General features: G+C 39.0%; 3 protein-coding genes across 5 annotated transcripts in view; all 3 read left to right on the top strand.

Moving 5' to 3' along the window:
• Window positions 1–6,493, top strand: part of LOC143733271 (NACHT, LRR and PYD domains-containing protein 3-like) — an 11,993-nt gene extending 5,500 nt beyond the window's left edge. The window contains exons 7-14 of the mRNA XM_077224899.1: window positions 1–423; window positions 529–702; window positions 791–958; window positions 1,332–1,505; window positions 3,562–3,720; window positions 3,982–4,155; window positions 5,187–5,357; window positions 5,572–6,493. The exon at window positions 1–423 is cut by the window's left edge and continues 1,378 nt beyond it. Of these exons, the coding sequence (XP_077081014.1) occupies window positions 1–423; window positions 529–702; window positions 791–958; window positions 1,332–1,505; window positions 3,562–3,720; window positions 3,982–4,155; window positions 5,187–5,357; window positions 5,572–5,731 (1,603 nt within the window). The 3' untranslated portion in view covers window positions 5,732–6,493. The remainder of the gene's footprint in view (window positions 424–528; window positions 703–790; window positions 959–1,331; window positions 1,506–3,561; window positions 3,721–3,981; window positions 4,156–5,186; window positions 5,358–5,571) is intronic.
• c1qtnf7 (C1q and TNF related 7) lies at window positions 6,064–16,216 on the top strand. Of its 2 annotated transcripts, XM_077224903.1 has the most exons (4): window positions 6,064–6,380; window positions 11,286–11,341; window positions 12,130–12,369; window positions 13,192–16,216. In XM_077224903.1, exons 2-4 carry the CDS (start codon window positions 11,293–11,295, stop codon window positions 13,818–13,820), a joined length of 918 nt encoding a protein of 305 aa, XP_077081018.1. In that variant the 5' UTR covers window positions 6,064–6,380; window positions 11,286–11,292; the 3' UTR covers window positions 13,821–16,216. The 2 variants fall into 2 exon arrangements, with proteins under 2 accessions (XP_077081018.1, XP_077081019.1); XM_077224904.1 differs by lacking the exon at window positions 11,286–11,341 and having other exon boundaries at window positions 6,092–6,380.
• A 3,043-nt stretch (window positions 16,217–19,259) lies between these two features.
• cc2d2a (coiled-coil and C2 domain containing 2A) lies at window positions 19,260–55,767 on the top strand. Of its 2 annotated transcripts, XM_077224938.1 has the most exons (38): window positions 19,260–19,650; window positions 19,739–19,814; window positions 21,580–21,636; window positions 22,427–22,507; window positions 23,183–23,297; window positions 24,163–24,254; window positions 24,333–24,434; window positions 27,214–27,306; window positions 27,547–27,765; window positions 29,045–29,204; window positions 29,281–29,417; window positions 30,009–30,140; window positions 33,377–33,586; window positions 33,669–33,775; window positions 34,382–34,522; window positions 34,595–34,751; window positions 34,978–35,222; window positions 37,112–37,289; window positions 37,373–37,526; window positions 38,266–38,413; window positions 38,492–38,630; window positions 38,846–39,049; window positions 40,024–40,116; window positions 40,825–40,916; window positions 43,520–43,687; window positions 43,771–43,876; window positions 44,512–44,621; window positions 45,776–45,872; window positions 45,952–46,050; window positions 47,271–47,447; window positions 49,156–49,359; window positions 49,443–49,532; window positions 50,204–50,317; window positions 50,715–50,849; window positions 52,395–52,517; window positions 52,605–52,663; window positions 53,109–53,286; window positions 54,573–55,767. In XM_077224938.1, the coding sequence occupies exons 1-38, from the start codon at window positions 19,637–19,639 to the stop codon at window positions 54,759–54,761; spliced, it is 4,995 nt and encodes a 1,664-aa protein (XP_077081053.1). In that variant the 5' UTR covers window positions 19,260–19,636; the 3' UTR covers window positions 54,762–55,767. The 2 variants fall into 2 exon arrangements, with proteins under 2 accessions (XP_077081053.1, XP_077081054.1); XM_077224939.1 differs by lacking the exon at window positions 21,580–21,636 and having other exon boundaries at window positions 19,520–19,650; window positions 43,505–43,687.
• The last annotated feature ends 16,322 nt before the right edge of the window (window positions 55,768–72,089 follow it).

Genomic DNA, 72,089 nt, shown 5'->3' with positions numbered 1-72,089 from the left:
AGAGTCGAGGAATGGGCACTTTGACCTTTTCCTCCGCTTCCTCCTTGGCCTTTCACAGGAGCGCAATGAGACCTTGTTTCGACACCTTTCAGTACAAATTGGACACATCGCACACAGCAGTGAGGACACAGTCAAGTACATAAAGGATAAGCTCGGGACAGGTCTTAGCTCAGAGAGGTCCATCAATCTATTCCACTGCCTTAATGAACTGAACGACCATTCTCTTGTCAAGGAAATCCAAACCTTCCTTCACTCTGGAAGACTTTCAATTGAGGTACTTTCAAATGCGCAGTGGTCGGCTCTGGTCTTTGTGCTGCTCACCAGTGACGAGGGACTGGATATTTTTGACTTGAGAAAATTCTTTAAATCAGATGATTGTCTTCGTAAGCTTCATCCCGTTGTCAAAGTCAGCCGGACTGCCATGTAAGTGTCGTCACCTTTCTCCTTGAAAAATCATCTAAATAAAAGTTGAACATGAAAAGTTGAACTGTTGAACACATTTTAAGAAATGTATTTCATAATTCTTAGATTGTCCTCGTGTAAACTGACAAAGAAAAGCTGTCCAGCTCTGGCTTCTGTTCTTGAGTCCAATCCCAATGTTCTGAGAGAACTGGACCTGAGTTTCAATGACCTTGAAGACAGTGGGGTGAAAAGTCTCTGCTCTGGGCTGAGGAGTTCACATTGCAAACTAGAGACACTAAAGTACTTGTATGCCTCTATTCTATTAACAGTATGAAAAATCAAAACAATTGGTATATGGCGGTCCCTCTAACCCGTATTTTCTTTCTAGATTGGAGTTTTGTGGACTCAGAAGAGACAGCTGTTCAGCCCTTGTTGCTGCTCTTAAGTCAAACCCATCACATCTTAAGGAGCTGGACCTGAGCTGCAATAACATTGGAAATGAGGCTGCAACCTGGCTTGTGGGTTTATTGCCTGACTGTGGGTTGGAGACTCTCAGGTCTTTTTTATTTATTTATTATTATTTTTTCAGTGACATTTTGATGAATATTTATATGGCAGTTAACAACTTAGTTCAGGGGTCGAAATCCTTTGGCCAAATTAACTCTTTCCGTAATTCTTTCGTGAAGTAAACTTGTCTTTGAATGGGTTGGAAAATGTAACAAATTTGCTCTTTCCAACCAAACCATGCAGTGCAGACCCATTGGTTGTAAATGATGCAGAATTACTACAATCCAGTGGTAACATGGCACAGAGTACCACATAACTATTTGGCTTCCCAAATTGCTAAAAACCACAAGAACTAATAGAAAGAGTTGATGACCCCTGACTAATGTTTGCATCTTTCAAGAGATATTCAATGTCACTTGCAGACTTTCAAGCTGTGGGATCACAAAGGAGGCCTGTGCTTTCCTCACATCTGCTCTGAGTTCAAAACCATGTCAACTTAAGAAACTGGATCTGAGTGATAACAAACTTTGGGACTTGGGAGTCGGGCAGTTTTCTGGTTTACTTGCAAACCCGAACTGTAACATCGAAGAGTTGAGGTAGGTGTGTTATAATCTTATCTCGGTAAAAATTTTCATTTATTTGTGTTTTTGTACTGTTTAGGGGCCAGGGACAGAAGGTATGTTGTCAACTGTTGTATTTGTTTATTTGTTTAAACAGCATTGTGGTAAAAATAGAACACTATGGAAACAGTTTTTATTCCTGTACGCAACAGCGATTTTCTGCAGGTGGAACTGACAGAACATCAGTTCTTTTTTTAATTTTTCCCCTCCGTTTTGGAAAAAAAACACTGCCTTCGTAGTCTTCCAATTCTAAATGAATACGTTTAGATACAATCTAATAATCCATTAGTAATCGGATTGACGGCTCAATCAGACTGAAAAGCCTTCATGTAAACACCTTAATTGATCCGATTGAAATTTCGATTGGAATGAAGGGGGTGGTTTATTCGTTTTCTAATACTATAAAGGACATGTAAACACTTGGACATGTAATTGGATTGAAAACCAAAAATGAAAGGACTGCGCATGTGCAATGACGTTGAAATAGCGTAATGAGGTATGTCGCTCGGAACGGGCTGTTCTTCCGCTGTTCCTGTGTCGTATAAATGAGTGAGTCTAAAATTCTCCTTTCCCTCAGCGTCTGTGAATTGGAACAGGACAACGTCCCACCAGTTCTTTTTTCGGATTCTCATTCACAGACGACTGGTTTTGGGCATTTTTACTGCGTGATAAATATAAGCAGTACGTATGGCACAACAGTTCATATGTTCATTGTCTCCAAATTATGACCAGGAATGGATATATATTAAGTCTGCTGTTTAAAACAAATAATGAACCAATGTAGGAGAATGGTTATTATGCGCAACCAGCGGGAAACTGTATATTTGTGCAGTGTTCGCATGTCGAAAAATCTATTCCCATTTGAAGCTTGTGACATATAAACACGCACATCAACCCGATCCCTTGTTTAGCGTTCATGTAAACACTACATTCAGATTCATCAATCGGAATGAATTCAGTCCGATTAAAACAAAAGTTGTGCATGTAAACAGCCAATGTTGACTACAAACACAGATATTCTGTCTTGCCGTTCTTTCAATATTTACGATTCTTTGGAGTCTTGAGCCGCTGCCTACATTGCACTGGATCTTTCGATATACAGCGAAAGTAACTCACTCCCGCTGAATGTTTACTCTTTGAATTCTTGCACCAGAGAACAAGACTAGTCGACACCATAATGACTAAGAAGTATTTCCTACTAAAGTAAGGTGGTATTTGACTCTTCAAGCATATCCATGACAGCATGGTGGGAGTGGCCTTGGAGGGCAACATGTCCAGTGCATTATGGGTGTTGCAGCCAGTTTTCTCTACTCAGGTGTTTTCTAGTCAAGTTTTATTGAAAGCCCCATTTTTCCAACGGTGACATAACCCTTTAATATTGGTACTCTCGTAAGGGAGAGTCAGTAACCCTATAATGCAAACAGCATCTCAAAATTGCACTTATGCTTCTTTTGAATATCTTTAGAACATATAATATTCAAAATATTTAACACAATATTAAAATATTCAAAGTATCAAATAGTAATTTGATACTTTGGGTCATGCTGGATTCAGTTGTTTCAAATCATAGAATGCTTATCATCCCCAAAAATCCTCAGTCACTGAGACAGTGGTCAAAAGTTTTTGATATGCCATATTGTTCATTTATGTCATACAACCAATTCGCAAGTGAGGATGCCAAACTGGCAGTGAGGCTGTATCTTTAGAATGCTTTGGGTTGGAACCTTGAAGTCATATGTTTTCACTTTTCACAATGTTTGCATTCATCAAATCCTCCCCAAATTTGACACAACTGGTCAAGAGCTACTGACATATTTTTAAAATATAGTTCATGTGTGACAAATTGATGGCAAGAACATAGGCACCATGCCCTGAGGTTACCAGTAAATTTTAAATTTGGATTCTAAATTATAGATCTAGTTTCAATTAGAACATATCTGCTACCATGCTTAGCTACAGAATTGCTGTATTTTTGGGCCATGTTTTCGTCAAGAGTAGAAAAAAACAACATATTTTTTTCTCTTATTTTCAGATTAGAGAGATGCAATTTTACATTTAGAAGTTGTGGACTCAGTATGGAGCACTCTCGTCTCACAGCTCTAGATCTTTCTGACAATGACGTGCAGGATTCAGGGATGAAGCAACTGGCAAACTCACTGAAGAATCCATCCTGTAAACTTCAGAAATTAAGGTTATGCTTCATTTTTCACAGCACTTGATCAACCCTGTTATCGCATGTGACAGAATTTTTTATAAATAATATTGTCTACAAGTTAATCACCTTGTTGAAAAAAATATATTAATGGCGTAAAAATATATAAATTATCTTGTCATAATGTACTTATAATAATTGACTAATCAACTGCTAGGCTTTACATGTGATATTCATTGACTATCATAGCATTATACTCTATAACTAGATGGCTTGAAAACGTTTTGTCTTATTCTCCAGGCTGTCGTGTTGCAGACTGACAGATAAGGGTTTCTCATCTCTGGCTTCAGCTCTGAAATCAAACCCCTTCAGCCTCAAAGAGCTGGATTTGAGCAAAAATTTTCCTGGATGCTCTGGAATAATGCAGCTTTTTACAGTCCTTGGAGAAAAGAGCTGCACTCTTGAAAAGATGTGGTCAGTATTTGCCAAAAGCACAGATTTAAAAACAAAACATGGACCTACCATCTTTATGCGGACGACACTCAACTTTACTTGTCTTTGAGTACGAATAGTAGGGACTTGAATGCAATACTTCTTAGGTGAACTAAAACTTGGATGGATGATAATCTTGTCCAGTTGAATAAATTGAAAAGAAATTATTGTTGGCCGTATAGTTTGTAATAAGACTGTAAATGATAATTTAGGCCCATGGGTTAGTCACCTTCAGTGTCAAGTAAAGAACTTGGAGTCAATTTTTATTCCTCTGAAGTTTGATAGACAGATTAAAACTGCAGTTTGGAACTGCTTTTTTGTTATCTAAGGGCAATAGTCAAATAAATTTGATTCTCTCAGCTAGTGATTTGGAGAGAGTCATTCATGGTTTTACCTTTTCTGGTTTAGATTACTGTAATTGTGACTTGTCATGGTAATTTCGCACGTCAGCCTAGTACAAATGTCACTGCAAGGATGCATATGAATGCTAAGAAGACTGGCCGTGTTACGCCATTGTTATCCTCACTGAGCTGGCTACCAGTTCAATATAGGATTCATTACAAGATTTTGATATATGTTTTTAATGCAATCAATGGAATGGCTCCAGAATATTTAGCTGAGCTTATTAAGCCTTATAATTCAAGTTTAATAAGATCCATAAAATAAGCTCTTTTTAACAATACCCAGAGTGCTTCTCGAAGGCTGATCTCACTTTTTTGTCGCTGGTCCAAGATTATGGAACAACCTACCCATTAAGATTAGATCTTCCTCAACTTTAAATATTTTTAAAGACCTTTTAACGTCATACCCGTGCTTGCTTGCATTTTGACACATTATTATATGAGACACATAAAAGAGGCTCTATATACCATAAAAAAGTATAATTGAGTAAATTATTTGGAGTAAGTGTTGGAGAGATGAGAATTGATGTTAGCATCAAGGATATCAAGTATTAAAAGAAAATACATTTTTGAAGATTATCTTTTGAAAAAAAAAATTATTGTTCCCTGCAGCCTGGACTCTTGTAAACTCACTCCAGATATGTGTGGGCTAGTGGCTAAAGATATAAGCCAAAACTTCAGCCTGAAAGAGTTGAACATAAGCAACAACAGTCTTAAAGATGAAGGTGTTCGGTTGCTCTGTCTTGGACTACAGGAAGGCAGTTGTGCATTGAAGACTTTAAAGTAAGATCAAATAACCATTTACAAAATACTAACCTACTAACCCTAATTTATTTTTTAATTTTATGTATCGGAACAAACAACAGTAATATAAAACAAAACAAGTACACCCCAAAACAACAACAAAAAACTATTTAAATAAATAAAATACTCATTTGAGAATGCAGGCTCAATGAACAATGTCATGACTTTGTTTCCATATGTTTTCGTCTTTTAGGTTATCCAACTGTGCTCTCGGTGACAGCTGCTGTAAATACCTGGCATCAGTTCTCAGTTGTCAGTCCGTATCTGTCGAACTGGACCTTAGCAGAAACAACATCAGCCAGGAGATGGAGCAATTTCTGAGTTCTATATCAAACATCAATCTGTTATTCTAATGTAGATGCAAGTGTAGTTTCACAGGTCAATTAGAAAGTTTAGGATTTTCAGTATCCTACTATTAATGTAACGGGTGGTGGTGGGGGGGAATAAATACATGAAAAACAGAAGACAAAAAGTGTCCATGAAATGGAATAGAATTTGAAAAGAATGCAATCAGAATTACATTGAAATAGAAGACATAAAAGTAAATATGCTGCTGTTTGTGCTTAAGTAATTGTCTCAGTAATTTCATTGTGTAAATTCTTCATAGTTCATTGTGTAGTGAGTGATTGCCGTGGCAAGCGTGACCTCACTAAGGAACTCAAGAGGTGTGTCTCATAGTCAGCACATTGGGAAAGCTGAACAATCTCTGCAAAGATCTTACAGAGATGCACTCGTTCAGAGAGATGATAAACAGAGAGGGACAGAGACAGACAGAAGCATGAGATTCGCTAAAGAGAAGCCCGAGAGAGTACAGACAGAGAGATGATTATGCCAGACAGTATGTGCTGCAGGCATTTGGCTTGTTCATGGATGTACAGAGAGGAAGAAAGAAAAACTTAAAAGAAGAAAATAGGACACAGCTCAAAGTTAGGAATTCAAAAAGGCAAAGGATATTACTGAAAGACTAAATCAAGATGACGAAAATGATCCTGCAACTTACCGGCAAGTTACTATTTTTGTTGTAGTGAAAAGACATTGTATTTTTGTTTTTTGTTATTTATTCTAAGATGTGCATTATAACTTTTCAATAAAAGCTGTGTTTTGATTTATTGCCATTTGCTGTGTTGTTAAGAGATGTCAGAAGATTTGTTTTGCTAAGATTAGGTCTCGTGTTTTTCATGTGTTGGAGTATGGAATAACGTAAGGAATAGTTCACACAAAAAAATAATTTATTGACCCTCATGTTGTTCAAAAACCCATCTGAGAGCTTTTTCTTCTGTGAAGCACTAAAGAAATTAATGAGTAACAACTTAGAATAGGGTATTTTTTCCCTCAAGAAAATATTTCATATGGATCACTGTTATTCTTTTAAGGTGCTTTCATGGAGTTTTCCTGCCTCAGTGCAATTTTAAAGGAGTGATGAACTGCATTGTTTTATCGTTTTATAATGTTTCCTGGGGTGCACTTATAATGTTCGAATGAATTTTCCATCAAAAATGGTCATACTTTATAATTTTTCATTTCATTTTTCCTACTCTGATTTTAGCCTCTGATTTGAACACTTTGAAGGGCCGTGGCTGTTGTGAGACTTTAGAGTAAACACCCATTGCTGTGATTAGCTAACATCTTTGCATATAATGCAAGTACTACATGTGAAACACTCTCGAAAACTTTTAGCATGTTTTTACTACTACAGCTCTCAAGGTAAGCTAATCGTGAAAAGTGTTGATTATAGCATTATATTTAGATCTATAGCATTATATTTAGATGAAGACATTAAAGGTTGCAGTGATCATGAGCATGTAGTCGATCACAGACATGTTGAGTGCATGAATGCAGTGGTCTCGTCATTGCAACTCGATTTCTGCACTCTCGCGAAGGCTTTCAATGTAAATAAGAGATTCATTTATTATAACAGGAGTTTTGGCAAGAGTCCGCGGTGTTCGGCAGCTCCAGCGATTGGGAAGGGATATATATATATATATATTTATATATATATATATATATATATATATACAAAACTCCTGTATTGTATATAAATACTCCAGTTTATATATATATATATATATATATATATACTATATACACAGTTTAAATAACAGATTATTTTCATCCTACTAACAGAATCAATGTGAAGATTTACTGATACATAGACAAAGAACATCTGACTGTACATGAATCATTACATATCAGAAATGACTGATTACAGATGGGATCAGTATTAACACAGTTACTTGCATGTTGTGACATTACTGTAGAGTCCATATCTGTTTGCAGAGTCTGCGCCGAAATTTCGACTTATTTACTAAAGAATCCTCAGTGAAACTTACCGAATACAAATAAATAATGCTCAAATAAGACATTCACATTGTTGAAAATATATAACCACAATTCTAGCATAGGATCCTTTGGAAGGTAATGTTATTTTTAATGGAATGATCCTGCATCTTTCTTCTCTCCTCTTCATCTCACTAACACGCCAGTGGGCGGAGCCAAATTTGCAATGATGAAGTAGGCGTTGATTTCCTTCTGCAGAATGTGCCTCTTAGATTAGATAAGGCACATTCCACAACGAGTCATTCGCTGGGCTTGGTAACAATACAATCTGATTTTGGACCAACAACATGAGAGCGAGTAAATGATGCCAGAGCTTTCATTTTTTGTGTGTGTGTGAACTGGTCCTTTAACAGACTAAAGTTTTGTGTTTAGACAGAGTTGAGTCTGTCTGTTGTCATAGTAGCAGTGTTTGTCTCTCAAGGGAGGATGTTTGTTGATAATTTCACACTTCTGCTGATCATTACAGATGTTTCATTGCATTCTCCATCACAAACTGGATTTAAGAGCATATAAATGTGTGTTACAGTCCAAACTGCTGTCACAGCTGTGCTCGACTCATCAGATACCAAATGTGGACAAAGTACACCCTATTAAAATATTTCTCCAGTAAAAGTATGAAGTTCTCCTTTTCAATTTTACTGATAATTTGATAATTCAAATGTGCAAACAAAGTAAAAATAAAATATACCATATAGTATATAAATCAGGAAAAACGAAGTATGTTTGCATTGACAAATATAAACAATATAAAAACAGATGTCACATAGGAAAATGTGTTAACATTTTAAAAGAACGCTATGCAAACATACTAGTTTTACATCATTTTAAACTACGACGGAGAAAATGCCTGGTCATGAATTTGCATATTTAAAAAAAAAAAAAGTCAGATTAAGGTTGGTTTAGTGCTGGAAATCAGGTAATCTCACTATTCAAGTGGCATAATCCAGATAGTCAAGGATAAACAAAGGAGCATGGATGTAGTCAAACTCTCTCTTGGCCAATTCTACAACATGTGCTTGTTTTCATTACCAGATGTCTTTTGCAAATCTGGCAAACCCGAAATACTGAAGCCACTAAAAATATTTAAAAAAAATCTTTCCTCTGACAATTAAGATTCAAAGATTTGAAACATCAAAAGTTTTTAAGTTTTTCTTGTGTTAAACATTTTAACTTTTTTGGAATACAAGCATAAACTCAATCTGCCAATGAAAACAAGTCTTATAGCTTTTTAATGCAATATATAAATACATTTTATTTTAATAAATAGGGTACAAGGGGGCTAAAAGGCTCACCTTTAAAAAAAAAAAATATTGCTTTTCACTCTTCTCAGTGCATGTCACGAGTTTCTGGATACAAGTAACTCACGAAGACTACAACACAATAGTCTTTAATTCAATAAATTCACAGGAGATGGGGTAGAAAACTTTGGAACATCGACTTTGCAGACGAGAACTGAACAAAATGGAGTATGAAACAGAACTACGACAGGAGTCTTGTCAGGCATATCGGAATGTAACTTTAGAAAAATGTGGATCACCGCTGACTCAAGACATGACCCGTTTTGAACGATTCAGTCCAATTTGGTGAATGGGTTTGACCGGTTCACTAAAAATAACGATTCGTTCACGAATCGGACATCACTACAAAGAACTGAACAAAACATAACTATGACAGATAACAGGCTGTGATGGAGTGTTGGGTTATGAGGCTGGAGGCGGAGCCAGGGGATCCTCTGGACTAGGCGAGGCTCGTGGCCTGAAGAACCGAAGCAGATCCACACAGTTCAGTGGAGTAAATGAGGGGCACCAGCGAAACTGGCTGTTAGACGAGGGGAGAGAGGGAGGCTGGGAGGATCACAGGAGATTTCAGGGATGGACAAAACCTGCAGTGAAACTGGAGTGTCAAGGCTAGGTGGAACCAGCAGGAAAACCAGAAGTTCAGGGATGGACTGCACCAGCGGGGAAACTGGAGAGTCAGGGCTGGGCAAAACCAGCAGGGCCTGGAGAAATAGATCTACAAACACCTCAAATACAAAAACTATTCCAAAGGCCACAGCAGTGGGTGTGTGGGCAGAGCTTTCCTCCCAGCCCTCATACTCCACTAACCCTCTCTCGTCAATACACATCTGGTCAGACACACCTTATGGTTCAAGCTCCGGGGCAACGACTTGTGTCCTTTCTTCAGGCTTATCAATCGCAGCAGGCTGAAGTCAACTGTCTGCAGTGGGCTCTCGTATCTCCATTGTGCCTGTCGTCGGTGGCGGATGGCTGGTCTCTGGATGTGGAGTGGGGATGGAATCGTCCTTAACAGAGACAATGGTGAATGGGGAGTTGTTAACCAGAACCCACTCCACAAATGCAGTGAAGTCTTGCCTTGGACCGTCCGCTGGAAGGCATGCTCACTCAGGTTGGTGTAATAAAATAAACAGAGCAAGCGGTCTGGGTAGAGTGTCTGGCACACAAGCTGGATAAAGTCCTGAGTCTGGTCTTCCAACAGACAGTCTCCCAGCTCCAGGGACAGCATGAATGTCAATGTCAAAAAAGGGAAAAAAAAGGAAAAACAAAAGAAAAGAAAAAAAGAGAGATCTCTGTTACAGTCTATCTTATCCCTGTCTTCTGTCATAAGTGGCTGGAGATAAAGCTCACGAAGACAAAGAAATGGTCCTTACCTCAATAATCCACAGGCAATAGGGTATATACACAGGGGACACATCCACTTTACAGGTAAGACAAGACAAAAAACTGAACAAATATACAGGAACTAAACGAGGGAACTAATGAGATAATTGCTGAACACCAGGTGAACTAAATGACTGATCAAACACACAGGAAAACTAGGTCACAGGGGAAACACAATAAAACATAACATAATAGTGTGAAAATGATTGCAGACATTTTGTTTTTGTATTAAACATTGATGGAGCAACAGATTTTATGTGAAAATAAACCATTTTTTATTTTGTTTAAAATTCTTGTGTATGAGGTATGTAATGTATGAGGTGGAAAGGTGGGCCTTTTAACCCACAGATACACGGGTAAAACCATGGGACACAAGACAAAGTAGTGATACAAATACTTTAGGTAAATAATATGTATTTAACAATGTCTAAGTTAATATTTGTTCAAACTGTTGATTCATTTACCTTGAACAAAACTGAAAATCATTAATAGACCTTTGTCTCAAAATATATGAAATAATTTTAGTGATTTTTATTTGCTACAACATTTGCTTGATTTGATTGCGACAAATCTACAGCATTTTAAAAAACATCAAATTAGTGCAGAATCAACTTTACACTGCTGTCTGGGATCGCGTCAGGGATCAGACAAATTTCCACCTCTTGTAAAGTTTTGAAAGTGCTGCGACGAGTTTTTGTGGTTTAGAAGAAAATAAAATGAAAGCTGCCTTTTACCATGCCCAACTTTAGCCCTGTTGTAGCCTATATCTCATTTTAAGGATTCTTGGATATCACTGGAAAACAAGACAAAATGAAATTTCTCAGCATTAATAGAGAATAATTTGGTAGTATTTTGCAGTGTTTTTCACTCATGTTTCTCTGTGATGTTGTAGCTCTGGAATGAGCTGGATCAGAGCCTCAGACTATTACCATATCATCATTCAGAGAGGTCTGTAAAATCACTCCTACAACATGCCATGCATCTGTCAAAACACACATAGTCCTGCAAGAGTTCAGAGTTTATTTGTGCATATTTGTGTACTGTATGAACACACTGTTTGGATAACTACATGCCCGTGCACATCTAAATTCGTTCGGACACATCGTGTGATCTTATACTTGGCAGGGATACAGTGAGATGTATAATCACAATCAATTGCTCTTGCAGTTGTTTCCCCATTGAAAACACGTGCTGAGAAGCTGTGCATTCTGTTTTTGTCTCTTTCAAGACTGGACTTGCAGTTTTTCCTTTTTAAGAGTCTCAGTATTATGTTTTCATTTCTATTATTTAGCATGTACACATGCCCTTGGTAAGCTTCCCCTTAGGATCTGACATCTCTTTTAGTAGATGTTCTTAATTTTATAACATTATATTTTTTCCTCATATAATGCAATAAAAAGCAAATAATAATGGTTGATATGCATGCATGTATGTATCTGCATTCTTCTAATTTTATACACTTTTTTTTAATTACAAATAATATCAGTGTGTGGGTGGTCAGCAGACAATCAAAACAATAAAGTGACCAGTTATAAAGTTCAAAAACAGCATTCATTAAAAGGTCATTAATCATCCTCTTCTACTAACATTTCTTCTACTAACATTTCTGATTCCTTATATATATATACCGGCTTAGGTACCAGCAGGCTAAAGGAAGCGTTCAGAAAATTCTTTCTTGAGGTGAACAATTTGATTAATTTTTTTTACTCCCTTGCTCTTCTATTTTTCTCACTTAGGCCTAAGGATGTGGACAATGGTGGGTGTGATCTGTGTCTCTCAGTGCATTATGGGACAGCTGCTGGAGGCCAGGTCCAAAGGAGCCCTGCCTCAATTCATTTGCAGCATTCCAGGGATGCCAGGGGCACTTGGAAAATCTGGCCCCCCTGGGCCTCCTGGGGAGGATGGCCATGTAGGAATCCCTGGAAGAGATGGGAGGGATGGACGGAAGGGAGAAAAGGGAGAAAAAGGAGATCCAGGTAGAGTTCTCATTGAATCCAGTTCTCATTCAATGGTGTCAATGCAGGTAGATCAATAGTATTGTTGAATATTAAGTGTCCCCAACTAAGCAAGCCAAAAGCCAAAGGCGACAGTGGCCAGGAACCAAATCAGATGTCAGAATGGAGAACAATCTTTGGGATAAACCAGGCTCAGTCGGGGGGGGGGGGGGGGGGGGGGGGGGCAGTTATGGCCAACGAACAAAGTGCATAATTATGATCATTCAAAATATTTATCCAGTTTCATCTGGTTGAAGATAATGTTCATTACGCCGGTATGGAGACGAGTTTGTGCCGATGGCTGGTGAGATGGTCTAGTTGACACAATCTCTGCTGACACTTCAGGGATGCGTTGTGGTGGTGTCTAGGGGCAGGTCCTCCATCTGATCTGGATACGGCTCGGATCCGGCTGACTACAGTAAACCTCGGGATAAACAGAGAGACTAATATTAGCATAGATGCCATTCTTCTTATGATGTAACAAGTACATTGGGTGTTATTGGAAGTGTTCCCGGGTCTGACTGACCTAATTTATGCAGCTTAATTGATGAGTAGTCATACAAATCTGCTCCTGGTGATCTACTGTCCTGCAGAGTTCAGCTCCAACCCCAATCAAACACACCTGAACCAGCTAATCAAGTTGTTCAGACTTACATGGAAATTGCAGACAGTTGTGTCGGAGCAGGGCTGGATCTGAAGCCTGCAGGAAGGTAGCCCTCCTAGAGGAGGGTTAGAGACCCCTTACCTGGGGCATGGTTTTACCCAAAAAATTCAGCATCTTTAAGAGGACTGTGTTTGTTTCAGGGCCAAGAGGTCGCTTTGGGCCAGTGGGAAAACTCGGAGATCGTGGGGAGAGAGGTTTCATTGGGAAACGTGGACCTGAGGGTGATCCTGGAGATTTAGGGCCTCCTGGTCCTGCAGGACGTCTAGGACATAAGGGTGACAAGGGCCAACGTGGCCCTCCGGGAGAACCAGGTATCTGCAGGTGTGGAAGTTTGGTTCCCAAATCCGCTTTCTCAGTAGGCATCACCAGCAGCCACCCCACCGAAAAAGCACCTATCAAGTTCAACAAAGTCCTGTTTAATGAAGGTGGCCACTACAACCCCGAGACGGGAAAATTCATCTGTGCATACCCAGGAATATACTACTTTTCTTATGACATAACTCTGGCCGACAAGCACCTGGCCATTGGGCTTGTCCAGAACGGAGAGTACCGGATAAAGACTTTTGATGCCAACACCGGAAACCATGACGTAGCGTCTGGCTCAACCGTGATGTTTCTCAACCCAGAGGATGAGGTATGGCTGGAGATCTTCTACAAGGACCAGAACGGCCTGTTTGCTGACCCCAGCTGGGCTGACAGTCTGTTTTCTGGGTTTTTACTTTATGCAGATACAAACTATATGGATACATTGGCGGAAGACTACAAATAGCAGCTACGGTAACATCAATAAATGGTGCAACCTATGGACAGTCCATTCCTGTCTGTGACCCTGTATTGGATATTGCTTTTTTTTCAGCACCTCACGCTATGAACATTGCATTTACAGACACTGTTTATATTTATAAAAAGCAGTTGTTAAAGTCCGTGTAAAGTCAAAATTAAGCATGTGTTCTGAGTAGTGCTGTCAAACGATTAAAATATTTAATCACGATTAATCGCATTAATGTCATAGTTAACTCGCAATTAATCGCACATTTTTATCTATTCTAAATGTCCCTTGATTTCTTTTTGTCCCATTATTTTTTTCTCATTTTAATGCTCTTATCTTATCAACATGGAAAAGTGAATCGGCAGTAAGTTTCTTGTGGTATCCATGTGCAGTGCTTCTGTCTGAAGTCTTTGACGAGGGGGGCATCAGCTGTGTGCTTGGCCATCAAGTGGTATTTCAGACTGGACGTGCTGCGATGCAGGGCTCTCAAGTGGCACGCATTGAGCGTGACAGTCCCTCATTTCGGTCTTTTATCACGCACTCCCGCCACACATTGTATTTCTCACGCAGAAAAACTATTTATATTATATTTAATATGCCGCCACGCCGCGCTCACTATGGAACCGGCAGGAATCATGCGCATCTCCTCTGGTGTTGTTAGTCGAGCTACACAATAGCCAATCAGAGAATATCACTATTGTATCTGGGTAAGATTTAACGCAACAACCAATGAAAAAGCTTTAAATTTTCATGAAACAACCCACTTAACCCAATGTAACGTTAGCCTACTACCCTTTTGCCGGCTCGCAAGCCCAAACAAGTGTGTGCGACGTGCCTGTTTTTTTTTTCCGGGTCTAGCTAGATCCGGTGTGGTGTTATAGTTTTTCTAACGTCACTAGTTGTATTTATTATGTCTATGGTTGCAGCAGCATGTGAAAAAAAAACGACAGAGTTTGCTAAGCCAAAAAGAGCGTTAATCACGCGATAAAAAAATTGACGCCGTTAAAATTGGTTTGCATTAACGCTGTTAATAACACGTTTAACTGACAGCACTAGTTCTGAGTTTGTCACACCACAGAAAAATGTGTTATTAGCCAACCGGCCAAATTTGAATGATAAATAAAGCCGGCAAGTACATAAAATAATCCATCAAAATCTTGCAAAAATGAGCAGTAGTCTCTGCTCTCAAACGCTGGGGGCGTGTCTGCTGGCTGCGCTGAAACCACGCCCACTCGCGGGACAGCTGCCGTCGCCACACTCAACTGTCACCATTAGGGGAGGGGCCAGCCTCAGTGGTTCCAGTGCATCATCAAGTAGGGGCGTGTCCAGGAGCTCAGGCACTCCAGTGCGTCACCAAGACCCCGTTTTAGCCCCGCCCAACAAAAACAGAACACAGCAATGATGAAAAACTGTTTAATGATCTAACTCCACAATTCAGTACTTCACAGTTCACAGTCTTTGTGATATGTTTTAGCAATACATTTCTAACATTTATAATGTTTTTAGATTTTTTTTTTAGAATTGCCTTTACAGGGACTTTAAGTAAAAAAAATATAGTACAAAACTTGTCTCAAGAACCCTGAATTCTGTTCAGCATGTTTTTGCACTGAAGAACATCTGACTTGCTGAAAGTCACCATGTATATTGTTGACACAAAATACTTTATGATGAAAATGATGATGTTACTGATTATACAAAGATGGATGAGATCTTTTTTTGACACTCTATACTTTTTATTGATCTGTGTGAAAAAGTCAATCATGCAATTTTAATCACTTAATGTTGCACTTTTTGAACCCATCCCTAAGACTGTAATGCTAATGGTTTCAACTGGTGATTTAACAATTTTTAGGATGAAAATGTTTTTCTTTTCCCGCATTTATTGGGACTCACATTTTCCCATATTTTGTACATACTGTATATGGCCGACACAACATATTCAAATTCATATAAATCTCACTTAAAATATTTGTATATATATTTTAAGTGTTGATTAAGTGTCCAAGATCTTTTTATTAATTCTCTTTATTTACTTACTAAATATACAAAAGAAAGTTGCAAGATCCAAACACTTGAACAGAAACTCCTTTGGTTTTATTGTGTCGATGAGTCACTTGTATCTTGAATTCAGTTAAATTTGTCATGGGAGAGTTAATCTGCTGTCAGAGAAAACAGCTCAACCATCTGGACTGTTCAGAAACCTTAACCTGAACAAAAGGATCTGATGGTGTAAGAGTTATATAGTACTTGTTTTGAATATGCTGGAGATAAAAAAAAAAATATATAATAAAAAAAGATTATTTAAATCCGTTTATAAAAAGAATAAATAATCAAACATTTGTTTCAAGGTTGATTTCAAAGATCAAATTTTAATAAATGGGATGATTGGACCAGTGTATCCGGCCTTTAATTATGCTTTTATGTGCATGTTAGTGTGTAGCCTAATTCTTCTCCATATGACCCCGACTAGAAATAGTGGGAAAATGTGTTATGGCCAGACAGATGATTTATACAGAAGATTAAAAAGTTTTATATATTAGACTAAATATCAGTGTACTTTATTACTGCCTTCGTATGAGTAGTGCAAAGGTAAGTTTTGCATTTGGAAAAACAAAAAAGCTCTGTGTATAAAACACCCTCTCTGAATTCTGATTACAACCATCTGAAAAGGATCAAATAACATACAGTACAGAAGAATTACATGCAGCACCACCATATTCGTTGGTTTTGCATTCTTTAGGAAAATATGAAACTGGATGAGAAAACGAAATCTCAACAGCTTTAGAGCATATTTTCTGGAGCAAACAGGAAATACTGTGAATAGTCTTATTTTTCCACTAACGAAATATTCTTGTTTGCATATCGCAGTCGAGTACTCTTGAGTGGTTTAGTGATCTTAAAGGGGTGGTAAAACACGATTTCACTTTTCTAACTTTAGCTAGTGTGAAATGTTGCTGTTGAGCATAAACAACATCTGCAAAGGTACAGCGCTCAAAGTTCAAAGCAAAGGGAGATATACACGTATGGACAACACGACATTCCTCCCGGGTTAGTGACATCAGCAACCCTAAAATGTACATAAACCCCTCCTCCGGGACACGCAGTCCATGTTGAGAAGAGGAAAACTTGTTGTATAAGAGTACATTTGTGAGTCAGCTCAAACTTTAGCATCCTTCTTTTCACATGCAATAAAAAGTCACTCTGCATCTCACAACAGTTGCTATACGAGCGATTTATAGATTATCATGACAGAATATGCTAATTGAAGATAGTTAACTCCACATCAGGAACATAAATTCATCAACTAACCATTCAGAGACGTCCTGTTGCATTCTACATGTTGTCACTTCTTCTTGAGTCTCTCCATCTTTGTCTGACTCTGTTTTAACATTAAAGGCAGAACAGTTTCTGTCATTTTAGTGTGTCTGCGTGAGGTAATCGCAGTTGCTAACACACAAGAGCTCTTGAAACCCCGCCCTCTGAGGCAGCTCATTTGCATTTAAAGGGCCAGGCACAAAACGGTGCGTTTTCGCTAACCCTCAAAAAGTGACAAATTTAACATGCTATATAAAAATATCTGTGGGGTATTTTTTGCTAAAACTTCACACACACACACTCTGGGGAGATCAGAGATTTATTTTAGATCTTGTGAAAAGGGCATTTTACCACCCCTTTAATGTGATACACAGGGCAACTTTTTGAGCAATGTTGCTGGCATGGGCGTAGATTACGCGGGGGGACGGGGGGGACGGGTCCCCCCCACTTTTTATACAATGTAAATTCGTCCCCCGCACTTTTTCATAGGGCAAGTGTTTCAACGACAAGCTGAGGTTTTCACGGGTGTGTATACATCGATATTTAAAATCAAAAGAGTCAAGGATAGTCTATACGTGACTTCACGTTTCCATGGTAATCAGTCACTCGTGCATTAGCTTACGACACGCCCGCATCCGCGTCGAATCCATCAGTTTCATAGAGTTCAAAATGGCAAAAAACGCTTCACTCCTTTTTCACGAAAAAGTCAAGCACTGTAAGTAAGTTGTCATGTAGTATCCAAATTGTGTTGCACAATGATGAATAACTCCGCCTATTTCTCTTGTTGAATAATTAACAGGTTTTGTTGTAAATTCACTACCCGAACAAACATGCCATATTTTCAATCTTGTTTTACTCGTAATGCATTTTATTTTCACAGATATGTTATCAAAGCCCTTCAATTTAGAATAAACATGGTGAATGTTAATGCTGAACTTGTATTAATTATTGAATAATTGTAATGTGATGATCAGATATATAAATCAGAGAATATCATATGTATGGGCAGTTGGATTATTTATTTTTAACAGCGGATTCGGGGCACTTAAAGTGCACCAGATTAGTGAATTTATCTTTAAAATGTACAAAATCTTCTTTCAGGGGGGCATGCTCCCGGACCCCCCTAGAGGTACAGAGATCCACCTACGAAAATACTGTGGTAACACAGTAGACTATATGATGGTCTATGAAAAATACACAGTTTATTATCTTATTAAAATACATGATCAGGATTTTACCACCTTACCTGCATGTGCAATATAAAGTACTGGACAACTTTCTTTCTTTTTTTCTGCTTTATTGCTTTAAAATAAATAGCATATTAAGCCAATTAAGCAAAAATCTGTCAACAAAAGTCTGAAGAAAAATAAAACTGGTATTACACTTGACATTCTGTCCCCCTCACTTTTGAAATGATGGCTACGCCCCTGCTGGGCAATCTTGCCGAGCGATTGTTGCTTGGGCACTTTCCCATTGAAAATGGGCTACAAATTTCTATCTAGATAATTTAGATCGGTTGTGGGCCCTGTGTCTCATCCTCTGGTTGCCCATTGACGGCAACATTGCCCAGCAACATTGCTCAAAAAGTTGCCCTGTATCATCACTTTAAGATGATAATTACAATCTACATTATAATCTTAGATTATAATCTACAGTCCATCAAATAGTTGAAATCAAAATGGGGTGTAACATTTGTTATTGGAACTAGTCTGTTTCAGAAATAATATATGTGGTATTATATCTTGAGTGTAAACTGTTACTGCACTAATACTGCAGTAATCCTTTTGGTTTTAGTTTAAAATGGTAGACCTAATCTTTGACAAGACAATCCTCGATGGAATACAATTATTTTAAAGGTTCAATCATTTTTTCTGAACATATTTTTGTTTTTTACTTAAAAATAATTATAGTTGTATTGTAAATATTGCCGTGTTACAAACAAATAAACGACAGAAGCAGGAAAAAAAACATTTATGCAAAATTAACGGATTTAATCGATGCCTAGTGGCGTCAGCAGATTTATGTGATTGACGGGAGTCTGGGCCAATGAAAAGCCGCTTTGACACTGAGTGGGACGGACCGGACGCAAACCGCTGTGTGTCCGGTTGCAGATTATTTACATCCGTTACCAGGCAGCGAGACGCAGCATGACGGTAACACTCTACCAAAATACATATTTAATATCTGCTCCGTCACTGAATTATTGCTGTTCGCATTGTTGCAGTCTGGAAAGCATTTGCATTTTTTTTTCACTGTAATGTTTATTTCCTGCACCGAGAGAATACAGAGATTTACTTACTGCACTGGAACTTACTTTATAAGAGAAACATCAGATGTGTGTTTATAGACGACCGTGTGTTTGCTGTGGATGATACAGTCCGTCCTTCTGATATACACTAATTTTAATTTTAATACAGTTTCATCAAGAAGTTCCTGTGAAGTATTTACTTCTGATCTGATATGAATTGGGAAGACATCTGACATCAGTAATTTTATTCAAAATGTCTTCGCCCAGGTAATCTTCCTTTTTGACTACTTCAGGAATAAAAAACATAAAGTGTGTGATTGTTGTAAGAGTAAGTTTTCTGTCCTGTTGTCTTCAGTGATGTGCGGGAGAAGATGAGGAAGAAGAGGAGAGAACTGCAGGAGTCTTTAGGAAGAGTCAGAGATGATAAACAGGTTATAATAATTATCAGTATGCAGAACATTATAGTAACGTTACTGGGGTTTTTAAACTGGGGTCCAGGGAAAAGCCTGGAGAAAAACTCTTAAATAATAAGATTAATATATAAAAAAAGTATTTAAATGAAATAATTTCAATCAAATGAATGAATACACTTTTTTTTTTAAATAAATTTTTTAGTTTTTCATCTATTACATATCTTAAATTAGATTAAAATAAATAAATACAAATTGATTCATATATAAATATAAATTAAACAAATAAAAAAATACATTTAGCAGTACATTACTGAAGTGAGTAGAAAAATATATAATGTATCTAAATAAAAACTAATTTTAGATTCATATAGGTTTTTCAGTGTATAAGATGGGTGTTTTTTTAATGATAGACTAAATTTTAGGACAGGGTCCCTCACACGAGGATGATCGTATTTGGGGGTCTGCAGTATCTAAAAGATTGAAAACCCCTGGTATAATATAATGAACTGTGATTGCCATTTACTATGGTTGTTGTTCATCACCTGTTTTTTTTTAAGATGCTGCACTTTTTGGCAATAGAGCGAATCCGTCAGGTTCCGGAACTCCATTCATTTTCTCCATAGGGAAATCCGATAACTTCGAAACCTTTAAAGACTGCCCTACTGTGAGCCATGAGGTTGTGTTAATCGATAGCATTTGCTTTTGTTAAAGCCATCAACCTGCATTATTTCAGTTTAGTTTTAAAATAATCATGTTTATTTGCATAATTTGTGGTGAAAAACTACACCACCCATGATGCTGTACAAAAATTACACCAATCAGAGAGTAGTAATAAGAAAACCCCGCCTCTTTAGCCCCGCCCACTCCCATGTAGCACTGCGAATGACGTAATCAAGCCCATCCCTACACTCTAAAAATACTGAAATGTTTATATATGCAATAAACTCAAAATATATCCTCTTTATACATATAATCAACATTTGTCAATGAGTAGTTTTATATTTTGCCATCATTTTTTATTTGATTATGTGGTCTCACTTTATATTAAGTGGCTTTAAGCACTATGTACTTACATCGAAAAAATAAGTACAATGTTCTTATTGTGTTGATGTTGTATTGTAAACCACTTGTGCTGGTATTGAGGAGTGATACGGGTAAGGTTAGGGACAGGTGTAGGTGGTATGGGTCGGTTTAAGGGTTGGGTTAAGATGTAAGGGAAGGGGCAACAGTGTAATTACAACTGTAATTACATGCAGGTATTTTTAAAATATAAGTACAATGTAAAACATGTATGTACACAATAAGTCCATTGTATCAAATTATTAATTTCAATGTTAGTACATAGTAGTTAAAGGCACTTAATATCAAGTGGGACCGATTATACTGTTCACAATGCTTCGTGGGATTATAGTTCTTTCCCTCACTAAAACTAACTACACAGTCTTGTACCTTTGTCTTTTTGTCCAGTTTTGCTTCAAATCAAAGTTTTTATTGTTGTGTTTCACCTTGTTGCTGGCTGGTTTGGTTGGTTGCTAATGTCCCTTTAACAATATTTTTAAATCCCTATGGGAGAAATGAATAGACAAACTTCCGGAACCAGTGCCGCTGGAAAAGTGTGCGGGCACTATATGCACATGCACTTACATATTTGCTGTATTTAATATCCGGAGTTGCTAGACATGTTTGTTATATTAGCAGCTTGTCATACGAGACGAGCAGAATAAAGCTGTAGCTTCACTGAACACATGAATGTCCTTGTGAAGTCTGTGCTGGTCTGCTGTAGGCTCTGGTTCCGTCAGACTGGGATCTGTCTCGGGACAATGATCACACTGCGGTGGAGGTTGGTTCTGGACTCACCTTTTCAACTTCCTCTACTGCTCTAACACTTCCCTGCCAGGCTTTCCTTCTCTCAAATATAAGCGTTCTGTCACTCGCCAGAATCTCCATGCTGCTCTTTTTCACACGATTCAAGTGGAGGGTGATTTAAGGACTAAAGAATAAATGTGTCTCACAACTGGTGCATATGATCCCAAGTCTTCTGAAGCTATATGCTTTTACATGAAGCATATGAATCATATGGACCAGTTTTATTTTAATAGGCTAACAAATTTCGTTCAATGCTTTTCTTCTGGGCTCTCTTGATCATTCTTCTTGTATCCAAGCATGTAACTTCCTTAAAAACTGCTTCTGGCCAGTGGAGAGCATGCTGTGCTTTATCATTTGATGTAACTGGATTACTGACAGCTAGGCCTGTCACGATTATTGATTAATGATCGTGGTTATTTGATATTGTCGCACTTATTTGAGATAACCACAATAATTGGGTGTTTAATTGGACTGCATTATTATATTATATTATATTATATATATATATATATATATATATATATATTTTTTTTTTTTAGACCTGTTGGACTTGTTTTTGACTTTTAACCTGAATTCTGAAAACCTACAAATTAAAAAATAAAAATGCTCACGATGGACATAAATATAGACAGTATATATATATATATATATATATATATATATATATATATATTTATATATATACACGCACATATACTGTCCATTAGATAGTGTTGATGATCATATATTTTTTTATTGTTATATTCCTAAATATGTTATTTTAGGAGCTGGCAGGTGGAGAAGAGGACCCTGGTGAGACACTCAGACGCTCAGTGATGGCAAAGAGAATGAAAAAAAAGAAGAAGGTCAGGACTGTGCTAACTTTATAAATAGTGTATGATTACCAACATACAGAATATATATATATATATATATATATATATATATATATATATATATATATATATATTTTTTTTACAATGACCACTACAAAAAAACAACAACAACAACGTAATATTAATCATGGATATTTCATTACTATTTATTTTAATTGTTGTTATTTTTTAGAAAATGGTTATTAAAAGTTAAGTTATAATGCGATCAATTTTAATCATTAATTTATTCATTTTCTTTTTGACACAATAATGACTACAACAACAATAAAAAAACATACTACTTATGAATATTCCATTACTATTTATTTATTTAGAAAATGACAATAACAAGTTAATAATGCAATCAGTTTTAACAGTTTATTTGCTTCTTTTTTTCGATACAATGATTACCACAACAATAAATTATTATTACTGTTATGCTATTCTCATCATTATTTTTATTTTAGAAAATGAATGGCTAGAAAAAGTCAAGTAATAATGCAAAGAATACAAAAAATAGTTACTTTCTCTGCAAACTAAAGTACACAAGTGTGAATATTGGTACAAAAGATCATCCTTCTCAGAGGTTGGTAAAGACTCGCCTCAGACCTCACGCACTCGGACTGGTTCTGTGTGTAATGTCTGCATGTGGTGTCTGTGTTGAAGCTGCTGAAGGAGATGCCGGTCGAGTCTCCTCCAGACGAGGAGGTGACGGCAGTGCCGGAGCAGGACAGACCAGATGATGATGATGATGATGGACAGCCAATGCGCTCACCGAGAGGTGAGGGAACTCTCTGATTATAGACGTCACTACAAAGCCTAGGTTTCACAAGAGCTACGTCCACGTTCATCCGGATAGACTTGAAATTGGGGTTTTAGTTTAAAAACGCTCTCCGTCCACACTAGCGTTTTTAAGCGTTTTCAAACAGTTTCTCATCCACACTGAAACGTCGGAAAACGCTCAATTCACCTTACAGCGCATGCGTAAACTCTCATAAAAGCTCCCTGAGATGATACAGATAGAACAAGACATAATCAAGTTATCACATAATTCTTCTGGCAGGATCATTCTATATAGCAAAATATCTCAGCAATCACTGATGCGTCCGGTCGCACTCACTCACCATTATATGTTTGGTGTAAAACGCGACTGCTCTAATGTTTGCAGCAGGACAGCAAATGCGAGTGAATCGCATTTCTGTCATCTTTGCAGGACTGTGATATGAAGAGTGTGCAAAGTCACATATTTTATGTGTAACACATAAAAGGCACAATACCGGTATAAACATGAATATCTATTGGTACAATATGCGTCATGTGACTAAACTTACGTCATCGTTTTTAAATACCTCCGTTTTCACAGTCCACACTACAACTGGAAAACGGCCACTTTGAAGAGCGTTTTCAAAAAGAGCGTTTTTGGTTGCTAAAAATGCCGTCTCAGTGTCGACGGAAGGCCACAACGGGGAGAAAAAGATGAGTTTTCAAACAAAAACGTATTAGTGTGCACAAGGCCTTAGGGCTGGGTGCTAAGACAGTATATAGCATGTAACAACTAAAAAATGAATAATGTGAAGCTGTTCAGTTTGGTTTCTCTGCACACTATTCTTAGGAGCACAGCACTCTCATCCTCACAATCTCTCTAGATCTTCCTCCTCGTCCTGTGATGAGGCCGGGATCCAGCCAATCAGAGGCCACCATGAGACAGCGTATGACTGAGAAGCTGAGAGCAGCGAAGGTGAAGTTAGTCTAAAATAGAAAATGCATTTCAGGATGTATTTCAGAATACTAACTCACAGTTGTGCCGTCCCTTCAGTCTAAAGCTGCTAGTCTTCTAGAGCAGGAAAGCATCATTGAGCCTGCCAGCCGCCTACAGAGTCTGCGGGACAGAGAAACCCTCACTCGATTCGACAGAGACGTAAGCACCTCCTTTGAAACAGGCAAATGACAGTGGTGGTGAAAGAAAAACGTCAACATGTAAATGTATGAAAAGTTAAATTGTCCTGGTATGGTCAAGTTAAAAGCATTCTTTGTTTCTCTGTCACCATAAACCAAGTATTATAATATGTACTTCCTTCAAAGTTTGGTGTCATTAAGATTTGTTTTAAAGAAATTAATATTTGTATTCAGCAAGGACCATTAAATTGATCAAAAGTGACAGTAAAGACAATGCTACTACATATTTTTATTTAAAATAAATGCTGTTATTTTGAACTTTCTATTCATCAAAGAATCCTGAAAAATAGGAAATTGTGTTTCCACTCAAATATTGAGCCGCACAACTGTTTTTAGCATTGATAATAATCAGAAATGTTTCTTGAGCATCAAATCATCATATTAGAATGATTTCTGAAGGATCATGTGACACTGAAGACTGGAGTAATGATGCTGAAAATTCATCTTTGATAACAGGAATAATTTGATTTTTACAACATATTCACATATAAATCAGTGATTTAAAGTTGTGATATTTCACAATATTACTGTTTTTACTATATTTTTAATCAAATAAATGCATTCTTGGTGGTTAGCACAAGATACTTTTTTCAAAACATAAAAGTCCCCCTGTGGTTAAAATCAAGCTTTTAAGCTTTAAGACAAACCGTGTGTAAATTCATAAGTCGACAGCATTGCTGAGTATTTTCTCCTTAAAACTGCAGTGAAACAAAGACAGTCTCAAAAACACGTTTTGAAATCGCTGGTGTTTCTGACGTCACAAACTACCTTGTAACCAATCAACGTGTGATCGTCAACGAGTGGATCTCTGAGCTGAGTGAGTGAGTGGAGGCGGGGCTCATTTGCATATTCATAGAACCGCGAATACTAAATGAAGGAAGGGTGTAGAGTTACATTCAAGCTATTTTTAGGCTTGAAGAAGAAGAAAATTAAGGAAAAAATCACTTTGGTGATCAAAGGGATCAAATTATTGACTACAGGGGGACTTCTGAAAAAAACTTCTGAACAGTAGTAAATACAAATGATTTTATATGTTCATTTTATAATTAAAGGGGTGGTTTACTGCTTTTTTTCTTTGCATGATTGTGTTTATGGGGTGCAATATAACATGTCTAAGTGTATGTTTTTTTTAAAAAGCCTTATTTTTCATAAATTTCACCTTTATTGTTAGCCGCTTTCTCTTCTGTCATTTGAACGACCGGTTGATTTCCTGATTCTATGAAACCACTCCCTCAGAAACAGGCAATGGGCTCAGATTGGTTAGTTGGGCCGGTGTGTTGTAATTGGCTAAACTGCGTACCGCACGTAGTCCGGAAACTACACGCCCACAATTACCTTTACGGGCGAAGGTTGCATGTGCTCCGGTCAAATGTAAATAGTGTCAATACTGCCGTATCAGTTTGAGCCAGAATCAGACCCAGAAAGTGTCAATGAAGAGAGTCAAGCAGAACATCCCCACGGCTCTTACAAAACATTCCTGAATGGTACATTTTATTATTATTATTATTAAATTCTATTCTTTTCTATTCTATTATTATTATAGAAGAATTTCGATACGCTGTTGCTTGAAAATGCTACTGCTGCTTATAGCTTTTGAGATACGGTTTTCTCCTGATTAAACATTAAATATAACTGAATAAATGACAGAGTAAAACCGTTTTTTAAAGTTATTGTTTTATCGATATGATGAACAACCGTTTATCTATTCACAAACTTAGTTTACTGAGTGTATCGTTTTCTTTAGGTGTACACGTTTGTCTTACACACACAAAATAGCATCAAACTAACTGGCTACTATAAACAAACAGCGTTGGCATTGGTTTACGTTCTTGATCAAATCGAAAAATTACGTCATAAAGTATACATGGAAAATACATTTACAAAATTAGTACATAATTACAAATTCAGGTCCAAATTGTTTGTACGCGTTTGTCATAGACACGAAATAGCATAACTAAGTGGCTACTAAAGCCAGCGCTGGCATTTGTTTACGTCCTTGATAAAAACTAAAGCATTACGTCTGAAATTAGTCATGCAAATACATTTAAAATGATTAAGTCTTACTTACTGGCTGTGGCCCAACAACTGTTGCCTCTGGTTTTAAAGTTGGAACTGCTTCATGCTCTAGTAACAGTTTGTTGTTGAATCCGGCATTGAATTTGTGGAGATTCTGGAAGCTGTCTTCCGTAAAATGCGCAGCACAGAGAGCTAAATTACGATTGTAATTTTTTAGGAACATAATCAAACATAAATTGTAGCCATTGTTGACGAACTACAGCGTCCGTAGGAAGCCCGAACACAGAAAACCTGACAGCTGGGTGAAAAAAACACACTTTCGACGGCATGGCTACTGCTCTCCACTATAACTCTTCCTCTTCGACAAAGCCGCAGAAATATGGCCATGCCCCTTTTTTTTGCATATTCCGGAGGGAGGGTTGGTTATGGGTTAGTTACGTATAAAACCCGGGAGTATCTCGTTGTAGTCCCATTCGAGTCGTTTTTGTAGGCATTAAACTTCCTGATTTTTAAAAGACGATATCTCTGCTTACGTTGAACTTTCAGTGCAGCAACTTTGCAGATACTGTTCATGCACCAACAGCAACATTACACACTATTTAAAATGAAAAAAAGTGAAATCGCAATCAACCACCCGTTTAAGAGTAAAACACACCACCTCTTGTTTAGAAGTTTGGAATGTAATCTGATCTGCTTTCATCTGGTGCTCTGGTGTCCTCCTCCAGACGGATCCAGATCTACGGGCTGATGAAGACTCATCCTTCACTGCCAGGCTGAAGTTTCGTGATGTGGCCAGACGTACAGCCAAAGGCAAAAGGGTAAGTGACTCCTGTTTCTGCTGCCAGGATGAAAGCTCTGAAGGTAAAGAAAGCAATAAATATTACATATTATAAAAGGATAGTTTCTGATTTCTTTACACTCTACCTTGTGCATAGTTGCATGTGTGTATTGATAAAGATGATATTTCCCACATCAGGTGACGTGTGTGAACAGAATTAAGAAATACATTAGAAATCCTCAAATCCTGACATAGATGTGTGTGTTTGGTGTCTGAGCAGACCGAAGCTGGTTTGCCGACCGCTGAAGAGGCGTACAACTTCTTCACCTTCAACTTCGACCCAGAGCCTCAACAGCAACGCCGACGTAAGAAAAGACGTCCCGGGAGAAGAGAAGCAGAGGAGGAAGGAGAGGGGGAATCTGGGGAAGAAGATGGAGAGGATGAAGAAGAAGGGGAGGAAGAGAGGGAGTGTGAAGGAGAGGAAGAGTCTGAAGCCAGGGTGACTTGTGTTTATGTGTTTGTTTCTGATTAGAATAAACAACAAAGACTGTTTATGGTATATGTACTTTATGTTAAGGTGAACACTAACTAACAACAATGTCATTTCCGCATGTAAATTATATCAGTGACCAAACGTTGACCATTCAATCAGCAGACATATTTTAGGGTCCGTGAACCAAAATATTAGGTAAAAAATGAGGGCTGTGAACGTTAACGCTTGGGGTTAATTCAAAATGAACGCGTTAAAATAATTGAACACAAATAAATGAATGAAGCTGTAACGTTGCAGCAAGGACGAAGCGGAGAGAGAATCCAAATGCAGCACTACTTTAATAAAACAAAGAGGTAATCCAGGGTAAACGACAGAACATGGAGCTCAGGACAGGAACAGCTCCAAGCAACACCAAACAACAACATCGACCGACAAACCACAACTGAAACACGGAGGTATAAATACACAAGCTAAACAAGATAACAAGGGGGCGTGGTTAATCCGAGACACCTGGGGAGACTAATCAACAAGACAAGGAACACCTGTGGACAATAAGCAAACAAATAACAAAATGACGAGACACATGGCAGGATCACATGACAAACAGGGAATCACGTGACAGACAAGACAAAACCCACACCATGACAGAAGCATGCTAAATTGCTTCATTAACGCAATTAGATGATGTTAAAAGTCAGGAGTTTATCAAGCTGAGCATCCATAATGCCACAAGCACATGTAACCCTGGTAGTCCGAAATTTCCATTTGAACCCTTTAACCTGATTTAACTTCTCTGTTCAGATCATTGCGAGCCGCCAAACTCTGGGGAAGTGTTTAGTCCAATAATCCAGTAAGCGAAATCATTCAAACAATCAGTCCAAAGAGCGCTAAGTCTAAGTTAAAGAGAACCAGCTTGTTACACCAGAGATGAGACTCACGTTGTAGGTTTTCATTTTTTACGATAAGTATGCGATTAATCGTGATTGAAATAGTAAACTATTGACAGCCCTAGTTAAAATTTATATACATTATACATATTTTTATATATGACTGGTCACCTTTTTCATACATTTTTTGCAGTTCATTGGGCAATGACTTATTATACAAATATATATTCAAGTTATTGATGCAGTCTCTCAATTAATATTAGCCCATAAAAAATTGCATTTATTGTAATTTTAAAGAATTACAACAAAAATAAAAAAGTTTTAGATTAGATATAGTGTGCTTCATTTCTTGGAAAATTCATATCAACTACCCTTAATGCAATTCTATCCCTGTTTAGGATGAAGATGCTCCACTGGTCAGAGATGAGGAGGAGGATTTGTTCATCATTGACCAATCAGCACAGGACTTCCTGGAAGTGAGGAGAGCGGAGTATATGGACTACAGTAGGCGACTGCAGAGGGAGCGAGAGACACTGTTTGTTCCCAGCATGAGGACAGGTACACAAACAGAAACGCTCTTTATCTTAACCCTCCTCTAGCAGGTCAAATGACGGGTACACCATGTGTCCCACAGTTCCTGCCTCGAGTAAGCTGGCCGAGAACGTGCGTCCCCGTTACCTGGAGGAGGAGGGGTTATATGTGGGCGAGAGGCCACACGTCTGTCTGACAAATCAAAACATTTTGGAAAACCGAATACTCAAGCAGGGCGAGGTAAGGAAAATAAATCATGATTGGGCAAGAGCACAAAACTTCATATACTAACTTCTATAAAAATTAGGGATTCACCGATGAACATTTTGGCTGATACCGATAATTCTTTATGTTTGAAAGCTGATAATCGATATATATATATATATATATATAAGCCTATAAAATATAGAGCCTGATTACAAAAACCAAAGTCTCACAATTAAAATCCATGTCCCAAGCACACAATTAAAAAAATCTTCTCATAATTTCATGTAGCCTATATGTCTTGCGCTGCACATGTTGCACTGAACTGTATTTTCCTTTTTTGAATGGATTCCAGACATATTTCAAGCAATTCAAAACCATTATGGTGAACAGAGCTCATCTGAAGTGTCTCAGCTGAAGGAAATAATACATTATTTATCGGATTCAATATATTGATCAAATTCTTTATTGGGCCGTTAACGATAACATTAAAAAATGAACATATATCGGCCGATATCGATATGGTGGCCGATATATCGTGCATCCCTAATAAAAATTATACTGTAAAAAAACAAATGTGTTTACAAATGCTATTGTCTGTAATGTGAGTGTTTGTGGTTTCTGCAGGGAAGGAAGTGGTTTGGAGACGATGGGCGTATTATGGCTCTGCCCGACCCAATCAAAGAGTCGTCCTCCAGACCGCCTCTCTTCCACCTGGAGGGAGAGCTGGACCCTGGGCTGCAAACGGCCTACAGAAAGGTCAGACATCCAGCTAATAACTATAATCACATTGATTCTGTGTGTTTTTCTTCTCGGAAGCTTTGCGTTTTAATGAGCTGATCAAATATTTAACCTCAAATCAATATTTCATGTCTTAATGATTTACTTATGTGGCAAATAGGCGTGTACTAGGAAGTTGCTCTGTAATAAACACTTTTCAACGGTTTCCTTATCACCATGTTTGGGTTTATTTTGTGATAACCGGCTGGATGTACATAATGCTTTATATCACAAACCCATGTTTTGACAGTGTCCCGTTAATACAAGATCCCATGCTGCTTCAATGAGTGCTTTCAAAAAATAACTTGTTTTTAGATTTGCCAAAGTTTTAAAGGAAACATGACTTGTGTTAAATGCACTGGTTTTGGATGAGACTTTTCTCTGGTCTCAAGGCACCAGACCTCTGATGCTGGTCTTGAGATGAAGAATCCGTTTTCTTTCCAACATAAAATTACTGAAATCAACACAAAACCCTGTTCAGAATCTATTTTCCTTTTTCCTTTTTTTTTTTTTTACTTTAGAAGATAATTAATTCCAGGGACCCCAGGTCACTAGGTCTGGAAAACATGGAATAAAATCTCATGGCAAGATGTGAACATTTCTTTAGTGAATTTTTTTTTTTTACTAGCTTAACTTAACTTTTAAAAATCAAGCTAAAATGCAATCTTTTAATGTTTACTAGCACTTTTTGGTTTCAAATCCTCCATGCAGCCTGTTTCCAGGCAATATGAACTGCCAATAATATTTGTTGAGATGAGAGGTGTGAGAACGGAGATGGGATCCAGATGTGTGGTGATGTCACGGATTCTGCTGTGAGACGGGGCAGTGAGGTCACATGTGCCGGTCACGCCCTACAGAACTCAAAATAGGAGATATGTAATGGATATTAGGATGAACTCTCTCACACACACACACAATAGAGCCCACTCAGCCATGTGTGTTTAATAAATCGAGATTCTTGTGTATTATGATTGCTGCATGCACATTGAATTGAATCAGAAGAAGAACGTGCCATGAGGACATCTGAATATTAAAGTGCTCACAGACATGTGGAGCTAATTGACACAAAGTGTTCTGGTAATGCAACCCATTAAAACATAAAAGAGTGAGAATGAAAACCATGAAGTGGATATCAGGAGTGCATGGCTGATAACCGATGAGAATTAGCTACAACACTGAAAACCATCTCTTTGTGTTATAAAAGTGCAAAATAAACAGAATAATGAAAAATGAAACAGCAACAGCTCTTTTCAAACGTATTGGTTTGATTAACGTGATGTGCGTAGCCTACACTGTCATTTTCTTTGCGTGTGAGAGTTCATTAACATGCGGTGACAACGGCGGTTGCAATATTACACTTTTTAGAAAGATGAGCGAGAAGGAGAATAAGAGCCATCTCTACATCTGAGTCTACTTCACCTTTCCTCGAGGAAACAGCGAGTGAAGCGGCTCCTGAGGCTTCCCGTTTCCAGGACACACACATTTCATCACTGCAGTGAGACTTCCACGAGTCACCACACACATCGACACAATGCCAAATGATTCGGTCTCATTATAACAGCAGAAACAACTTAAAATACGCCATCATTTAAGGTCATACAGATAAGAGTAAGACATCATTCGAAACTGTTAACTCTCACTTACAATAAAAACAAAACATTGTGCTTTTGTAAAATATAGAAAACAATTAGGATGCTGCTTTCTGCCGTCCAGGTTTCCTTTCCGTGAAGTTAATGGAGCGCGTCACAAAGATTAATCTAAACTCAGTGTATCGGCTACTAGCAAGCTCTTGCTTTGGCTTGGTGCGTAGATCAACTCTTCTTGTTGTGCTCTTCTTCCTGTTGTGGTGGTTAGCAAACAGTGGTGCATTACCACATTTTCTGGCTTGTAGTGTGGATCGAATGTGACTGACTTTATTCATCATCTGACTGTATGCACCAAACTGACGTTCGCACCGTCATGGTTCAGGACTAATACATATACCGTTATTCCCCTGCTATATAGTATATATTGCTTTACATGAGTGTACTTTATGTATGTGGTAAATTTTTATATACTTATAGTAGCTCTATGTCAGAGCTATTAATTTCTTATGTAGTGATATTGATGATCACGATACCTGTAAGGTTTTGTTCAATAAGTCTGATGAATAATTGCAGTCGAAGGTTATGTTATTCAATTGATTTTAAATGTAAGATGAAGTCGTGGGAGTCTTTGAGGTCCGGGATTGAGCAGTTCAGTGCAGGGAGATGCAGTGTTTGGGAGCAGCAGAAGTTCTTCTGTTATGGAAGATTGTAGAGAAGCAGACGCTGAATCTTTGAGATGGACCTTGAGCTGGTCACATGCACAAGTTGTGATTTTTAGATGTCGAAAAGCAAAAGCTCGCTGAGCCAGAGCTGGATCTCTGATAACCTCAGTATAAGAATCCCAAGGATTGGAAGGAACATGAATAGACTAATGTTAGCATAGATGCCATTCAGTTTATTTAAAGCAGAGTTAAACCACGGGACAAACTTAATATTCTAAACGTTTTATTCACTGACCCTTTGTTGTAAAATAACAAAAAATCTACCTTTAAAGGGACAATGTGTAGTTTTTTAGGTATTTTATTATCTAAAATCAATATTTTTATTCATAAATATGTCCTCAATGGTGTACAAATACCTCTGCCAATTATCTGACTTATCCTCATAAACCATTATCATTATCTTTATATACATGTCACGGGTAGGTCCACGGAGGCTTCCATGTCGTTCCGCCATTTTGAAAAACTATAATAGCAGAGAGGGTCAAAAAGTACTAGGCCAACGCATTTCCACAACGCGTTTTCGTTCAGAGCCAGCCAGCGTCACGTAACTGAAATCATACTATATGCTTCATACTGTAACACTCGTTTGTTCGTTGTGTCAAGTTGCAGTTTGTTTGAAATAACAAACCTCTTCACCCGAAGGAAAACTCGACAAAGTGCTGTTAGAAGACATCCTGTCATAGCTTTTTGGTACATAACAGCTACCCTAGATCCAACACGCATTTGAAAAAGCGAGACGCTTGAGAGCACAATTCGTTTGAATGCAAAATACAATTTCAGCGCTAGATGGGAGAAATTCCTACACAATGTCCCTTTAAGACTATTAGTGGAAATGCATAATGAATGATATGTCTTCATACTGAATTAAAGACATATGGTGTTTACACAGTTGTCGGCTCTGTTTCAGGCTCTTAAGTCAAAGCATGTGAACCTCTACATATCTGGAATGGGCGATCCCCAGTCAGACTACCAGCTGGATGTAGATGTGTCGGGCCTCATCTTCTCCCATCATCCTCTCTTCAGCCGTGAACATGTGCTGGCAGCCCGTCTCGCCCAGCTGTACGATCAGCACCTGACCAGACAACACAAGAGCCTCACGCGACTCCTGACCGATAAGGTAACGCAGAAGAGGGGCATCAAAACCAAGCCTCCTGTTCTTAAAACTCATTTTGAATGTGTGTGTGTGTGTGTGTGTGTAGTTGAACGGCTTGAGGAACACGATACATAATATGCTTGAGCTACACAGAGGAGAGGCTCTGAGTCAGGTGACCCAGCAGAGGATGGCAGAGTACAAACAGGAAGTGAGGTAAGAAACAGGGTTTGTCAAGGTGCTTAAAGTACTTGAATTTTACTTTTTGACATTTAAGTCTTGGAAAACCCTTGAAAACAGCCATATTTGCGAAGAGGTACTTGAAAAGTGCTTGACTTATTTAAATGCAATATATACTCTTATATGAGTAGGCTACTCGAAAAAAAACACAAATGCAATCTTGTCATGCAAAATTAGCACTGCAGCCCGTCTGATAAACCCCCATCAGACCTTTGCTTGATACGAGGTACGCCAACCTTATAATATAAAATATTCTTTATTGAACAATAATAGCAATTATAAACTTTGTATTTAATATATATATATATATATATATATATATATTATTTAATACGTTGTAAGTTGTATTTTGGATACCTTATATTTGAGTTTAAAAAATACTAAAGATATTGTTTGATAAGTGCAATCTCTGATCGTAGTCCAAAACCAAAAAAGTAGTGCTTGAAAATTCCTCGAAAGTCCTGCAATTTAATTTTACAGTATCTGTACAAACCCTGAAGAAACTTCCAATCACCTTTACCTTCAGTATTATATTTATGATAGTCATTCTGTCACATTTAAATCTGTCCTCTGTATTGTCAGACACACTCGTCAGCTGCGAGATGTGGAGCAGGACAAGGACAGAGCTCTCCTCAAAAGCATCATCAGAGTGTGGAAGGAGCTCAAAGCTCTCAGAGACTTCCAGAGATTCACCAACACGCCTTTCAAACTCTTCGTCAGGAGGTATGTCATCATATGTCATGTGTCACATGTTTTGTGCTTTGTGTAATGGGACACGTGGCTTTACATCTGCAGGGAGAAGGTGGAGAGAGAGCAGGACGAGCAGGAGTATGAGAATGACATTATGGCGGAAGTGGAAGAGCTGCAGGCGGAGACAGAGGAAGATTATCAGAAGAAGATGAGTGAATACAGAAGACAACATGAGGAGTGGAAATCCTGGAAGAGAAAACAGGTACCACTACACATGCAATGCAATCGCTTATATTCTCAATGGTATTCGCCTTGTAACTCAGTAACTTTCATTTAAAATCAATGATTTTGTCTCTTTGTTCCTGCAAATCATGGTCAGTATTAATAGCCACTTATGTTTGTCTTAAAAACTACTGTGTATGCATCCATAATCCTGTTTGAAACCAGATTGACATGGGATGTTCACAACATGCTTCTGATTCTCTCAGAAAGTCTTAAAGAAAAAGCAGAAAAAGAAAAGACATCAGGAAGAAGAAGAGGAGGATGAGGAAAGTGAGGAGGAGCTGGGAGAGGAGCCAGAGAAGCCGGATCCTCCTCAGAAACCACACACGGGCTCCCTGGAAGAGCAAGTGCGGGAGAAGGCTGCCAGGATCCGCAGGAAACCTGGAGAACCGGTTCTGATTCCAGAACTTACCGTCTCCGGGCCCGTCACCCCCAATGAGCAGTGTCCACGGTGAATGAACATACACCCACACTGATACACTTACCTAAGACCTTAAGGGTATTGAGTGTCTTTAAAAAGATAAATAAATGTGGGCCGTTCACACAGAATGTGTTTTTCCATTTCACTGCTCTACTTTTCCATTGTTTTTCAATGTAAACACATGCTAGATGGATGTGTTTGACCGTTGCGCTCTAGTCTTTTGCATGACACGGCTTTCTAAAAACGTGGCGCTCAAGTTAAAATGAGTTCAACTTTTAAAATATTTGTTTTTGCTTCACTGACCTACGTTTTGTGTGAATGGCCCCTAACGGTGTTATCCAAGGTAAGCAACACTTAGGGGATGTTTGCACGGCAACAATATGCTTAAAACTGAGAAGTTTTTCCTTTGAGTTTTCCGCGTACCGACAACACCATTGTCAAAATGATCCACATTCACACAGATCCACGAAAACGACTAAAAACACTGTATTCTGCTGCCAGGCCATTAGATGGCGATGAAACACTATAGACTTAACACGTAATACGCATAACGTCATCGTCTTCAGAGATTCATGTTTTCGTTGTTTACACAGAGGCCGTTTTAAAAAACGGTTGAAAATCCGTTTTCAAAAGATTGCGTTTTCAGGCAACCAAAACGCAGTTGTTGTGTAAATGAATGGCCAAAACGCATACGAATTTTACGTTTTTAGTAGAAAACGGTGTTGTGTAAACAGCCCCTTACTTTTCCTCTTATTTGAGGTTAGTGATTTGAACAAACCCCTTAAACCAGGGGTGCCCAATCCTACTTCTGGAGATATACCTTTCTGCAAAGTACAGCTCCAATACTGATCAAACACACATGATGCAGCTAATTAAGATCTTCAGGGGCACTTGCTAATTACAGACAGGTGTGTTGGAGCTGAATCTCCAGGAACAGGATTGGGCACCCTGATTTAAATTGTCTTTAGTATTAAACTTCCAGGCATAACTTGTCCCATACTGTTTGTCCTGTATATCTATATGAATGAAACTTGTGGACATAAATTAGGCAAAAAAATACACCTAAAACAGCTCAACAACCACACAGCAAAGCCCTGGCAACTACCTGCAATATTCCAGCAACGCCTTCGCAACTTCCCAGGATGTCCAAGCCTCCATCCTCAACACCCGAACTACTGCACAGCCATCTGCTGAAAACATGCAGAATACTCAAGGCTGTGATACACAGAGCCAACGGTTGGCCAGCATCTTTTGGCCTTGTTTTCAGTGTATTCTACACTGTTGACACTAGTAAAACCCCCTTCCTCTGCTTTTTTTTTAGCATTTTTAATCAACGTATTGTGCTAGTTGTCCATTGGCTTTGTGGTTTGTTAAGGCAACGACACGAGGTGACAACACAGTCCGATTTGTTGCTGCTAATTCTTTGATGTTGGATTGATGTGTCTGGCCTTTAGAAAGTCTGGCTCTGGCAAACACCAATAACACCATTACAACATGAAGTTTTATCAACTAAGTTCGGGAGGAGCACGTTCAGATAATTAAAACGAGTGGACAGCACTTAGCAATCAATGTTAAGAGGGTATATATAGACTCAGCAGTCTTACCTTGATCCATTGACAGTTTGCAGCATCCCCCCACCACCCCTTCTCCACACTCCTAGTTTCAAAAAACACTTACATGCGGGGGGAGGTTCGGGCTGAATTCCGAGCTCGGAGCCCTCCCTCCGGACAGCACGCCAAATACGCATTAAAATCTTACTCCCTCAAAGTATATGTAAGTGTGAACTCGTGAAATTAAGACCACTCAGGACACCTTAACAACTCCCTGAAAACCACCATAAACCCTTGCATTGTTTCAGTCACTTTTGCCTGGGTGAAGACCAGAAAAAGTAAACTAGTTTTTGTATGTGCCTTGTCTAGTGCCGAGTTTGCTCGTAGAGAGGATTTGTCCAAACGTGCCCTCTTCATCAAGGTCCTGTACAACGATAAAGAAGTTTCCAGGACGGACAGTCGAGCCCTCAACATGGATTTCAGAGTCCACTTTGGTCAGATCTTCAACCTGAAGATTGTGAACTGGCCAGAAAGCATCAAACTACAGGTACGGTTGGTTTGAGTGCATATGCACAATTCCATTGCTGTTTGTGTGTATGCGTTTAAGACGTTCTGGATGTTGTCTCGCAGGTGTTTGAGGGTGTCGGCTCATCTTTCACCCTGCTGGTGGAGGTGTGTGTGCCGGTTCCAGAATCTTCTGTCCTGACCGGCAGTGCACCATCTGAGGAGATGGAGTTCAGCAGCAACCAGAGAGTCACCTTCAACCACGAGGGTGTTGGCAGTGGTAAGTAAAGGATACTGTACATCCAGCCGGTTGTTATCTCAGAATAAACCCCCGACAGGGTGATTAAGACCCCGCGAAATGGAGTTGATATATTTTATTATGTCTTGAAACGCAAAGCTTCCGCGGAGAGAGCAGTTGCTAGCACGACAAGTTCAAACTAGTCGGACATTTAAGAGATACAGCATACAGTCACACCACTTACACAGCATTTCACCACATAAATAATTATGGAGATAAGAGATATTGATTTCAGATTAAACTGTTTTAAAATCATAGCTGATTTCTTATAATCCAACGGTGTACAAAACAACAGTCATAAAATGGCAGCATCTGCGTATGTATGAAAGCAGAGAGAAAGTGTTCACGATGCTGGATGGGATAATTAAATAACTGTACACAAAATATTTTTACGATTTTATTAGCTCACCAAATGCACGAAGTAAAACCAATCCTATCAAGCGTATAGCGTTGCTGACTTCAGGAACCCGGATGAGACTGTGTTTCTGTTTTCAACGGTTGTTATCTGGGAATAAAATATCTGGGAATAACATACCGCTGGATGGCGCGATTGACCAATCAGAATCAAATATTCAACAGAGCCATGTAATAAACACTCTTAAAACCTGCCTAAACAAATTCCTGTGCATCATAGTCATGCCCCCCACAGGAAAGGCTGTCTCAAACTGTAGGAAGCCAAATGATGCAGCCTTCAGGTTGTTTTACATCTCATTTGTGGTAGGTGTCCCGTTCTCTTTCGAGGCTGACGGCACCAGCACACAGACCCTGCTGACGTCTGGGAAGCTCTCCTGCTGCGTGTCATGGGCTGTAGGGGAAGATGACGTCCCCCTTGCTCCCCCGTCCAGTCAGCCTGGAGGGGGCATGTACAGGTCAGAGACCCAGCCCTGCATTAGCTTCTTGTTTTCAGAGTTGTGCTGGATAAGATGGACTGTTTTCTCTCTCTTCAGTGGTCTTGGGCAGATGGACGCTATAGCCTGTATCGGGGCATCTAGTCTGAATGATATGAAGAAATTGGGGAAGTGGGCGGCTGAGTCTCGCCTCGATCCCAACGACCCCAACAACACCTCCATCATGCAACTACTCTCGGTACATTTCCCAGAAATCTTGAATGCACCTTTAATCATTGCGAGTCACATGACTGTGCCAATTAGCCATTCTGATTTGAAAAAAGACAGAAACCAGCAGAAACCTTGCTATTGATGGTGAAATATGCAGTTTTGTCAGTTAAAAACAAATATTTGAGTTCTCAAAATACCAATAGGAGTGTATTATTCTTGGTGTCTTTCTCTCTCTGTATGTAGGTGGTGAGTGGTGGAGATGTGGCGGTTCCTGAATACTTTCGTCTGGAGCAGCTTCAGGAGGAGTTTAATTTCCTGACCGACGAGGAGCTGCAGCGTTCCCGTCGCTTCCGTCTCCTGCGGCTGCGGAGTCAGGAGGTGGCGGAGTTCCGGCACTTTAAATTCATCCCCTCCATGGAGCGCGAGATATCCCAAAAAGTGTTCCAGGTGAGATCACTTAACCTCTGTGAAACCATAGACTGTAAAAAATATGTGTCCGTGGTGACGTCACCCGTAGGTTTCTGAAGGCAAAAGTGGGCGGAGCCGGCCGTCGCCATCTAGGCAGCGCGTCACTTCCGGATAACAGAAAATGGGCAAAAAGGCGGGATTAGCTGAGGTGACGTGACCCTAACACACAGCAGACGAACAGCTAGTAGTGACAGCAGCGGCAATCCACCTGTCACTCAAGTGGCCACGCCCTTAATTATGCAGAACTTTAAGGCTTAATATAATTTAAACGGGTGAGTTTTTAAAAAAATTCACCCCTCTCACAGTTTTCATGAAGGGCAAAATTAGCTATATAGACCAAAACCACTTTCTGTACCAGACTGTAAACATGTTTTTTTCTGGACATGAAATTGGGCATATTAACATGGGGGTCTATGGGATTGACTCTCTTCTGGAAGCCTGTCTCTAGCGGCCAGTGGCTGAATTGCAGTTTAAGTCACTTCCGTGTTGGATTCAAGAGTGAGACCGGAAGGTTGCCGCTCGGTGAAAACGGCCTGTGTTCAACATTGTTACAGCAGAACTGTCTGTGAAGTGGTGGGTGTCGTACGATTGTCCAGACTCGATGAATGGCCAAGGGCTTCAAAGAGATAGTGTTTGAAAAAGATACATAAAAATGGGAAGACCGTCCAGGTAGGAGTCGAAAGTAGTATTTGAAAGATTAAATAGAAAACATTTTTTAAAAATGGTTAATTAGTATAGTTTATTGTAGTGCCACCTTGTGTTGAGTAGATGTCTGTGCAATATGTCATGGGTAGTCTGAATGAAATGTACAGTTAATGAAGGTTTCCAGCACCTGCAGTGCGATATAATAACAGTCTTGTCTTTTTAGGAAGTATGTACCTGTAATTAGTTCATATGTTAATTGAACATATGTAAGAACAAATGGGTGGATTTGTGTCATCATTTTGATTCAGGATTACGAGAAGAGACTAAAGGATGGCGAGATCATCAATACAAATGAGCACATTGATTCACATCGAGCTCTCGTGGCCAAATATCTGCAAAAAGTGAGTGATGAGTTATGGAGTTATTTTACTTTCTTTCTTACTTGGACTAGCGTTCAAAAGTTTGGGGTCGGGAAGATTTTTACAAATATTTTTGAAAGTCTCTTAAGCTCACCTTGGCTGCATTTATTTGATCAAAAATAGAGCAAAATTTTAATATTTTTTTAAATATTATTACAATTTCAAATAACTGTTTTCTATTTGAATATACTATGTTAAAATGTAATTTATTCCTGTAATCAAAGCTGAATTTTCAGCATCATTACTCAAGTCTTCAGTGTCACATGAAATCATTCTAATATGATGATTTGATGCTCTAGAAACATTTATGATTATTATCAATGTTGAAAACAGTTGTGCTGCTTCGTATTTTTGTGGAAACAGTTGAATTTCATACAAGAAACTTGAAAAAAATATTAAAGAACAGCATTTATTTAAAAAAATTAATCTTTATATATATCTTTACTGTCACTTTTGATCAATATAATGCATCCTTGATGAATAAAACTTTTATTTGATATTAAATAAAAAAAATCGTACCGACCAAATATCTTTTTTTTTTCTGTTTTGTCTTTATGTTTTAAACATGAAAGGACAGTGGACAGTAATGCGAGTTGTGTATAGGATAAATGTGGTATGTATGTATTGGTCTGCAAAGGGCCCTTAAAATCAAATTCCTTCTCAAATTCTCTATTTGTCACTCTGTCTCAGGTTCGGGAGTCAGTCATTAATCGTTCCCTTATAGCGAAGCATCATTTCATCCTGTCCGATGTGGTTTCGGAGGACGAGGTTCCCAGCATCGGGTAAAACATCTCTATTGTTGATCTCATTTACTTCATTAGACTTTAAATAGAGGCGTATTGAGGCATCCTCATCTTTAAGACTCCTTCCACTCCTAGATGTCATATTCAGATGGTCTGGTACACATACTCACCCAGCAACAAATGCTGACACTTTCTTTCAAGCTAAATCCAGTTCATGCACTGTAGTTAATGAAATAACTGTTGTATTTGATGATGATTATTATATAGAAGCAGTTTATGGTTTGTTCATGCCATGAGCAGTGTAGTTTGAGCACAGACTGCCGAGCGCCAGTTTTGAACTAATCTGATATCTGTATAAAGTGATCTTTATTTGACAGCTCTCGTATTTGATTTCTCTTTTTTTTCTCCTGTATGTTTGTTTACTCAGTGGTCCAGGTTCTGGGTATGTTCTGAGGATTTTTCTGTTCTTTTTTCATTCTTTTGTATTCCTTTATTTTCCTTGTGTTCCTCCCCTCAGATCTGTGTGTTCATGAGATGCCATTTTCTGTAGAGTTAGTCAGTGTAAAGTATGTTAGAGGAGTCCAGTCCCACACTGCTGTGTGTGTGTGTGTGTGTGTGTGTGTGTGTGTGTGTGTGTGTGTGTGTGTGTGTGTGTGTGTGTGTGTGTGTGTGTGTGTGTGTGTGTGTGTGTGTGTGTGTGTGTGTGTGTCTGTGTCTGTGTCTGTGTGTGTGTGTGTGTGTGTGTGTCTGTGTGTGTGTGTCTGTGTCTGTGTCTGTGTGTGTGTTACTGTGGAAATCACACACTGAGAGAGTGTTTGTGTGTTTGATCTGCTGTATGGTGAGTACTGATAGTGTGTTTAGAGCAACAGTTCTAATGTATGTATGTGCTCACCCTCATGTTGTTACAAACCCATATCCTCAAAACACAGCAAAGCAAACACACACCTTTTGAGGTGCAAGTTAAAGGAAAATACTTAATGCAAAGAGAATATAACTGCACACTCTTAAAGTCCCCCTGTGGTGAAAATCCAGCTTTTAATTGTTTATGTGTCTATGTGGTGTTTTTAATGTGCTTTAAGACAAACCGTGTGTAAATTCATAAGTCGACAGCATTGCTGAGTATTTTCTCCTTAAAACTGCAGTGAAACAAAGACAGTCTCAAAAACACGGTTTGATGTTTCTGACGTTACAAACTACCTCGTAACCAATCAGATCAACGTGTGATCGTCAATGAGTGGATCTCTGAGCTGAGTGAGTGAGTGGAGGCGGGGCTCATTTGCATATTCATAGAGCCGCGTATACTAAATGAGGCAAGGGTGTCGAGTTACATTCAAGATACATTCAAGGCATGAATAACTTTTTTTCAAGGAAAAAGGCTTAAATATGTAATTTTGGTGATCAAAGATGAGTTTTAAGGGATACAATTATTGACTAAAGGGGGACTTTAAGCACATTTTATTACTTTCGCCACGGCAAGTAGCCTTTGTCATGGTATAACTCCTGGCAAAGGTAGGAATTATACTTTAACAAAGGCTACTTGTTGTGCCGAAACGTTGGTAATAATAAAATGTGCTTTAGAGAGTGTGCAGTTATATTCTCTTTGCATTATGTTCCAAACCCATATGACACTCTTTCTTTGTGGACCAGCACTAAAGGAGAGGTTTAGCTGAATGTTCATGCTGCTCTTTTCCATATAATGAAATCATACATCGACCAACATTATAAAATGATTAAAGCTTTGTGTGAGGAACTGGCTGAAAGATAATCTTCTCTGCTTAAGCTTTCACAGGCACAGTGATATTCAGAACAACAGCATTATTGGGAATATGATATTGCTTTTATACAGCAGATCAATAAACAAAAAACGTGCATTTTAGACACAGTATTGTCAGTTACTTTGGCTCTGCCCGATTATTTGTATTGTCACACACAGAAGAACTTCTCAACCTAAAATTTAGCCTAATAAACAATTCGTGTGTATGCACAATTGCACATACATTTTTTCTTAACCTCATTGTAATGTTAATGAATTTTGAATATTCTCAATGAGTGCTCACGTGACCCATGGTAGTAATTTGCATAAAACACACCCAGATCATATCCATATTAGGGCTTTTCACAATCTTTCCTTTATAGCTTTTTCTTACTCTCAGAAACCATATGACGTTCTTAAATTTTGTTCCGCAAATTTAGATTAAGAAAAACAAATAGTAAATAAGTTGATAAATCATGATTCTGTCACCTGCAGAAAGAGTGACTGATAAATCATTCTCCATCACTAATACACAGACTGACAGTCTATCAGGAACGTCCAAACACAGACAAGTACAGTGATGCAAACATTGAAAAAACTTCCTTATCAGCACTATTGGAATGCCGCTCAACCAATCAAATTCAATAAAAATTCAGTCAGCCGTGAAATACTATTTTGCGTGTTCAACATCAGCATCTGTTAGTAGATTGTGTTTGTGGTTGTACAGGATAGAATTAGAGACTTTAAAAACACAAACTGTATGTGAGGCTGATAAAGTCCTGTGTCTCACTGTCTATTGTTCAAGCTGAATGTTAACTGAAATCCCTCACTAATACTGCAGTGTGTTATGGGATATCTCCACACTGACTCTCAGCGGATGCTTTTGCAGGGTGTTGGGCTGGAACCTGTTCAAACTGGCCGAGCCCAGGCGGCCCCTGAAGCCTCACAGGAAGGAGAGGAAGAAGGTGACCGCTCAAAACCTCTCAGACGGAGACATCAAACTCCTGGTCAACATTATCAGAGGATACGACATCCCCGTCCGCAGACTTTATCCCAGGTACCTGTACACCCAGGAAAGTTAAGCGCTAAGAAGACACTAAATGACTGCTTTCTCTCATGTATTGTTTGTTGTATTTTCAGCAAGCCCCCTGTGTCGGCTAAGTCTGGACGATCATTCACAGAGCCATTTGCAGCTCCTGTGTCGTCCCAGATAAACCAGCAGGGCAGTGAGTGGCCCTTCGGACAGGTATCAGCGTGACGGCACCAATCCTGTACTTTACATTATATTTAAAAGTGCAGTAAGCGATTTCTGAGAGACACTGTTTATATTTGAAATCGACAGCCAAACAAACACACCCCCTCCCTAGGATGCTCCGCCCCTAAAATAACTACATTTCAACTGTGTTTCAACAACAACGGCATATCTTGATTCCAAAACCAATGTTACTCACGTGTCGAGCAAAAATAAACCTCCGAGTCCGTTTTCAGACCTACCCGCTCTCTGAAGTCTCTCCAGCGCTGGAAAACTTTTCTAAATATTCACGCTGGTCCTAAAGCTCTTGCCTGATCGTAAACCTCCTTACAAATGTATTCATGACCTTTGGTAATATCTCAGCTATCTCTCTTTCTGTAGTCTTTATACAAATGTCCAGCTTGTTCACTCACTCGTTCCCTCCGCATCATGAGCAGATACACCTCCTACCGATTGGCTACAAGAGTGTCCGTGGACCACTTTGTTTTTTATCCTATTTACACCATAGAAACACCATATTTTGTTCAGCACATACACAGAACTGACATTTAGCAATCAACAGCTTTTCTCTGAGATGGCTTAATGCACCTTTAACTATATCTGTGTGTATTCATGTATGTGTGTTTTAGCCCCTGATCAGGCCGTTTGTGGAGGTGTCTTTCCAGCGTTCAGTGCTTCAGACGTCCACCGCCGAGGGTCCAAACCCCTGCTGGAACGAGGAGATCGTTCTGCCATTCAGGTCAGGCTTTGAGAGCTAGTGTAACATCACATCAGCATGTCACTATAGCTCTGTTCTTAAACCTAGTGAACGGCTTGCTGTCTACATAGGCTGCTGTCTTCTAAGGCGGCCTCCTGACTGAAATGAAACCTCAACCGTGGCTCATCTGAAACCGTGACTCATTTGAAACCGTGACTCATTTGAAACGCTCTACATAGTCAGCGGCTCTAAGCAACACACAAATAGCATGTTGCTAAACTAATAACACAATACTCTAATAAGCATAAAAATTCACAGCACATAGAACACAATGTGGGTAAAATAGGCCTTTTTTCCCTTGATATTCTTCAGTATTGAATTAAACATCAATATTTTTTTTTAATTAATGTAGATTAATAATTATAATTTCTCTTTATTTTTTTCTTGATATTCTCCAGTATTTAATAAAGTACAAGTATTTTAAAAAAAAAGTATTTCTTGACAGATTTTATTTGTATTAATATTGTCCGGTATTTAATGAAACATACATATTTTTTTAATACATTTACAATAATAATATTTATTATTTCTTTGAACAAATTGTATATTTATTGATATCCTCCTATATTGAAAGAGTCATAAAGATTAAAAAACAAAAACATTAGTAATATATATATATTTTTTTTTACCAAATTATATTTTTTATTTAATTTTTATTGATATTCTCCGGTATTGAATGAAACGCAAATATTAAAATAATACACTAATAATATTTAGTATTTCTTTGAACAAAATATATTTTTTATTGATATTCTCCAGTATCGAATGAAGTATAAAGATTAAAAAATACATTAATAATATTTATTATTTCTTTGAACAAAATGTATTTTTTAATTGATATTCCCAAGTATTGAATGAGGCATGAATATTTTTTTAAATAAATGTATATTAATAATATTTATTTCTCTTGAAAATTTTCCATTTCGTCTGAGTTCCTTTTTTTCATTGTGCAATGATACAATTTGGCCAGAAAATGAGGTGTCTTAGAAGGCGGCATAGTGTCCCTTCATTTTGGGAGTGCACCTTTGATGCCTTAAAATGCTGTTTTGGTAAGCGGTTCACTAGGTTTTTAGTCAGAAGTGTTATTTCCTCAGTTTTCACATTGAGTTGATCTTGTTTTCCTTGATCTCACTCAGTGCTCCTAACGGAGACTACAGCTCCACCAGTCTGCAGTCGGTCAGAGATGAGGTCTTCATCAACATCTTCGACGAGGTTCTCTGTGAAGTGGTGGAGGTGAGAAACATTCAGATGTGTGTCATGTTAATCTTCATGATGTGCTAATGACACGAGCGGTGGATCTTAACTCCTTCAGGACGAGAGGGAGAGAGGAAACACCATTCACACCCGTATAGAGAGACACTGGCTCGGCTCCATCAAGATTCCCTTCAGCACCATCTACCTGCAGTCTCGGGCAAGATGCTAAACGCTAACACTGCACACAAACTCTGTCTCTGTCACTTCATTCAACATTTCTAGTAGAAACTGTCATGTTCAAGGAATGAAGTACAAGATTTCATGTTTGAATGGAAACCCAAACTATTTTTGGGTGTGTTCACATGTGGCAGGTTTGGTTCAATGAAAACAAACTCTGGTGCGATCGCTCTGTTAGTACAGTTCATTTGAATAAAGGCCTGTTCACTATAAAGATATCTAAAGTTAGTGTCCAGTCCACACCAGCGGATGATATTGTTCTGTTTATTCTAAGCACACACACACTCCAGTTTTCTCGTCGGCCGCTTTGAATACTGGAGCTCTTTAAAGCAGGATGGATTCTGATTGGCTTTCAATGGTTGTATCATTCATCAGCTGAAAAAAAAAATCGCTCCAACCATATTGTTTCACTGTGCCATTATGGTTATAGTTGTGGTGTGGACTATGCTATTATTTTATATAACAATTTTTAGAACTATATCTTTACAGTTATCGTCCTTGGTGTGAATGAGCCTGAAGTGTAAACCGCGCACACCAAAAAAGTAGACCGAGATCCACTTCCAAATGCATTTTGGTGCGGTTCGACTGAAATATGAACCCAGCATAGACCAAAGACATCTAAACAAACCAAAAGCAGAATGGGATGTCACAAGATGCGACCCTAAAAAGGTCAGAATGCTCAAGCATGACTGTTTTTCTCTTCATGTCATGATGTTTCCCACCACAGTTCAGTACAGGATCAGAACCGCGTCTCCTCACAGCAGATCTTCATTTGTGTGGCGGAGGGATTCCTGACGCTGTTTTATCTCATTTACGGGTTTTATAAGCTCTTCACGAGTTCTCAGCGGGTCAAAATACCATCATATGCATCTACACACATACAACGAGCACATTTATCCCAGAACACAGCATTATTTTATATGTTCGGTAAGTTCTGTTGCAAAATATACTTCACAAAAGCTGTTTTTTATTTGATATCCTTAGGTTCGGTGTTCAAAATGAGAGTGAACGCTAAGCAAACCAGGACTAAATGTATCGTTTTCTTTTTTTAGTCCGCACCAAAATGGCAAAGAGAGCCGAAATACAAGTGTGAACACACCCTTAAATTTGATTGGCTATTTTATTTCAGTAAAGCTGAAAATATCCAGGTTTGATTGATCGTGATCTTTGTTTAGTTGAATTTGTACGTTGTATGTTTAGATTGACGGGACGTTTAAGGTGTCCACTCCTCCAGTGCTGCTGGGATACAGTAAGGAGCGCAGTTTGGGCAGTGAAGGGGGATATGACACCATCCGCAGCCTGAGCGAAGGGACCTTCCTCAGCCTCTTCATCACCATTGAACCCCAGCTGGTGCCAGGAGACACCATCAGAGAGAAGGTACAGGAGCCAGATCTGACAGCATCATGTCCGATGTGATGATACAAATGAGCTTATATATTTTAATTCTTATCTTCTTACCCAAAACGGCTTTTAGGAGTAAAGTAAGATTTTTATACATTTTTTCAGTATTGTTTTCTCTCTCTCTCTCTCTGTTCTTTCTTGTCTTTGGACTGCGTTTAATAGATGAAGGAAATAAAGGTAACAGATTTGGAGTCTGATATCCCAGACAACCTAGTTTTATTAAGGAATATTCTGGGATCAGTACAAGTACAGCAATCTGAATTGCTGACGATTACCACAGGAAATATTTGTGACTTATCCCTCAATTACAATAAAATACACACTTTTCTTGGAGTATGACCAACATATTTGAACATGTTCTGTTAATATGAGATCAATGTTGTAACATTTATTAGTAGCCTTGTCTGTGTAAAGTTATAATGCCAGTAAATGGGAGATTTTCACATGAAATGCACAGAAAGAGAAAAATCCACCAACAGGAATCCATAACTGTAGCCCGCCTCTAAAAGGGCCATTTAGAAACTTCACAGCTCATATAAAACACATTTGAAGTAGATCAATTAATAGAAGTGCTTTTACAAATACACAAGCAGCACATTTCTATTTGAATCATTTCAAAATGTCTTGCCCCATAGACTTCGATTGTATGTAAGTGCATTACACGATTTGTGTTTGTTTTTACTAATGGAGAGATAAGTTGAAATAATTTTCTGTCGTGATCGACAGCATCTGTGAGCATCATAGAGCTTTACTTGTATTACTTGTAGCTTTACCCAGAACATCCCTGTAAGTGTTGTGTGTTTAGTGGAGTTCTGTTTGGATCAGTAAGTGTAATAATAAATGTCAAATTTACTTGTTTATACGCTACCATTCAAAGGTTTGGGGTCAGTTCGATTTTTTAATTTTCTTAAAAAATTAATAGTTTAATTCAGCAGGGATGCGATAAAGTGATAGACATCTTTTACATTATAAACACGTTTACTGGTTCAAATAAACACTGTTCTTTTCTGAACTTTCTAGTCATCATAAAATAATGAAAAAATGTATCATGGTTTCCACACAAAAATGAAGCAGCACAACAGCTGTTTTCAACATAATGATAATAAGAAATGTTTCTTGAGCAGGATCATGTGACATGGAAGACAAGAGTAATGATGCTTAAAATTCAGCTTTGATCACAGGAATAAATTACATTTTACAGTATATTGATTGGAAAACTATGAAAAGTATGGCTGTTTCCGCAACTGAATAAAAAAGGTGATTTTTTTTTTATCTCATAATACTTTTTCTGACTTTTCTTCTCGCAATTGTGTGATATAAAGTCGCAAATGCAAATTAATAATGTCAGATTTGCGATACATAAACCTGTAATTGCAAAAAAAAGTCAGAATTGTTAGGGGAAAAGTCGCAATTATCTTTTTTTTTATCCCATGGCGGAAACAAGCTTCCGTAGAAAACAGTTATTTTTAATTGTAATAATATTTCACAGTATTACTGTTTTTACAGAATTTTTGATTTGTGAGCATTAAAGATTTCTTTCAAAAACACAAAAAGCGACCCCAAACGGTAGTGGATGCACTGTGTCTAAGATTAGCAATGCCTAAAATTAACATTTTGCTCAAATGAATTACTATAAGAGAAACCACTGTGCTAAATGACCTCTGACCTTTCCCTCTGACCTCAGTTTGACACTCAGGAAGTTGAGCGTTTGCTGATAGCGTGTGAAGTCTTTGAGAAGGAGGCAAGTCGGCATTTCCCTGACCGGCCCTGTCTGTCCACCGTCATCGACATCAACGGCAAAACCGTGTTCGCCACACGCTTCATACGACCTCTGAACCCCCCGCAGGAGCTGCTGGACGCCTTCCCCAACAGCCCTCAGGAGGCCGCGGTCCGTACACACAAACACACACACTCTGTGGCACTCCTTCTCTGGTGTCTTTCTGTTCATCCTCTCGTTCTGTCTCTCCTCAGGAGTTAGTGGCACGATACGTGTCGCTCGTTCCCTCTCTTCCAGACAGCGTGTCGTTCGCAGGAGTCTGTGACTTATGGAGCACGTGCGACGTGAGGCGTTTCTCTCACTATTTGCTTCTGTTCTTTCAGTTTGTGTTTTATATATATATATATATATACACAGTCAAACCCAAAATTTATTCAGACACCTTCAATATTTCTCACATTATCACAGTTTATTCGCTATAGGTTCGAAAATGGTAATAAAATATGACAATAACTAAGAGTTAAATTCCTCAAATTAGGAATTATGTTGAATATGTTGATGAATTATGTTGAATATGTCAGCAGTTACATTTAACTACACAATTAGATGATACCAATTTAGATCAACCAATTGCCTAGCAATGCTTAATTTTGTTCAGTCTGTTGTAAAAAGGTTGCATTAACAATTAAAGAAAAAACACTTAAGCAAAACAGGGTCAGGTCAAAGTGTCTGAATCATTTTTGGTCCTAAATTTTTATAAATTTTACTGGTAGTCACTGAATGAAGAATTTTTGGGTATAAATTTGACTTTATTTTGCTCTCCTCACTTACATAAATGAACTATAGTGTCCTGCATGTGTAAAACAATATCAAAAATGATATCAAGTGTCTGAATAATTTTTAATTTGAATATATATTCAAATAAAAAAATATTCAGACACCGGATATTGCTGTATATATATATATATATATATATATATATATACGCTCGTTGTGTAATTTGTGCTGTTTTTAGCAATTCCTAACGCTGCTAGCGGGAGATGAGGAGGAGCATGCAGTTCTGCTCTGTAACTACTTCCTGTCAATGGGGAAACGGGCTTGGCTGATCATAGGATCCGCCATTCCTGAGGTGAGTCTCAGTCACAGGCCTCTCTGCTAATCGCTGTCTGGCTAATTCACACAGGTCAAGTCCAGTCATTTCAATAGGAATCCACGCTATCAGGAATGTCATGTGAGGATGAAAGATTTTCTCACTAGATTTCGCATCAGATTCAAGTTGGTGTCGTGAATTCACCACAATGACCAACAGAAAGCTTAGTTTGAGCCACAGCGAGTTGTGTGTGAGCTGTGCTTTACACTATTGACAGAAGACAAGGACCGTTTTTGCCCGCAAAATGACCACCTTGCTAATGTGACCACATCTGAAAGAAGTGGTTGAAAATCACATCTCTGTGTTAGTGAGACTATAACAACATACATCAGTGATGGACATGTGTTTTAGTTTGATGCCTGTGTCATTGTTTCAGGGCCCTACCGCGTACGTTTTGACGTATGAGCAGAGCCGCTATCTGATCTGGAACCCCAGCACTGGGCAGCACTACGGACAATACGACACATTCTGCCCCCTACAGACCATCGGCTGCCTGATCAACTCAGACAACGTTAGTATAGCCACATAACACTCACATAACTGACTTAATCTCTGCTAAAATACATATTACAATCAATTTAAAATGCACTGCTGTTCAAAAGTTTGAATAATTAAGATTTTGTATTGTTTTTAAAAGTCTCTTCTGCTCACCAAGACTGCATTTATATTATTAAAAATGCAGTAAAACAGTAACATTGTGAAATATTATTAAAATAACTGTTTTCTATGTGAGTATATATTGTAAAATGTAATTTATTCCTGTGAGCAAAGCTGTATTTTCAGCATCATTACTCCAGTCTTCAGTGTCACATGATCCTTCAGAAATCATTCTAATATGAGGATTTAATGCTGAAGAAACTTTTCTTCTTATTATTATCAATGTTGAAAACAGAATTTCAAAATGAATCAAATGTGCAATTATCAACAATAACATAGTGGTGAATAAATCATAATGACTTTAATACGACAATGTGTATAAAACACTAACCAACTGCTCAAAAGACTCGGCCGTCAGACAGTCTCGCGTCGTTGCTACAGGTTTGCGTCTTGGTTCAGACTTGACTGACATATGTGCATTCTGACATAGCGAGCTTGCTAACCAATATTCACTATTTTTTCTGCTCACTGGAAATTAAAATACAAGGTTTATATCAGTAGTTGCATATTCATAACAGTGACAACAGTCTATTTAGAAAAGAAATCGATGATGTGTCTATTCAGTTCAAATCCACATATTCAAAAAATGTACATAATTAGTCGATGTCTGTTTGTCATGTATAATACATCAACCGCTAGCAATGTGGCACAACAGACTCAAGGCTCAACAGGCTAGATGATGTGAAGTGTAGTGGTCATTTCCCAGTCTTATTTATAAACCAGATGAAAACTATATAGTAGCCACTCTCTGTTTTCAGTGTTTTCAGAAGAAAAAAAGATGCATATCGTTTGCATTTGTGATCTGAAACTACAACTACAAACAAAGCTCTCCACAAAACCAGAAGTCACATTAATAGTTAGTAGTTGTCAATTAACTCTTATTTTTGTAGGTTGTGGAAACTGTGATACACTACCATTCAAAAGTTTGGGGTAAGACTCTTAAAAAAAAAAAAAAAAGAAAAAACTTATTCAGCAGGGACACATTAAATTGATTAAAAGTGACATTAAAGACTTTAATAATGTCACAAAATATTTATATTTCAAATAAATGGTGTTTCAATGTTTCCACAACTGTTTTCAACATTGATGATAATCAGAAATGATCACAGGAATAAATTACACTTTAAAATACATACACATACAGAAAAGAGTTATTTTAAATTGCAATAATATTTATCTATATTTACTGTGTTTTTGATCAAATAAATGCAGCTTTGGTGAGCAGCAGAGACCCAAAAACATTAAAAAAAATATTTACAAACTTTTGACCTGTTTGCACAAACATGTCATTTCTGTCAAAGCGGCATTGAAGTTGATTACAGTGTGTTTTGGCTTTTATTTGATGTGATGTGGTCAAATAGTGTGTGATTATTTGTATATTTGTGTCCATGTGTCTCAGGTGTGGTTTAATATCCAGGCATACGCTGCTCCCGTGAGAATGAGTTTTGATGTCTCTAAGACAAAGCTCTGGAAACCGTTTTTCTCACGATCGTTCCCTGATCCCGGCCTCTCTAGTGTGCAGGTGAGGACGGCTCCACCAATCACAGGCCTCCATTTAACAGGGTCACAGATTCTGATGTCAGAATTGATTTTGAGTGATGTTTTTCAGCCGGAGGCACTAGTGTACAGACACACGGATAAAGCAGCTGCCGTGGAGTTACAAGACAGGTTAGTTGTAAAAGTCTTGATTATCTATTGAGTAGATCAAAAGTCTATTGATCTGATATGATTTTGAATTGCTTGAAATAGGATTGGCATCACTTTGAAAAGGAAAATACAGTTATAGGCTACATAAAATAATAATGAGAACATCCTTATATTGTGTGTTTGGGACATGGATTTTAATGGTGATTCATTTGTTTTTGTAATCAGGCTCTCTAAAAATTTGCATTTAGATTTAGCGGCCAACATATTGGTTATCGGCTTTAAAATATAAAGAATTATCGATATCAGGCAAAATTTTCATATCGGTGCATCCCTAATGTATTTACATGCCAATAATCAGCTGTTTTAACAGGGGTGTGTAGACTTTTCATATCCACTGTAGGTACACATATTCTAGGGCATGTTATGAAGTCATATTCATGCAGTAATCATCTGTGCTGTGATGTAGGATCGAGAAGGTTTTGAGGGAGAAGATCATGGACTGGCGTCCCCGTCACCCCACTCGCTGGAACCGCTACTGCATCTCTACGCTACGCCAGTTCCTGCCAAAATTAGAGCTGAGCGGAGGACGAGAGGTGGCTGAGGAACATCGCCTCGAGCTGCAAAGCCTTCTGGGAGAATACAGGGTGAGTGCTCTGCTAGAAATGACACTTTACGCTGTTAAATGTTCCCTGGTTTTGTTTTTCTTGTTTTTGCTATTTGGACTTTTTATTTTGAAGTGTATTTCTGTTCCCAGTGTTCACGTCCTCCGTTTAGTTCCTGGTATACTATTGTTTCTATCGTTACCCTTGTCTGTTGTTGTTGCCATAGTGATTGATTACCCTCACTGTTGCTAGTTAGCCTCTCGTTATCCTGCGTATTTGTTTCCCTTGTTCAGTGTCTGATGTTGTCTAGAGATGGGAAGTCCAATTCTTATCCTCGAACTGGTTCTTTCGGAAAGTTTGTTTAAATGAACCGGTTCAAAAATACGATTCCTTGCGTCATCACGCAATGATGTCACTACGCATTTCTTTTCTAACAACTCAGTGTCATGTTATATCAATAAAACATTCAAATAAAGTAATTTGTGTTAAAGCATATAAAGTTATTTGCCTGAACACATATTGCTGATATTAATTCTTGCCTTTATTCACTTAAGTTAATGGTGTTTGTGGTCACAGTTTCACTGATCCTTCATGTCAGATACAGCTGACCAATATTGAGTAGCCTACATCTTGGATAAGTTTCTCAAAAGTTATGTAACCTAAAGCACACATTACAGACATTGATGCATAAATGCGGATATGTTCTAAATGTCTAAAGTATATAAAGAATGAACCAGCCTCATAAACACTTTGATTTTGCTTTACAACTTAAAATATAATCTGCATGCACAATAAACTATAGTAAAATTCAGGTTTTTCCTGTTTTGATAAAAATGTAGGCCTATTTAATAAAACTATTTCCAGAACCGTCAACTCACTCGTTTGAATCCTCGGCAAACATTGACTGTTGGTTTAATCGGCTCATTCGGTTCATTTTGAGTCGGACGTGCTTCTTGACTAAAGTTTAATTCAGTTTGATTTTATGAACTGGCTTACTTCCTGAGAATAATTTTAAAAAAAAACGATTCACTCAAGAATCGGACATCACTAGTGTTGTCCTTTGTGGATGTATCGTGTGCGTCATTGTCAGTTGTTTTTGCCTGCCCTGTTTTTGTCTACTTCTCCCTGTCCCGTGCATGGATTTACTCTTGTTTTGTTTGTGTAAATAAATGTTCATGTTGCAATGCTGATCTCCGTCTCTCTGAAACACCCTGACATACAACCCAAATGCCAGCTCATTTAGCTAACACTGTTCTCAGATCAGTATAAGGGCCAGGCGTGCTCATTGAGATGATATTTAATCATACATGTTAATTGTTCTGTTTCAGATATCTGGGTTTCCCCTGCACCTTCCTTTCTCAGAGATCCGGCCCATCATTGAAGCCGTTCACAGCACAGGGGTTCATAAGGCCGAAGCGCCAAACGTAGAGTTTGCCTTGGCGGTCCACGTGCACCCGTACCCCGGTAACGTGCTCTCCGTTTGGGTCTACATCGCCTCCCTGCTCAGTGCACACTAGATCTCAGCAGAGCAATAATATAAAGACTTCTAGATATGCTGTATATGAAATCAATGTCATACATTTTTGATTTTGTAGTGCCTGCTAGTGTGTTTTAACACTACATCTACTAATACTAGTTCTCTTATTTATTCTTAAAGAAACTCAGTCTATGATGTTATTTATATGTGATTTTAAAACTTTTATACATTTTTATTCTGTATGTTTTTCGTGTTTGTACTGAACCAATTTGTATGAAATATTCTTAGACCATTTTTATTACACTAGATTGCTAAGTTTGTACCATTTTTTTCCCCCTAGTATCGTTCTTTTAGGGTGAATCTCACAAAACCCACCAAGAACATGTCTAGGTCATATTGCACTTTCACTTTTGATAATGCGGTAAAATATCTTAAAATATACCTCATATGTTCTTTACAGTTGAACACTTTATTCCTTTATAGATATTTTAGTATTTTAATTGCACTGGTTCAGGCTGAGGTAAGCACAAACTGAACTGAATCAGTTGATTGTTGAGGCACAATTAAGTGTTGAAATTGCACATTATGCAATATTTGTGCTACAGAATAAAACAGTGCAGATGCTTGTAACTGTTCTCTGCTTTACATGTGAAGTTGTAAATCTTTCGAGAGACTCTTTACCACAGAGAGATGTTATCACTGTGTGTGACGGATGTATTGGTCTGCCTCAGACAGAAATGTATCTATCAGATCTGTCAGCTGTTATCGGCTCTGTTTGGTTGGAACTTGTTGGGTCTTGCAGGGTTTTTTTTTTGGTTTTTCCTCACTGTCAATCAAACTTTGTGAACTTCCCGATGACAGTTATACAGTAAGAGGCTTTACTCTTTACCTGGACACTTCATGGATACTCTTTCCAAAGATCAAAATCTTGCTTTTTCGAATATTACCATTATTATTAGTGTGTTATAGCTGTCTGTGAATGTAAAAGGTCTGCAAAGTTTTAAAGATGAAAATCTACAACAAATAAAGTTGTCTCCTAAAAAACATGTCGTCAGCAATTCCAGTTTCACTTCCTGTTTCATACTTATGTAACACATTTGCATAATGTCAGCCTATGGTTTTCAGTGGCTGCCCGTGAACAATGTTGTCTTTGCCCCGCCCTCAGACACTAGTTGTAGATGAGACTGGAAGGGTTTTGGTTTTGTCACCAATCACAACAGATTGGGTCATCTGACCAATCAGAGCAGAGTAGACCAATCACAACAGATTGGGCCATCTGACCAATCAGAGCAGAGAAGACCAATCACAACAGACTGGGCCATCTGACCAATCAGAGCAGAGTAGACCAATCACAACAGACTGAGCCATCTGACTAATCAGAGCAGAGTAGACCAATCACAACAGACTGAGCCATCTGACTAATCAGAGCAGAGTAGACCAATCACAACAGACTGAGTCATCTGACCAATCAGAGCAGAGTAGACCAATCACAACAGACTGGGCCATCTGACCAATCAGAGCAGAGTAGACCAATCACAACAGACTGAGCCATCTGACTAATCAGAGCAGAGTAGACCAATCACAACAGACTGAGCCATCTGACTAATCAGAGCAGAGTAGACCAATCACAACAGACTGGGCCATCTGACCAATCAGAGCAGAGTAGACCAATCACAACAGACTGAGCCATCTGACTAATCAGAGCAGAGTAGACCAATCACACCAGACTGGGCCATCTGACCAATCAGAGCAGAGTACACCAATCACAACAGACTGAGTCATCTGACCAATCAGAGCACAGTAGACCAATCTCAACAGACTGGGCCATCTGACCAATCAAAGAAGAGTACACCAATCACAACATACTGAGTCATCTGACCGATCAGAGCAGAGTAGACCAATTACAACAGACTGGGCCATCTGACCAATCAGAGCACAGTACACCAATCACAACAGACTGAGCCATCTGACCAATCGAGCAGAGTAGACCAATCACAACAGACTGAGCCATCTGACCAATCAGAGCAGAGTACACCAATCACAACGGACTGAGCCATCTGGCCAATCAGAGTAGAGTACACCAATCACAACAGACTGGACCATCTGGCCAATCAGAGCAGAGTAGACCAATCACACCAGACTGGGTCATCTGACCAATCAGTGCAGAGTAGACCAATCACAACAGACTGGGCCATCTGACCAATCAGAGCAGAGTAGACCAATCACAACAGACTGGGCCATCTGACCAATCCGAGCAGAGTACAACAATCACAACAGACTGGACCATCTGGCCAATCATAGCAGAGTAGACCAATCACAACAGACTGGACCATCTGGCCAATCAGAGCAGAGTAGACCAATCACAACAGACTGGGCCATCTGGCCAATCATAGCAGAGTAGACCAATCACAACAGACTGGACCATCTGGCCAATCAGAGCAGAGTAGACCAATCACAACAGACTGGGCCATCTGACCAATCAGAGCAGAGTAGACCAATCACAACAGACTGGGCCATCTGACCAATCAGAGCAGAGTACAACAATCACAACAGACTGGGCCATCTGACCAATCAGAGCAGAGTACACCAATCACAACAGACTGAGCCATCTGACCAATCAGAGCAGAGTAGACCAATCACAACAGACTGGACCATCTGGCCAATCATAGCAGAGTAGACCAATCACAACAGACTGGACCATCTGGCCAATCAGAGCAGAGTAGACCAATCACAACAGACTGGACCATCTGGCCAATCATAGCAGAGTAGACCAATCACAACAGACTGGACCATCTGGCCAATCAGAGCAGAGTAGACCAATCACAACAGACTGGACCATCTGACCAATCAGAGCAGAGTTGACCAATCACAACAGACTGGGCCATCTGACCAATTAGAGCAGAGTACAACAATCACAACAGACTGAGCCATCTGACCAATCAGAGCAGAGTAGACCAATCACAACAGACTGGACCATCTGGCCAATCAGAGCAGAGTAGACCAATCACAACAGACTGGACCATCTGACCAATCAGAGCAGAGTAGACCAATCACAACAGACTGGGCCATCTGACCAATCAGAGCAGAGTACAACAATCACAACAGACTGGGCCATCTGACCAATCAGAGCAGAGTACACCAATCACAACAGACTGAGCCATCTGACCAATCAGAGCAGAGTAGACCAATCACAACAGACTGGACCATCTGGCCAATCATAGCAGAGTAGACCAATCACAACAGACTGGACCATCTGGCCAATCATAGCAGAGTAGACCAATCACAACAGACTGGACCATCTGGCCAATCAGAGCAGAGTAGACCAATCACAACAGACTGGACCATCTGGCCAATCAGAGCAGAGTAGACCAATCACAACAGACTGGGCCATCTGACCAATCAGAGCAGAGTAGACCAATCTCAACAGACTGGGCCATCTGACCAATCAGAGCAGAGTACAACAATCACAACAGACTGGACTATCTGGCCAATCATAGCAGAGTAGACCAATCACAACAGACTGGACCATCTGGCCAATCAGAGCAGAGTAGACCAATCACAACAGACTGGGCCATCTGGCCAATCATAGCAGAGTAGACCAATCACAACAGACTGGGCCATCTGACCAATCAGAGCAGAGTACAACAATCACAACAGACTGGACCATCTGGCCAATCATAGCAGAGTAGACCAATCACAACAGACTGGACCATCTGGCCAATCAGAGCAGAGTAGACCAATCACAACAGACTGGGCCATCTGGCCAATCAGAGCAGAGTAGACCAATCACAACAGACTGGGCCATCTGACCAATCAGAGCAGAGTAGACCAATCACAACAGACTGGGCCATCTGGCCAATCATAGCAGAGTAGACCAATCACAACAGACTGGACCATCTGACCAATCATAGCAGAGCAGGGTTGTGGAAACGCGGGGTTTTGAGAGAATGAATCTTCGAACAAACCATTTTCACACAGTCTGAAACAGCACAGGCTTTGACAGCATCTTATGTGTTATTCCATTGTTTAGGAATAATTGTGTCTTTCCTGCTTCCTCATTATTACCTCAGCGAGTAATATGGATGTATTCATGTGTCTGACCTCAGAACGATTTGGAAATTGAGAACAAGTTGTTTTTTTCCTTTTGATAAGGAAATTTTGATAGAGTTGCAGTTGTTTTCTCTTCACTATCAGAAGATCAAGGAATCGTTTGATTCTTCTCTGTACAGCTGCGTGCTGCTTTCATAATGTGCTCTAAATCCCCCGTTTCCCTCGCCCCGCTGTTCTGTATTAAACTCAGACAGCACAGAAAAAACATTGGCACAAACTCTGTAAATAAAAGCACAACAACATGCAAAAATAACCAGAAAATAAACCAATAGGGATATCAAGAATTGCACTGAGATTATTACTAGGTTAAAGTAAATCATGTAACCACTAGATGGCTCCTCTTCATCATATGAGTTTAGTTTATCCCCTCAAATCTGTTTACCATGATAAAGGACATGACTGCAGATCACAGCTGTATCAGATCAGACCGTCATGACCTACCGTTATGATTACTGGGGTAAACGAAAGAGTGGTCATTGGTTCAAGCTGTAAAATAAAATAAAAATGATCTCAGAGTTTTGTCAGGTTGAGGTTGGAGCTTTTAAATTTCATACACGTTAGGGTGCAGATGGATGAAATAACCACTCTCATCCATACATATGTCACAGTTTCCCTTTGTTTGAACTTTGGACATTAATGACATTCAAAAAGTTTAGAGTCAGTAAACTTTTTATTACATTTTACTATTTTATATATTTATCAAATAACATTATTCATGTCGCTTCAAATCACCAACTCTCATTTTTAACTGCAAATCAGTGTCAGCGTGAACGGGCCGTCAGTGTGTAAAAGAGAGTGTGTTGCTGCATCGTCTGGTTAGCACACGGTGTAACGGCTTCAACACGCCACTTGAGGTTTGAATCATAAAGCATCGGGCAGCATTTCCGTTGAGCCTCGGACATATTGTTCTCTGGCATCTGATCAAACACTGCAGAATGAAAATGAAATAACTCTGTTGCTGTCATTATTCTGATGTAAGAGCAGCAGCACTGCTCTCTTTCATGTCTGTTTGGACACAAATATGTGTATTGTTGACTGTGACTGTTATTTCCCCTGGGAATGTACAAAAGGAGTATAGACAGCATCTCATTTATGTCAATGCAACAAGAATGAAATTGCGGGAAAAACAGCCCTTGTTTGGATACACTGCATACTGACTGAAATACAGCCATTCAGCGGGAATCTGCAGAATCTTTCGTTTTTCCACTGATTTTGGGTGAAAATTGGTGGAATTTTGCAGAGTTGGATTTGAACTTGGTCAAATGTGCTCTTAATGTGAAGTTCTGCACATTTTGAGCCTCTCTGGTTGAAAGTGTTCTTCTTGCTAGGGTGTTCAGTGTGGTTTCTAGGAGGTTCTTACTGACCCGGGGCTAAACTGTCCATCCACAAGTCTCTTTAATATTCTGATTTCTAGATATTACATTGGTCCCTCCTTCATCGCTAAACTTGCACATTTAAATTATATATTTTTTAAAAGTGCTGAAACTAAAACCATTCATGCTGCAAAATTACCCAACAAAAAAGGCAACTTCATGTTTATCATATAGAGCTTCCTAGTAACCCTTCAGACCTTGATTAGCTTGTTCAGGTGTTTGATTAGGGTTGAGGCAAAACTCTGCAGGACTGTGGCTCTCCAGCACCTGATATAGACGTTTGATAAAACAGTTCCTCCGAGAGCCAAAAGGAGGCAGCAGTGAGCTACAGGACTAAATGCCATATGCGGCACTGCAGTTCTTTATGTTACTTTATTTGAATACCGCTGCTGTGTTTGCATGAATGTGTGTGAATGTCATTCCATCAGATGTCTATGTGTGTGTGCGAGGTTGTAGATTATCCTGCCGAAGGCGTCATTGAGATGTTGCGGTCATGCGTGAAGTCAGATGGTGAAAGCCGGCACTGTGTGAGTCCAGCCTGAAACTTTGAGTCTAAATCTGGGCTCGAGGAGAACTAACTGGCCCTGAAGAGAGCATGTTTCTATGCTGAGTGCTACTGTCGGGTCACGCTGGAGATGACCGGACCACAGCAAACCGTGACGAGAAAGATAAAGGAAATGCAGAATAGTGGTTTGGTTGTGCTGAGTTTGGAAAGTCCCCTCTGGCTAATGGAGAGCAGCTTATACAACCATGATCAGACACAGAAGTGAACAGCACACTGACCTTAGCATAGTCACACGCAAAAAAATCATGGTAAAAATATTAATTATTGGGTTTGGTTATATACCCAATCACAACGCCACAGAAACCGAAATCAACCAACAAAATGTTCTGTCCCTCATCATGGCTGGATCGAACTTTTAACTGTGCCTTCTATAAAAATTTTAGTTGCTATCGTTATGTTGTGTTGGCAATCTGCAGTACACTTTAATGCATTTACAGTGCAAAATTATGCAAACCCTTTAAGAGCAGGACAAATCCTGTCTATTCAATATAAAATCAAACCGTTACATTTAGCTATCATCTGAGCAAACCATAACCATCTGACCCCATGACCTACATAAACCTATGCACAGATTTATACCATCACACTTGCATCATAGACATTTGCACAAACACAAATGTACAGACATATTTGTGCACACTATTACACAGACACAAATGATATCTGACGCAATCATTCTCACCCAATCTAGCTATACACAGAAAAAGTCCTCTTGTGTAATCTGTGGTTCTTCTAGAGGCCTGTGTCTTCCTGGGTGATCTGGAGACCAGACCGGGGACTGTCCTCTGCTCCTCCCCACAGCGCTGCTCGCTTTATAGGCCACACACTCTTCTTTGTTGCTGTGATTTATGGAGCTCCATCTGCTACTGCCACATCTATTCACAACCAGGTATGTGTGCATGGAAAAATAGGCATGAGCTACTATTACTGTGAGGAATTGGGAATGAGGAAAGAATTTAAGAGAATTTGAAATAAGTGTGCATGTTTATTGTAGGCCAATCGAGTGTGTGTTTTTGCATATTAGGGAGCGCTATGTTACCTGATGCCTCAATGTGTTCTCATTGTGTTCTTTTATATGCAACCTGCAATGATTCAGAGAGAATGTGTGAGTTGCATTCATTCACTTGATACTCTGATGCTGAGAGATACTGCGCGATACTGTGTGTGTGTGTGTGTGTGTGTGTGTGTGTGTGTGTGTGTGTGTGTGTGTGTGTGTGTGTGTGTGTGTGTGTGTGTGTGTGTGTGTGTGTGTGTGAACCCACAAAGAGCTCTATTTAATGTGTGAATGAGGGCTGATTGCACCTGAGTCAGTTTCCTACTGACCAACAGAGTCGTAATTGTTAGATTTTTTTCACTCTGCATTCTTTGGCTGTGGTCTTGATTACCATCGCACACATTTCCCGGGGCTCTTGTTTTGAGATTCGTTCATTCTCCTTTTCCCTTCATCTGTTGGATATGTTTCGGCTGAGTGACACCATTAAGAGAACATGTGGGAACGTAGACATTTTAGTTACTGTAGAGAAAGAGATTATTGAACTCAAGCATCAGTCAGATTTAAACCCCTGTAATATTAGGTATAAAGGTGAGATTATGGCAGGAATGAGCCCCTGCCCCTTCAATAGTGAAAGCAAAAGTGCCCTTTTCTCTGCCCTGTGTAATGCGATTTCTCCCCCCCGAACCAAACCCCCCTAGGACGCGATTTCTACAAAGGGGGAAAGTACCTCTGATAATTTGAAAAAAGGACAATGAGAATTGTCGAGTGGAATTTCCCCCGGACATACGGGTCTAAAAAAAGGATATGGTTTGCATCCACTCTGATTTGTTTCTTCACCTCAGCGAAAAAGCTGAGTATTGCTGGCAATAACAGGGCATCACAGCAGACTCTCTACCTGGGCACGGATAAGTGCAGAGAGCTTTTCCTGGGACCTTTAGCTAAAAGAGCAGCTTTCTCCCAAAAAAGCTGAAAGCAAGGACAGAGAGAGTCTTTTTAAATGACGCCTTTCCACCTGTGTTTCTGGCTGCGGCCGATTTTCTCTCATCATTGTACTGCCACAAACTCTGCCTCGCCTAGGTTTGGGTCGTTCCCACACTGAGAAAGAGTTTGTGGATGGTTCATGTCCTCAGTTTGACAACATGACCGTGGCAATTTTGCGGTCGCAACTCTCTTTCCTAGTCAGAAAAGGAGTCACTCCCGCCCCGGTCCTTCTGCAATGCACAAGGCGGCCACGGCAATCACTGAGAGCGGCAACAACGGGAGCGCCACCACTTGGCGAAAGCATCCTAGGCTCCTGTCCAGGGCCTGTATGTTCACTAAGGTTACAGTTGGGGTTTACAGAGCAAGTAGATGTTCCAGTACACCCACAGCCACGGGGTCGGGATGCACTGCCTCCTGAAATGGCGACAGGCTCATCAGAACAGTCAGACTCGACTCTGCGATTCAGTTCGCCAGGCACCTGGCCAGATTCAACAGCGTCTTCTTTACCTCGGTGGCAGGCAAAGACACCCCTGTCCAGCGTGTGGAAATTGCGGTTCTCTTGGCTAAGGTCACAATAGAGCCTGTCCCTCCAGCCCTTGCTTCATCGTACCGAAGAAATGTGGTGAGTTAGACCAGCGAGTTTTGAATCAGTTCCCGTCTAAGATGTAAATGTAGAAGTGCTTTGCCAACTAGATTTGTTTGCAGCGAAAGACCTGAAGGACACGTACTTTCATGTCTTGAATTTTATCTCAACTCTGACTGTTTCTTTGGTTTGGTTTTAAGGGTCAGGCATACCAGTACATGGTCCTCCCCTTCGGGCTGTCGCAGAGGCGGCTCTTGCACCGCTAAGTGAAGTGGGTATCCGCATTCTCAATAATCTTGATGACTGGCTGATCCCAGATCATTCTTGAGATGTATTGTGTGTGCACAGGGACCTGGTGCTCAGACACCTCAGCCGATTGGGGCTTAAGGTCAACTAGGAAAAGAGCAAACTTTCCCCAGTGCAGAGAAACTCCTTTCTCGGGAGGGAGATGGACTCAGTCACCAGCGTCTCACAAGCGAACACAGCCAGTCAGTGCTGGATTGCCTGAAGTAATTCAGGTGAAAAACAGCTGCCCCACTAAAACAATTTCAGAGGCTCATGGGACATATGGTGTCCATAATGCCGCTCGGGTTGATGAGTATGAGACCACTTCAGCACTTGCTTCAGGCTTGAGTCCCGAGATGGGCATGGCGCTGCATTACGTGGCTATCACACCAATATGTCACCGTATGTTCACCCCTTTCATTTCTACAGACAGGGATTCCCCTTGAACAAATGTCCAGGAATTCAATGCCAAGCACAGAATTCGTGAGGTATGTCCATTTCAGGTCAGCCTGTGTACTCTTTAGCTAGGGGCTCCATATGTAGTTATTCCCTGATGGTAATCCAATATGATGTATTGTCCACAGCACGGTTTCACTGACGGTAAACTTGTGTATTCCGCTAGACAGAGCTCCGCTCTTCCACCAGTTGCTGTTTTTTGTAGACCTCCTCCCTTTTCAGGTAGGAACTTACCACAGAGACTTCTTTCTATGTGTGGTACTTCCCAGTTGGTAAGTCCATGTGATGTTTTCTCCACGTTAACCTCCTCTCTGGCATGATGTGGTCTCCGTAGGTTTCTTTCTCCTACCTAGGAGAACATAGCATCGATGTGACTGACAGATGGTGAACGTCCTGTTTACTATTGTAATATCCATTCTCTGATGGCTACAATGCTGTTCTTTCTCCTACCTAATAGGCAGAGCACTTCCCTAGTGCTAATTTCTGAGCTGCAAAGCTGTGAATTTTTATCTCTAAAAAAAGAAGAAAAGGATCTATTCTCATTGTAAATAAACTGCCCCTTCTGTCCCCACGAGGTACGAAGGACTACACGGCCTGCGTTGGGGGTAGGTTAGGTTACGATGTTGTGAGTGCACTTGTTACCGGCACGCTGTAGCTTGCCCACATCTGCCCCGCCAAAAGCTCAGTTTTAACCTAACTCACCGGGACCCCTAGTGTCAGTATAGCGACACAACATCAAAATGACTGACAGATGGTGAACTTCTTGGTTACTATTGTAATCTCCATTCTCTGATGGCCACAATGCTGAAGGGCCGGGACACGCTTTTGGCTCCTCACCAGAAACCTGAATGATTTTATCCCTTATTTTATCCCTAACATTTATGCAAATTCCACTCGTAAATTCTCATGGGCTGTTTCTCAAGTATCAGAAGTGTTTGGGGCACCCAAGTGTGACACCCAGTGTCAGTACATCAACATAACGTCTCGTTCCCTCCATCAGGGAACGGAGGTTACAATAGTAACCAAGGCGTTATCAACATCACACATCTAGTAAAGTTTTTCCATATTTTCATTTTTAAAAAGTTTAATACACATTTATAATGCTATTCTTTGTGATATATTACCTTGGCAGTATATTACAAAAATGAATCAATGCTGCTGCGAGAGTGTTTCTAATACAATGGCTGAGGAATTGACCGATTTTACATCTTTTTCTCTTCTGATTTCTAATCAATCTCACGATTGTTCCTGGAAACACTTTAGATTAGGGAACACATATTCACTGTTAACTAGGAGGTTTCCCTCAATAAACTCCTAATTTCTGCTTATTGATAGTACTCACTATCAGTAATGGTTATGTTTAAGTATGGAGTAGGGTTAAAGGAGAACTCCGGTCAATTTTAACATTGACGCATTACATTTTTTTGTAAATTTGGAGTGCTGTCTGTACAGAGAACTGTTGTTCGGTCGAAGTCCACAGTAGTCGTTTGTTGAGTGCGCACACGCGCGATCATTGGTAAATTACCATTGCTTAGTTACCAATGATCGCACGCGCGCACTCGACAATCGACTACTGTGGACTTCGACCGAAAACAGGAAGTAATACAGGTATGTGAGCTGGCTGAATTAACATCACTTTTATTCATATCTTTCACATCTACTGCAGTGAGATTCACCGTGTTCACTCTGAATAAAATCACTCACATGGCTGTGCACTTGAAATTTCACATCAAGGATGTTAAGAGGCTAAAATCAGGTTTAAAACTTGCCCCATTTAAGTCAACGGGGTGCAAATTTTAAAAAGAGGATAACACGGTGTAGGCAACACCGATTTTTGTCGCTGTTCTCTGTACTGACAGCACTCCAAATTTACAAAAAAATGACAGAATTTGGTCATGCAGAATAAGGCATTAATATGTGCTTTAAAAGCACTAATAAATAGCCCATTTGCTAGAGATATACATGTTAATAAGCAACTATTTAATAGTGGATATGTTCCCTAATCTAAAGTGTTACCTTTTCCCCTCTTTTAGAAAGTTGTGGAAATGCTATCATGGAATTCACTTTTATTTTTTTGTATTTGAGCAAATGGGAATACAAAAATTGTACTTGCTGTCTTCTCTGATTCACCGCTATAGAAGTTTACCAAACTATGACAAATTATGCTGAGAACGCTGAAAATGTGAAAAGGGTCTATCGCTTCTTTCTTTTGGGAGACACAAACTCTATCTGCACTTTATCTTTGAAACTTTGCAGACATTTTACACTCACATACAGCTATAAACACACTACATGAAAAGTAATATCTGAAAAAGCATAAGAGGAGCACTTTACATTTCTGCTGAAGTTAAAAACATGCTTGTTATAGAAGAGGAACATTCAGGTCAATGTACTGTGTGAACGAATTTGTTTTTAATATATTATTTTAATTAATTAAATTGTAACGCATTACAAAAAATATCCCATTATTTAATGTAGTAACTAACAATGAGCAATACTTTTAATACAGAATTTATTAATCTTTTTTAACATTAGTTAATAAAAATACAGCTGTTAATTTTTAGTTCATGTATGGTCAGGCCCATTAAATATTAACAGATACAACTTTTGATTTTAATAATGTATTAGTAAATGTTGAAATTAACCTTAACTGTCACAAACACAAGGAAGTGGTGTATCACTGGCACCCGCTGCCCCCATCACTGTCGGTGTGTGTGTGATATGTGTGTGTGCACGCTCTGCATGTCTCTGGGCTAATTAGCCTGTGTGCTAATTACAGCGCTAACTTTAGCGCTGCCGGCAGCTCGGGTCTAATCTGGGGCGGGCTGTGGGACAACCTGTCCCTGAGTGTGTGTGTGACGTACTCGCCCAGTTTAAAAAGATCTAGTTCTATCATCTGGGGATTCTGACACACACACGGCTGCAGGGCAAAATGAAGAGGAGAGAACGATGATAAATAGTGGAAGGTTTTGGAGATACTGTGTATAAATAGCCGTGTGTGTGTGTGTGTGTGTGTGTGTGTGTGTGTGTGTGTGTGTGTGTGTGTGTGTGTGTGTTGATAATCTGTCTTTTTCAGGTAAGTCAAACCTTTTCAAATGTCATTTCACAGTTTCACACTGACCCAGCATCAACTGAAGAGTGCGAGACATTTCACAAGCCAAAGCTGAATGTGATCACATTTCTTACTGCTTCCCGGAGGTCACAAGTAACTAATACCAGATATATTAGAGATTAGCAGCACAAAACCGGGTGAGGATGCACAGATCAGTGAAAGAGAGAAGCTTGGAGGAGGCAGAGGTATTTGAAACACTCTTCAGTTTTACAGCACACTTTAGCCAGCTGAAGAGAGACACAGAAAGTGTGCAAGGGGTCTATTAAAAAATACTTTTTTGGGGGCTGTGCTCTATGGTATTTCCATAGTTCTTTGAACAGGTACCATTATACTACATGTATTTGTACATGGTAACGTTGAACTGCTGTTTTGGGGACATGTATTGTATTTATGTTATGTTTGTGGACTTTGACCATGGTATTTCCATGGTTTTTGGACATGTGAACCCAATGGTGTTACTTAAATTGGAGTTCTGACAGATAGATTGGCAGTTCAAAGGTGTGTTGGTGTGTTTCCCTTACAACAAAGAACAGTAACTCACTGCCTAACTACAATGCACATGACATCTGGGGGATATTTTGCCATTTTTATTCTGTTGTTTTGCTTTATTTCCAGATGTCTGATTCAATCGTGTATTCCATCTTGTCTAGGGTTCACATACACACACTTCTAAAATGGTGCTTTCGTTCTCTTGACAAACTAAAATACTCTGAATGATATTTCGATCTATATGGAATTTAAGATATAAATTGTGCTGCATGTTAGCTCATTTTGCTCAAGAGCAAAGTCTACATACTAACAAGAATGTATACGCTCTTTGAAATTGTTTGCTGGAATTGTGCTTATGGGAAACATCAGATCGTTGTATAGTGTTGGTAACAACGAAACTTGCAATCATAGTTGGCTAACGATGCTTTTTTGTGAAACACACCCCTTGTTTTGAGGTCAAAAATGTGAATTAGTGGGATGTGCATATTATAGGTTATGCACTAATTATTTGACATGATCTTCGATATAAAAGTAGGTTCTCATCACAATGATTTGAGGTAACAATTATTCTTTTTGCCCCATTCAAGAGCTCAGATGAACTTGGGACCTATTTCATTTAATTGACCAAATTCATTCCAACATCAACTTTCAACATCAACAGTCTTTCCTGGGGTTTTGTGGATTAGTGGATAAATGTTGGGTTGAGCAAATATTACTTGTTGGTGGAATGGTGTTGTTTGTGTTAAAGGGATTCTGAACGTGAACTGACAGCTCTACATCATCGTATCCTTTATCAGGACTCAGGATTGGGGACACATTTGCATTTTGTTTTGTGATTTCATTTTAGAATGTCTAGCAAACCAGAAAGCATTTGGAGAACTGACAGAACGAAAGAGATTGGAGCATGTGTCTGCAGGGACAACCACGATATCTAATCATATTGGCCGTCATAATGTAATACCACACAAGGGATTATAACAAAGGTGTTTGAATGTTGGCCTATTTGTATAGTGTCTAGTGACAGGATGTGTTGTGAGAATGCGAAAGCGTTGAAAGTTGAAACGCTGAGCGCCAGACAGAAGCCGTGCTGATGGGGATAACAGACACATCTCCCCCTCAGAAGCTCCAGGAGAAACCCCTTCAGCTGATGGAGAAAACAGATGAGAAACGACAGAGTCATGAGTGAAACACTGATATATGAATGAAGGAATCGAGAGGTTAAAGTAGCTGAGGAAGAGGCTGATTAGTCACAGTTTCATGCCTCCCAGTGGGGTGATGTCATCATTCAAGGTCAAGCCCGTGTTTCCCTCTGATGTGAGGGTGAAGGAAAGCCAGAGAACGGCAACAAAACTCCCTTTCGGTTGATGCTAGAAACTGTTGTAACAGCTGATCTTAAATGTGATATAAAAGATCTGTGTCGTATGTTCTTGTTAATCTAAAACCATTTATTTACTCATTCATTTATTAGTGCTGAAAGTACTGGGATGTAGGTCGACATACACAAATGCATCAAGCAATGCAAGGTTGGTTTCGTTTTGTTCTGAAATGTGTCATTAAGCAATTTCCACTGAAATTACCCGAAACAATTTGACCCAGGATCTTATTTCCCCCAGACCTGTTGCTGTCTGCATTTCCATCGCGGTCTAAAGTACTGTGAAGATTTGGCAAATTAGTCGTAGTGGTGTTGTAGGACTGCATGAACCGCAACAGATTTTTAAAATGGTGGTTGAAATGAAATGCTGCGTGGAGTCAACCAATCAAAACGCGGCGTGAACTCCACCAATCACCATGTTCAGCGCCCAAGATCCACCTCCGAAAGTTCCAGAACTTTGAAAAAGTACTTCCTCACGAGCAGGGTCTTTATGAGGGGGCCATTTTTGAGTACCTCCCCAAAGTCCCTGGTTCCTGGGGAACGTTCCTGTGGTGGAAACGCGGCTTATGTGTCACATTATCAGTGTTACCACAAGGGGTGCTATGGTGGGCATTAGTGTAAACCATCATCTTCTACTGTCAGTTTTATCTTTCAGGATGTCACAAATCGGTAAGTAGTACCATGTGACCAAAAGGGATCAATACCATCCATTCAAAGCAAGTAAACTTTTTATACTCCATGTTTTGTGAACACCGGAAGCCACGTTTTCTTCAATACTGACAGTGTATAATGCGAATTATAGATGAAAACAAACATCATCAAACAAACCTCATTACTGTATAAATAAAAATTAATTAAATATTGAGTCCATGAAGAGCAAAAATTCAGAATTCAAAATTCAGTCTTTTGTAGCACACACACATCCAAACATTAGCCAACATAAACATAGAAATAGGGACAGAAAATGAGAAAATTCTTGATTGATATCTTTGATTGATATAAAGGTCTTGTATTTTTGTGAATGTTTTATTTTAAGTTTTACTTTTTTACAAATTTTCTTTGATCCCCTGGCTCCAAAATGTATGTTGTATTGTTTTGTTGTTTGAAGCATAAAAAAAAAAAAAACTTTTAATTTGTCTGTTTGAGATCAAATTAATGCTAGATGTTTTGCTATAAAATTATGGACATGGCATCTGAGGACTATTTAATTTTTTTTTCAGTTATTTAGCTTTTTTTCCAGATTCAATCATAAGCTGGTTCTTACTAACTAGAGCGCGTTAGCAGATGCTCACTCTTCAAAAGCGACGCTTTAAATCTCGTACTGTAAATTACATTTGTATGTTTTCTAAATAAAATAGGTTGTACTGAATGTCAGCTTGCTTATTTAAGATAAGATAAGGATTTATTGAGTCCACATGCAAACAAGAAACTGCTTCTAACCACAGGTCGAGAGTGTCGTTCCAAGCACACAACTTTGCGATGCTGTTTGCGAATGTTCGTTGGAACGATGTTTTCGGGAAACACCGACTCGTTGAACTGCTGATAACGAGGGAACTCGCGACCATAATTGGCTAACGATGCTCTGGTGAAACACACCCAGTGTTTCTTTTTATCAAGATGGCCGCCCTAGCCCCTGTTTAACCATGTGGCTTCTTTAGAAAATAACAGTTCTTCCTGGTCAGATAAAAGTCCCTTTAAAGTGTGACTATAATATTAACTAAAACAACAAAAAAAGAAAGCCATTGTTTGACTCAAGCGTATCCTCATGAATCCATAATGTTCATCATATGTTACGTAACACATTCTTAATGTGAGAGGATGTCTCAAAACCCTTCGTCTGGCTTATGCTCCCTTAAAAACGTGACAAGATAATAACAGTGATTATTCTTTCACCGAACAGGGATTAACTCAATGTCTAGGTTCATCTGAGACCCTCTTTGGTCTTCATAAAGGCTCACGCAAACACCTGTGTGATCAAACCCTGGTTTTGTGTGGAGAAACTCTTCATACTCCACAATAGGCCAGTAACTAGCGTGATGTCAGAGGCGTCGAAGTGAACCGAACTGTGACGCAAGTGCTTATTGTGGAAGACAGATGTTAAAGTGGCATTAGCAGCGCGTCAATGAGTGTTTGTGTGTGGATTAGGGCATTAATATAGCAAGGTGTTACGCAACTATTTGCTTGAAGAAAGCTTTTCTAACAGGTGTATGAAATAAGGCTGCAATTATAGTTCACAAGGCGTTTTGAGCTGTACTTTTCATTGGTCTCTGACTTCTGCTTCGATAACCATCCAAGCATGTTTAAGTCAAAATCTTTAAGGAGAGTTCTGTGTACATTGCATTGGCGTCGCATCTATGGCATAATTCTGTCAATTATCTCAAAAAATATTTTGTGTTTGGCCCTTCGGTTTGTCAAAACAAACAAATATCATATTCACAAATAGCACTTTCAATGGAAGTTTATGGGCCAGCAAAAATGACAAAAATGAATTCTTGGAACTAGCATAAATATTATTGGATCTTAAAGCTTGATTTAAAAACTCTCAAACATAGGCAAAAGCCCATTTGTGGTCCTATTTCATGCAATATATTATCCTTAAAATTAGTTATTATTTCACAAAATCACTGCATCTTTGTATGTACCTCAAATGATGCTAACAATACTAAAGTCAGTGGTTCAATTGGAAAACACATACTATTAAAATGTAGCTATACCAGTAATGCACTGTATGTGAAATTAATAATAGTAAGTTAAATTGTTAGATGATAAATAATTGATTAGCTTTATATGCAATGCTTATAACAAGTTTGTTTAATTGAATGCATTTATGTTTAGTTTTATGATCCAATATTATTTTGAAAAGCTAATGATAGTTTCAAGTTATTCGTTATCCAACCGGTGGATGATTCTGTTTGCTTTTAAAAGTGTTGCTACAACACTTTTACAATTAAATGGAAATGTATTATATTTGTTCATGTATATTAACTAGTATATTTGACCCACATAAAGGTTCAAACTGAAAACTAAAATATTGTCATCATTTACAAA

This window comes from Siphateles boraxobius, unplaced genomic scaffold, assembly GCF_051911475.1.
Source record: "Siphateles boraxobius isolate OS27281-9 unplaced genomic scaffold, OSU_SipBor_1 94, whole genome shotgun sequence".
Classification (NCBI taxonomy): Eukaryota; Metazoa; Chordata; class Actinopteri; order Cypriniformes; family Leuciscidae; genus Siphateles; species Siphateles boraxobius.
This window is presented reverse-complemented; position numbering and strand designations above follow the sequence as displayed.

Excerpts from the sequence above, each read along its gene's own strand:
- c1qtnf7 (XM_077224903.1), top strand. The coding sequence starts at position 11,293 with ATGAGCTGGATCAGAGCCTCAGACTATTACCATATCATCATTCAGAGA. Across the intron at positions 11,342-12,129 it reads CCATATCATCATTCAGAGAG|GCCTAAGGATGTGGACAATG; the intron begins GTCTGTAAAATC and ends TTTCTCACTTAG. Across the intron at positions 12,370-13,191 it reads GGGAGAAAAAGGAGATCCAG|GGCCAAGAGGTCGCTTTGGG; the intron begins GTAGAGTTCTCA and ends TGTTTGTTTCAG.
- cc2d2a (XM_077224938.1), top strand. Across the intron at positions 34,523-34,594 it reads TTCAAACTCTTCGTCAGGAG|GGAGAAGGTGGAGAGAGAGC; the intron begins GTATGTCATCAT and ends TTACATCTGCAG. Across the intron at positions 50,850-52,394 it reads GCCTGATCAACTCAGACAAC|GTGTGGTTTAATATCCAGGC; the intron begins GTTAGTATAGCC and ends CATGTGTCTCAG.